Source organism: Labeo rohita, unplaced genomic scaffold, assembly GCF_022985175.1.
Source record: "Labeo rohita strain BAU-BD-2019 unplaced genomic scaffold, IGBB_LRoh.1.0 scaffold_251, whole genome shotgun sequence".
In the NCBI taxonomy this organism is placed as follows: domain Eukaryota; kingdom Metazoa; phylum Chordata; class Actinopteri; order Cypriniformes; family Cyprinidae; genus Labeo; species Labeo rohita.
Genome location: NW_026128781.1, coordinates 29,049 through 99,798, shown reverse-complemented (window position 1 = coordinate 99,798; position 70,750 = coordinate 29,049). Strand labels below are relative to the sequence as shown.

The following is a 70,750-nucleotide window of genomic DNA, read 5'->3' as shown; positions in this document are numbered from 1 at the left end:
ATTTTGGTCTGGTGCTGTGACGTCATAAATCTGCGCTGCGCTCCTCATTTGTTGTGATTCACCTAAAGAGCAGGTTTGTGGTTTTAAGTTTTTAAAACAATGCAAACTGTTACATCAGTTAAAGCACTTTTACAGGCTATGTAAAACAAATGTAAAATATCATTCTTAAATATAACGTTGTAATGCTTCATTTAGTGTTAGTTAAATAAACCGTTTAGCCTTTAGTAACAAAGAAGGTGCGTCTCAGTTCGCTAAGAAGTGATCAGAGAAACTGAGAATCCGAATCATCTGAATCAAATCATTTGTGAAATGATTCAGTGATTCGAAGCGCTCGAATCAGCGCGCGCTGACGACAAACGAGAACAAACACAAACGTGTGAAATGATAACCGCAAATGTTTTCATGAAAGTGTAATATGTAAGATATTGTGTACAAATAATTGAATACCAAATATAAATCAACAATATGTATGTTTTGAACGTGTAATTTGTATGTATTTTTAATCAAGTCTATGAACTCTCACTTGGACTGTTTTGCAGGTGCACTGACTACTGAACTATTTAACTATAGGGAGCTGATTAACACGCATCCAGAAATTTTTTTTTGGATTGATTTTGTCTTTTAGCAGGAAACTATTCTTATCTTAAACAGGACGAAGTGTCAAAACACACAGAAAAACTCTTGTTGAATCAACTGAGATCCATTTGACACACTATTATAAAGATGGTGTTTATTAAAGAGGAGAGTGAAGACATGAAGATTGAAGAAACTTTCAGAGTCAAACATGAAGATACTGAGGAACAAACAGGTTGGTTTTCATCCTCAAAGCTGAACTCACTCATTTGATCCATATATAAATACCCAGCTCTGCAGAAATGAATGATATTGATGAATAATGTCATATGGGTGTTGTAATTAAAGTGGTTTTATTTGACATGGAGTGGATCAGACAAACAATAATTTATAAAACAAGCTGTAACTTGAGGAGACATTAAAAATTTTAATCCAACCTGTGAACATGTATACATGTTGTTAAAGTAAACCTCAGTGTAAAATGATTAGTGTAAACATGTTTCAGGTGAACCTGTAAATAATTTATTAGTTATCAATGAACACATACACACACACACAGAAGAGTATTTTTTTCTGGCAATATTTTATTGTTGAGGGAGTATATCAGTAAACACAACTTTAAACTTGACACAAACAACAACATTTGTGAGCAGACTTACGAAAATAAGCAGTCAGTATTTATTTTTGGTATCATGATGAAGTCCACTGTAACTTGAGTATATAAAAGACAGCCTGTAATTTCAATTCAGTCAGCTTAACCATAAAATCAAAAACACTGTTGTGCTTAAATGCATGTGAACAGTCCTAACTGTGCGAGTTCTTCTCCTAAAACACAGATTTATTACTACTTAAGATTGTTTATTGCACCAAAAGTAATTTGCACAGACAACTTGAACCACACTGTGAAAATAAATAAATGTAGGGGGAAAATATATATAGTTTCTTGCATCCTTCCTCGCCCTAAGTCCGAAGACTTTTTTTCTTTCTCCTCAAAGCTTGTTTTTTTCTTCCAAACTTTTTTCTTCATTTTTTTTTTTCTTCAGAACTTCTTTCTCCCTTCAATTTTTATTGTCTCTGAGAGCAGCACAAGTGAGAAAAAAGATGAGTAGCTACCAGTAGCATGCAGTACCAACCTTGTCCACCTGCTGTCACTAACAGTATGCATGAAATCTAATGCTTAAACCATTTTAAACTTCGAATAACATAATTACAAGAAGAATTTACGTATCGTAGTCAAGACAAAATCAGGTTACATATGATTCATATGACTGGTTGACATGTATAACAGCTGGGTCTACTTTTAGTTAAATTTTAAACATGCGCTACATTTGTGTTGCCTCTCCGTCCCATTTGCCCAGCGCTACATGCTGGAAATATGGGAAAACATGGGCACATTATTACAGTGTATGTGGACTCCTGGATATACATCTGTGAACTACAGACTGAAACTAACCATTTTATAAATTCAGTGTCTGCTTTACATTAAGGTTCATTTTCACAGGTTATTAACATTTAAGATTGTGAATAAATGGTTCAGCCGACATTAAGATTCAAAGGTAACTAATATTGGATTACATTTCTGTGAATAGGCATCATTCTCAAATATAACATTACTGTAAACTGTAATGTATTTAAACAGATTAGATTTTCTTTCCACTTAACAAAAACAAGCAGACAGGGTAAATGCAAATGCGCAAACACTAGCAGCTGCTACTTTATGCAAACTACTTTATGTGGGATTGAACAGAAGCAAGATGAAAAAGAAAATGCCATAGAAATGTTTGAAGACGGGCATAGTGAGGGGGACATAAATGTCAATGTGTATTATTGTTATTATTAATATAATTGTTACATTTGTTTGTTTATTTGTGTTTAATTGACTTTTTTTTTCTTTTCTTGTTAATACACTGCTAGACACTAATCATTCATTTGTGTTCTATAATATCTTGGACTAACAATTTTATGATTAGTTTATATACTTCAAACACTTGAAAATATATCTTATAGTTTCTATACTGTCAATTAGCACAGCATCATTCATATACTTTTATTTATTTACTATCTGGATATGACTTAAAAAACACATATAAACCACACATAGCAGTCAAGGTTTGTTGTCTTCACATTTTATGAGTTAAAACGTTTCTGCTTGTTATTCAACTCCGCTACAGTCATTGTTGGATATCTTTTTCCATGATAGGGATTTCCTGGCACATCATTGGTTGTTACTGTAAGTCTGTTTTGCACTTTCAGTATAAGAGCATCCCCCAGCTTCAAGTATGAATGAAACATAAACTGCATGAGAGTGTTTAATACAAACATATCCAAAACGATGTGACTGACTTGTCTCTTTGAATTTAAATCTATATTTATTCACACTGGTCCTTGAAAACGTCTACATGAACACACTTGCCCGAAAAAGTGTGGGGGACAAATTTACATTTTTCTATGTGTATTCTATGCCCATGGTACAATCCTTTTACAAATATGTTTATTTTAAAACACCCCCACCACTCTTAATCCTCAGATTTGCACAAATCAGCTCTGTACTCTTATAAAAACTTCCATTACAGTAGGCGACCGGAAATGCATATTTTGTAATGTCCTCTTACTACATGTGTAAAGAAGCAATGATGTTGAAGTTGGTGTTGATCTTCTTCTGTGGACCTGGCTTTCATTGCCGTATAATGTCATACTGAGACAAAAAAAAAAAAAATCTTTTGACTGACAAAATAAGATTTTTTATATTACAATGACTTCTATGTTAAAAGATCAAGGGAAATTTGATCATTCAATTCATGATCTCTTTAATACAAACAAACAAACAAACAAACAAACTGCACTTAACCATGTTTACTGCGTTCTGGCATTTACGAGTTGATCAGTGGATGTTACCAGTGGTAATGTCTGTCGATTGGTGCATATGTACAAGTGAAAAAATAAATGAAGTGATAAAATGTTGAATAAAATTTTATATTTTATATCATTATGGTATGGTATTATTATGGCAATGTTTATGGGGATGCACCAATACCCTTTATTGAGAACTGATTACCAAAAATTTGGTCGGCTGATACTGATCCAATACTAGCACTTTAGAAATCAGTGTCGAATTTCTACACCTCTGTGTGTTTGAGCTGATCATCACTCTTTTGTGTTACAGTCTTCTAAATACAGACAACTTCATTATAAGAAAAATAAATGCTAAAAATATCATAATCTATGACAAAAATTAGGGATACACCGAATCTTCAGCCGCCAAAAATTATTGGCTATTTGATGTTTTTTTTTTTTGTTTTTTGTTTTTTTTGCTTTCTTGTTGGTTTTCATATCTGTTGCTATGTGCCTTCAACTGGTGTTAACTTGTCTTTTTCACTTTAGACCTGATGGCGCTGAAAGAAGAGACTCAAGAACTCAATGAAATGGAAGAAAAAGAGCAGTATGAGAAACACTGTGATGTAACCATTGGTGAAAAATCCACACAGACTGAAAAGACTTCATCATGTGAAAAACCTCAGAAAACCAAATCTAACAGATCTTTCACCTGCCATCAGTGTGGAAAGTGTTTTCTTCAAAAACACAAACATCTCCACATGAGAGTTCACACTGGAGAAAAACCTTTCACATGCCAACAATGTGCAAAGAGTTTCAGTCAAAAAGGACACCTTGAACAACACATGAGAATCCACACTGGAGAAAAGCCTTTTACATGCAAACAGTGTGGAAGGAGTTTTACACAGAAAAGCCACCTCAATGGCCACATGAAAATTCACACTGGAGAGAGATCTTTCACCTGCCAACAGTGTGGAAATAGTTACCCTCAAAAACAAAACCTTAAAATTCACATGAGGGTTCACACTGGAGAGAAGCCCTATATTTGCACACAGTGTGGGAAGAGTTTTATACACTATAGTGGCCTTAAGTACCACATAAGAACACACACTGGAGAAAAACTGTTTATTTGTGATCAGTGTGGAAAGAGTTTTAGATGTCAAGAAAACCTTAATAATCACATGAAGATTCACTCAAAAGAAAAGAGTTTTAAATGTCATCAGTGTGAAAGGAGATTCACAAACACAAATCACCTTAAGAATCATGTAATAACTCACATCGGGGAAAAGCCTTTCATGTGCCATCAGTGTGGAAAGAGTTTCACAAGAGAAGGAACCCTCAAGGTTCACATGAGAATTCACACTGGAGAGAAACCTTTCACCTGCAGACATTGTGGAAAGTGTTTCACAGTTAAAGTAAACCTTAAAACTCACATAAGAGTTCACACTGGAGAGAAACCTTACAAGTGTCTTCAGTGTGAGAAGAGTTTCACATGTCAAAGCAGCATGAAACATCATTTGCAAACACATTGTGGGAAGAAATCACCATTTACCTCAGAGTGACGTTTAGAAAAAGGAGTAATTTCTATAATCATCTGTGCATTCATTCTGGAAGACAATTTAAATTGTGGACAGAGTAATAAAACATTTTCTGCCATCACACTTACAGATACTGTCACGGAGTCAGACCAGAAATGAATGATCGAAATATGTCCCTGTGTAGCGCAGCGGAAAACTCAAACGCGGATACACACGAGTGAGTAGGTAAACCACGCAATTTGGTCTGAGAACGCTCCGAAATGGAGTTGGGATTTCCACCAAGAAATCCGCGTTCTCACACGCACACAAACAGGTAAATAAAGCGCTCTGAGGAGCAGAGAGTTTACTCACGTGAGTTGGCGAAGAGATGGGACCTGATGTTGAGCCTCGCATGAAACTCAATGTCTGGTGCTGGATAGTCACCTACTTCCTGCTTAAATACCTGCGTGAAGTTACTTCCGGGTCCTCGTGACCTCACGTGACTCGGTGCGTGTGACAGTACCCCCCCCTCCAGGACCGGCACCAGACGGTCCCGGGATGGAGAATACCCGACGACGGTAGTCCTGGATGAGAGCTGGATCCAAGATGAACCGCCCGGGAACCCAAGACCGCTCCTCCGGACCGTAACCCTCCCAGTCGACGAGATACTGGGTGCCACGGCCCCGAGGGCGCGAATCAAGGATTCGCCGGACGGTATACGCAGGACCACCGTCAATGATCCGGGGCGGAGGTGGAGCAGGAACCTGGGGAGACAGAGGAGAGAAGAAGACATGTTTGAGTTGGGACTGGTGGAAAAAAGGATGGATCCGGAGAGATGTGGGCAACTGGAGCCTGAAGGTGACAGGGTTTAACCGATGAGTGATCTTGAAGGGTCCGATCAAGCGAGCAGTGAGTTTTTTTGAGTCTGTCTTTAGGTTGATATTGCGAGTGGATAAATAAACCCTGTCACCAACATGGAACAATCGTCCCGGAGGGTGCCGCCGGCGATGTTGAGTGGTGTAGCGGGTGTTGGCTTTACGGATGGCGATGTGTGCATGGTTCCAGAGCCGCCGGCACCGACGGACCAACTGTTGGGCAGACGGGACCTCAACCTCCGGCTCTTGATGTTCGAACACCGGAGGTTGATACCCGTAGCATACCACGAATGGGCTCAGGTTAGTGGCAGAGGATGTGTGGATGTTATTGGAGAGTTCAGCCCAGACGAGGTAGCGTGCCCAGGAACGCTGATGCTCGCCGGCAAAGCATCGGAGGAAGCGCTCCAGCTGTTGGTTGGCCCGCTCCGTCTGACCATTAGTCTGTGGGTGAAATCCGGACGACAGACTAGAGGTGGTCCCGATCAGACGGCAGAAGGCCTGCCAGAACTTGGCCGTGAACTGGGGCCCTCTGTCCAAGATGATGTCCTTGGGGAACCCATGCAGGCGGACTACGTGTTCGAGTATGAGCTCCGCAGTGGTCTTGGCAGAGGGGAGTCCGGTGAGAGCCACCAGATGCACAGCCTTGGAGAAACGATCCACAATGGTCAGGATGGTGTTCTTCCCTTGAGATTCGGGGAGTCCAGTGACGAAGTCGATGGAGATATGCGACCAGGGTCGTTTGGGGATGGGGAGGGGCTGCAGCTCGCCGGTAGATGGGGTGTTAGTGGTTTTGGAGCGAGCGCAGGTGTTGCATGCCTGGACGTACAGCTGTACGTCTCTCCTCAACGTCCTCCACCAAAACGCCCTGGCGATGAAGGTGATGGTCCTCTGGACTCCCGGGTGTCCTGCCAGAGTGGAGTCGTGCCCCCACTGGAGTACTTCCTGGCGCAAGGTGTCGGGTACGAAGAGACGTCCAGTAGGGGTATCCGGAGGTGGAGGATTTTGGCTGTGGCTCTGGCGGACTCTCTCTTCTAACCCCCACCGGAGGGGAGCCAAGATGACGTGAGATGGCAGGACAGGCGCGGCCTCCGAGGTGGTGGAGTCTCGCTGGTGTTGACAGGAGATGGCGTCCGCCTTGCTGTTCTTCGAACCGGGCCGGTAGGATAGTTGGAAGTTGAAGTGTTCGAAGAACAGAGCCCACCGCGCCTGCCTGGGGTTAAGCTGTTTGGTCTGGCGGATGACGGTGAGGTTCTGGTGGTCGGTCCAGATGGTGAATGGGTCGCCGCCGCCCTGGAGCCAGTGACGCCATTCCTCCAATGCCCACTTGATGGCCAACAGTTCACGGTCCCCTACCCCGTAACGCTGCTGAGTGGAATTTTCTAGAGAAAAAACTACATGGGTGTAGTTTACCGTCTGGACCACATTGTGAGAGAACGGCTCCTACGCCCACATCGGAGGCGTCCACCTCAACAACGAAGGGTTTGTCCGGGTTGGGGTGGATGAGGACTGGAGCGGTGGTGAACAGGTTGCACAAGGTCTTGAAGGCTTGGATGGCTTCGGGGGTGAGGTGAAAGGCTCCATGAGATGGTTTGGTGAGAGCAGTGAGAGGTGCTGCAGTTGCGCTGAAGCCCTGGATAAATCGCCTGTAGAAGTTGGCGAACCCCAGAAAACGTTGCAGCTGTTTAAGCGACGTGGGTAGGGGCCACGAGCGCACAGCCTCCAGCTTCTGGGGATCCATGGCCACACCCTGAGGGGAGATGACGAAACCGAGGAATGTGGTGGAGTGCTGGTGAAAAGCACATTTCTCCAACTTGCAGTACAACTGATGGGCCAGTAACCTACGTAGCACTGCTCGGACATGCTGGGTGTGTTCCTCCAGGGTCTTGGAATAAATGAGGATATCGTCCAGATAGGCGTAGCACCAACGACCCAGCATGTCCCGGAGAACGTCATTTATGAACTGTTGAAACACAGACGGACTGTTGCACAGACCAAACGGCATAACGGGGGTCTCGTAGTGACCGGTGGGGGTTATGAAGGCCGTCTTCCACTCATCGCCCTCCCTGATGCGGACCAAGTTGTAGGCGCTCCGTAAGTCCAGCTTCGTGAAGAAGCGGGCACCAGAGAGGGCGTCCAGGGCGGTGTTGGTAAGGGGGAGTGGATGACGGTTCTTGATGGTGATCTGATTCAGCTCCCGATAATCCACACAGGGGCGAAGACCCCCGTCCTTCTTCTTAACGAAGAAAAACCCCGCGGCCGCCGGGGAGCTGGAAGGGTGAATAGTGCCGGCCCGGAGCCCTTCCGCTACGTACTCCTCCATCGCCTGATGTTCGGTGGCAGACAGGGAGTACAGGTGGCCGCGAGGAAGCACCGCGCCCGGCACGAGGTCAATGGCAAGGTCGTAGGGACGATGAGGTGGAAGCTGGGCAGCGCTGCGCTTGCTAAAGACCTCGGCCAGGTCGCGGTATGGGACAGGGACCTCCTCCAGGTTGATATCGGAGGCCTCGGACTCCCCTGAACATGTCCCAACCAGAGCCCGGAGACAGAGCTCCTGACAGGTCGCCCCCCAGTGGACAATCTTATTGTTAGTCCAAGAGATGAAGGGGTCGTGGGTGATGAGCCAGGGATGTCCCAGGATGACAGGTGGTGGGGTGATCTTGGTGATGTACAGTTGGATCTTTTCAGTATGGTTACCGATGATGAGGTGGATCTCTTTGGTGCGACGGATGACAGGGCTGAAGTTGAGGGGGCGACCGTCGATGGCTGTGATAGTTAACGGTTGGGATAACACCTCAGTCTCAATCCCCAACTGGGCTTGCAGAGTGGTGAGATCCGATTGGAGAGCCCCGCACTCCGCCCAAAGACCGGCGGTCTCGGTACGAAGCGCGGTAACCTCCGCTCGAAGTCCCACCATCTCCTGCTTCAGACTCATGATCTCCACGGTCTGCTGCTGGATCACACCCCACAGTTGTTCCAAATCCGCCGGGACCATTTCGGGACCACACATTCTGTCACAGAGTCAGACCAGAAATGAATGATCGAAATATGTCCCCGTGTAGCGCAGCGGAAAACTCAAACGCGGATACACACGAGTGAGTAGGTAAACCACGCAATTTGGTCTGAGAATGCTCCGAAATGGAGTTGGGATTTCCACCAAGAAATCCGCGTTCTCACACGCACACAAACAGGTAAATAAAGCGCTCAGAGGAGCAGAGAGTTTACTCACGTGAGTTGGCGAAGAGATGGGACCTGATGTTGAGCCTCGCATGAAACTCAATGTCTGGTGCTGGATAGTCACCTACTTCCTGCTTAAATGCCTGCGTGAAGTTACTTCCGGGTCCTCGTGACCTCACGTGACTCGGTGCGTGTGACAGATACATGTACAAAAGTCATGCAAATGTAAGACTCTGTTTTTGTTCTTTGTTAAAGAAAATGACAAGAAAAACTGCTGTGAAATCAAGGCTACATCTAATTGGTACCTTAATATATTCTGAATCTCTTTATGCTATTCTGTCAGTTTTATCACGAAATACAAGTTATAAATGTTTTTTTTTTCTTTATTACAAGTTATAGCTTGACATAAACATGAAGAAGACATGAACAAAATAAAAGTATAATTTAATGAAACAAATGTCTCATTGTAATTGAAAAGATGACTGATTCACATACCATTTGAGGCAAATACAGTGATCTGTCACATCACATTAAAAAGTGTGAAAAACATTATTGTAAGATTTATTGTTTGTTTTTCACTAAAACTGACAAATGTACAAGCTGAGACTTTGTTTTATATTAAAAGTACTGCTATTATTGGGTTGCTGGCACATTACAAAGGATGAACACATTCGAAGATGTGAAATATTATTTCCAAGCATATTGTACGGCGAGTATTTGACACATGGTGTGATTTCTGCTTATAATCCTACATATATTCAGATCAGCTGCCAGTTCACATAAATTTCTCCTGTTGCTCCTGGAAACTAATTTGCATGTGCAATATAGGCTATACTCTCAAAATATTATAACTTTATCATCAGAATATTGTTTTTTTTGTGTGTGTTTTTTTTAAGTGGCACTAAAATGGCCAGTGTATCATGGGGACAAATGTATTTAAAGGAAACACTCACCCATTTTTTTTTTTTTAATTGTTATTTACTCGTATGACAATCCAAACACGTAAGACTTTCGGTCATCTTTAAAACACAATTAATTATATAATAATGCTGCCCAAGTCATGCAGTCTGCTCTATAACACATCCTCAATCTCAAGTCTCGGCTCCAGAAAATATAGGACAGTTTTATAATCATGGACGTGAGGGATGGAGTATTAAAGTGTATGAGCAGATGTGCAGAAAACCCTGTTAATCTGAACACTGGGTTCAATAGTAATCCAGAGTCAGAGCAGCTAGTGCAGGGGTGCCGAATGTCAGTCCTCGAGAGCCACAGCCCAGCAGAGTACTGTTACAGCCTTTGAATTTGTGATGCTATTACAGTCCACTTGGGCCCTGTGTAAATACAGTTCCCTGTCACTGAGTCCAAAGTAGAGAAACTGGTAGCAGAGTTTTACCGAGCCAACAGCATTTCAGTGCTCTGGATGGGACCCAGCTATCCATAAGTTAAAAAAAAAAAATAAAAAAAATAAATAAATAAATAAATTCTATGAACTATATAAACAGAAAGGGGAAACTCTCTCTTAACATACAAACCACCTGTGATTACAAGTAGTATTTATTTATTGATGTCATTGTGAAATGCCCGAGTAGCATCGATAATGCCCATATTTTTGCAAATTCCATGCTGAACACACATTTGGAAAATGGCATGATCTCCTCAAAAAAAAAAAACTTTCTACAACTCGTGGAGACCATTCCAGTTTTCCTTCTTGGGTACCAACCACATTTTTTGCTTCCTGCTTCCTGATGAAGGAGTATGTAAATGGGGGAGTACTGTTCAGTAACAGCATTTTGGACTGTCCTTATATTGAGCTAGAATGGTCATTGAATGCACTTTTGGCAGACTGAAAGCATTTGGAGCACTGAGAAGACAATTCAGCATGACAAGAACAACCAGCCAGATACACAGACTTGTTTCAGAGCCGACTGCATCACAACAGATGGAGGAGGGTCAGGGGAGTCCTTACTGAATTACTTGATCCATAAAAGGGACATCTCTCTGTTCTTCTTCTCACTTCTCACAGTCTTCTCTGCACTGTATGTGTGTGTGTGTTACACGCCAGTCAAACCTGCTCACTGTGTGATCCTGAACATGTAAAAAAGTGCCAGTGCCTTAAGTTAACGTGTTCAGGTAATTTTATTAAAAAGCCCTGTTCAAGTGACCACATCAAAATTTAAATTGCGCATTCTCAAAAAAAATTATTGCATATGCAATCATTTTGGTTGCAGTCCAGAGCACTGATTTTTGAGTGAGCAATTCCAGTAAGTGATTACCTTAACTAGTTTTGCACCAGGGTCAAATTGGTATCACTTGAATGCTTCCATTCAAAATTCTGTTCTTGCAGACAGGTATTTGATTGCTGGTTGGGCAGCTAGTGAAGTTCACTTTGCTGACAAGTTTTGTCAAAATGGTCTGCAAATTAGTTCTGTAAAAGGAAAAAAGGTCAGCAACAACAATAAAACGTAGCTGTAATAAAAAAAAAAAATGAATATAATGAAATGAAAAATATACTCTGTAAAGTCAGTTTCCTCAACCCTTTCAGTAGTTATAGACAAAGCAGACCAGTTTGGAGGTGTAGGGGAAAGAGACCAAGGATTTTTTGATACATGAGGAGATCCAGGAGGCGAACTTCCAGGAGACCACTGTATATTCCAGGCGAGTATGAATAGGTGAGGCAGCAGACATTTGTGGAGGTGAGAAAGAATGTGAGGGTGTTGGTAAATGAGCAGACGTGAGTGGTGGTGAAGCAGAAGAGTAGGACATCTGCAGCTGAGATGGTAACTTGTGATGGATGATAGAAAGTGAAGGCATGTTTATAATACCCAATCAAATGACATCAAAACTATTTTTGGCTTTAAATTAAAATGTGTTTCCATGAAACTTTTTGGGGTTTTATAAAAAGTTTCAGCAGATACAACTTCCTTGGTGAAGCAGCAGAAATGAGGCTGTCAGTAAAAATCAATTCAGTCATGAGATCTTGTGCATGGTCAACATAATTATACGCAGAGAGTGTGTATGCAAGGATAAAATGTCCGGGTAGCCAGCACGTATTGAAAAACAAATAGTTAAAATATAAAAAAATTAACTACAGTGGAAAGACCATTTAATCCTTATACCGGTTTCACACTGGATGCACAAGCTAAACAGAGGTGGCACAGAAGCTGTACGTATGCAGAGTTAAATACTTTAAATTAGTATTTGATTACCATTTGTATAACCACAGTTTATATATAGCAACACTATACTATAAAATCTCTATTTATCTCTATGTATTTTTTAAACAATTAAGTAATTAAATTTGTTTTACAGTACTACTGTCATAATTGTTCTACAGTACTCTTTAAAGTATTATAAATATTGCACATGCACTTTGACATGAGAGCTGGAATGTTATGTATTTAATTTTAATGTTCTGGATTAATTTTTAATTTTGAAAAAAAAAATGGAACGTTGAATGTTCATATTTCATGAACATCAATTATTTTTATCAGTCCTTTTTGTTTAAAAACAATTTGTATATACATATATCGTATATACGTATTTTTATTTCTACACACATTTATTTGGTAGAAAACATTATTCCTCTTAATGTGATCAGTGGTCAGTTCATAATAAGCCTTATGTATGACACACTACACATCCACAATTTAGGGTTCGCTATAGTGCTTTAGGGTTCCCTTAAATGCAGTTTCTAAATGATCCCAGCCAAGGAAGAATGGTCTTATTTAGCAAAACAATCAGATTTTCTAACTTCAAATGCTCCTCTTGTCTAGCTCTGTGTGAACTGTGTATTTCGCTTCAGTTAGGGTATGTCGAAAAACTCCCATCTCATTTTCTCTTCCAACTTCAAAATCATCCTACATCACTGCAGTAGTACCAACCCAGTGATTTTGAAGTTGGAGAAGAAAATTATCAGAGATGTGGACTCGAGTCACATGACTCGAGACTCAACTCGGACTCGAGTCGCAAATTTGAGGACTTGTGACTTGACTTGTCATCATAAAGGAAGACTTGCGACTTGACTTAGACTTTGACAACAATGACTTGAGACTTGACTTGGACTTGAGCCCTGTGACTCGGAAGTCTTTATGGCTTACCTTATATTTAATAAAAAAGAGAAAAAAAAAACGGTTCTGATCAGTAGGCTGGTTACTGAAACGTATGATAACACATAATGTTTAAGATATTTAATCTTTCAGACATTTAAAATGCACATAATCACTATAAACCACTAATAATAAGAAGAAGATGAAGAATAAACACTGATGTACAGTATATTGAAACAGCAGTAACTTAATAATAGGCTAAACCTCTCACACATTATTCGATTTTTTTTCACGTCGAAAGCTTGTATGTAGCCTACATATAAAGTTCACTGTATTCTTCCTGTTTACCAGCCACTCACTTTCATATCTTTCAGAAGAAATAGATAAAAGCACGCTGTATATCCGACAGGTTACTATCGCACATATAGCTCCTAAACCAAGCCATCAACTGTGATCATTATGAACTTGTTTAAAACACAAAATACATTCACTTACATATATTTGTTTATCTGAATAGCTACCGTTTTACCGTAAAGAATTTTGCATGCCTCATTTCTTAAACCCTGAACAGTGTGGTACCAGACATGTTCGGTTTGGCTACTTGTGGCCGAGACATTTAACTTGTTAACTCGAGATATTAACTCATCCCCTAAACTAATTACAATAATAAAAATTTATTTCGAATGAAGAATAACAAAGACTAAAATAGATTATAACTAATATTGTGCTCGATCATCTCCGTGACAGCATGAAATTTGAATAATTTGTTATTGTGAATATTTGTTGAAGGAATAGCCCATATAAGAACATAAAATAATATAGAACTATAATAAAACATCCAATCCATCTTTTAAATCCATTCACTGATGGTTTCTTATTTTTTATTTAACATTTGTATATATTATAACCAGTGGTGCCTGAAGTGGGTTTATTCCCTGACTCTTCGTAATCTGCTAAAATCGGTCGGGTTTTCCCTGTATTAGAGCCGTGTAAACTTACTATTTGAACGCATTCGTTTACTGGATCTTTGGACTGAAAAGTTTACAGGGGTTCACCGGTTTCAGAAATGTCTGGTCGTAAAAACCTGCTTCTTTTTATTTGTAAGGTATTGTTTTCGTAATAATGTTAAATCATCAAACATATTTCAAAGCAAGCTGGCGCCACAGTCCTGGCCGCACCATTACTGTCTTTACTGGGTGTTTTTAGTGAATATTTGCATTTATTCACACATGACTGGACGTGGTGGACTGTCATGATTTTGGCTAATGCAGGACACTACTGAATGATGCGCATCAGAGGGGTTTTAAGTGGGTATAGGTCTACGTAAAGCCGACTGATAAAGAAGTGTATACGCCGTATACTGTACTTGCGTATACTGTACTTGCGTATACCTTCCACTACACCACTGTTTATAACTATTCTTATATATTTACTTTTACTTATCTCTTTGCTCAGTAATTAACGTTCTGTATCAACGTATAAGTTTAGGACTTATAAATATTTTGTAAATATTATAAATTATTCATTCACTTAGGCCTATATTTCTTCACAAACAATAATTAATTCCTTAATGAAACACCACTAATTATTATATTTTTATAATTATACTATACACTATTATTGATATTAAATTTACTGTAGTAATTAATACAGAGACACTAATTTGGGCAAACAGCACTAATGACTTGTTTACGACTTGACACTTAAAGCGGAGGACTTGCAACTCAACTTGGACTTGCCCGTCTTGACTCGAGACTTGAATGCAAAGACTCAAGACTTACTTGTGACTTGCAAAACAATTACTTGGTCCCACCTCTGAAAATTATAAATTCATTTACAGCTTGAAGCTGCATTTAAACTGCATTTTGGAAGTTCAAAGCATTATGGGTAGAATGTCTTGTCAGTTTATTCTGATTCATCAACACAGTTTCACTGATGATCCAGTAAAATAAACCCCAAACGCAGGATAGAGCGGCTGAGTGAATGTGGTCTGGACTGTGTGGACTGTGCGGCTCATTGTGTCAGAGACGCTGTAGAAGGACAGAGTTCCTGCACTCACATCCACATACACTCCTACTCTACGACAGCTGCTGATGGGCTTTACAGGGAGATCAGTGTCTATGTTATTATGTCTGAATGAGTAACTTGATGCAGAGCAGTACAAACTCCAGGACTGATCATTACGTCCAAAAGCACACTCATCACCCGCTCCTTTCCTGCTGATGCTCTTATATGTCAATGATACACGCACACCATATTTCCCACTCCACTCAATCTCCCAGTAACAGCGTCCACACACACTCTCTCTACACAACACCTGCTGATAATAATCAAATCTGTCTGGATGATCAGGGTACGACTGATTCTCTTTCACAAAAATGTCATCTTTTTGTTCTCCTCAGAGAGAAGGAGTTCAGTGTGTGCTGTGTTTGGATCCAGAGTGAGAAAACAGGCATCTGAACACAAAAAAGATACATTTATAACACAACATCAACCACTAAAGCTGTGTGAGTGTGTGTGTGTAGACTTACATTTTCGTGGTCCTGCTGTAATCCTGGATTCTCCTCCATGATCCACACTAGAAAACACACAAAGACGCATTCAGTTAGTGAAGAAAAGGCAGTTTGCTATGCGGTTGCCAAAGTACCTGGGATTATTTCTAGGGTGTTGCTATGTAGTTGCCAAAATGTGGTGGCTGGGGAGTTGCTAAGGTAGTTGGGTGGTTGCTAGGCTGTTGCTATATGGTTGCTAGGGTACTTGGGGTGGTGGCTATGCTGTTGACAACATGTTCTGGGTGGCTGTTAGGGTGCTGCTGTGCAGTTGCTAAGGTACTCAAAGTAGTTGCTAGGCTGTTGATATGTGGTTGCCAAGGTACACAGGGTGGTTAATGTGCAGTTGCTTGACTACATTGGTTGCTTTCTATGAAGCTGCTATCAGGTTGCTAATACATTTTAACTTATTTTTCTAGAATAATTTAGCATGTCCTAGGCTAGTTACTAGGCTTTGCTAGTGATGATCAATACATAGATAGAAATATTTAAATTTACATGTACAATTACATTTTTTCATTTTGTAGACCCGTTTATCCAAAATGACTTACAGTTGAGGAATTCAACAAGCAATTTACCATAAAATGGCAATAAACACAAGAAGTGCCTGTTATACAGGGTTTCGAACATCGTTCAAAATCGTATAAGATAGGACAGGAGGGGATAAAGGGCGAAAAGTGAGTAAAACATTATAAGGTACAGAATTTCTTTTTATTTACTTGTGTAAATAAAAGCAAAACATGCTCACAGAAGAGATGAGTTTCCAGTTGTGTCTTGATGACTGGGAGAGATGTTGCTGTCTGGATGGAGTTTGGTAGGACATTTCACCAACAGGTTATGGTGAAAGAAACCACTATGAACAAACTTCCATTTCCAGATAAAATTTCTACCAAGGGTTCCCCGGTAAAATTCTTAATAGTGAATATGTGTTCCCTAATCAAAATTTTGCATAGAAGGGAATCTTGAATGAGGATGCATCTCAATCTGCTCCCTAGTTTAGTAGTCAGGGCACTGATCAGGAAGTCGGCCATTTTAAGGGCTGTTTCAATCACAAAATCCTTCCTGTGCACTGAAACGTTGTATGTCGGCACACTAACCATGAGGCTATTGGCACCTTGATCGTCATTTTCATGAAAACTGTAAGTCCAATTAGTTCTGAAGAGGGTGCGTCTGAAATACTGAGAAGGGCCGATCACATGAATGCATTTAGTAATTCCAGCTAGAAAATACATATACCTATGGTACATTCCTGAAATTTTATTGCACTGTAGAAAAACATGTCGCTGCTACAACTACAAAAATTGCATCTAGTGAGCAACTTAAAGATGACAGAGCACTGAATAATCTTATTATAAAAGAACAGCCTAGACCTACATATTAGAAAACTCATCATAAATCTTAGATCACTAGATAAGTATATATACAAAATTTAACCTCCTGCCAATTGCATATTTTCATGACACGAGCAAAAAACCTAAAATGCTCGCTCATTTTTGATCGTACATATAAGAGTAATACATCATTTAAATCTGTAGAGGATCTACTTTTATTTGAGTACACTCACAATATCAACAAAACATTATGCTTTTGCAAAACAAGGAAAATAAACAGGGTGCGCATTCAGCAGTCTCCGTCTCCACACGTATCATTTTGAAATGCGTCAGTAAAATGAACTAAAACACAGCGAATAGGTGACGCACACACATGAGAGAGATATCCATAGAAAGCTTGATATTTTTACTTTTAGATGAAGCCCCTCTTGCCGAAAACAAATATTCTCTGATTAAGTAATTTGCATGCAACCAACTCCATGTTCAGTCTCTCCCATCTGCTTCATTATTTTTAATTAGATCACACCCACCAGATGCTTTCGCTTTTCATAGTGTAATCGTCACGTGAGGGCGCGCGCCAAATGTAACCGCCCACATCACCGTAAACAAAGCGCCGAGACTTTTTCTTTTCCAAGTTCATCTGGGCTACTTGTCCTTTCCGGAAAAAGATGCGATGTGAGGAATAAGAATTCAGAGGAAGAACACGATGTGACACACGGCGCGATCCATCAGAGGAGATATTTACATGAGTAAGTCTTTCTTTTATTAGCCTGCTTGTGTTAGTTGTTACTGTGACAGAACTTGTACACATTTTACTAGTTAGACTTTTTGTTCAAACTATAATTCATGACTACAGCAAGTGAAACATCATGAAGTACGTTTCATTTCATTGCATCAAAATGTGTCACGACGCCAAGATGTTTTTTAACGTTCTATACAATAGAAAACGCTGCGATATAAAGATAATAGTGTTTACACTTACGCTTAACAATAATAATATAGTTTCAAAAAATTTAAAACGTTTTTGTATTGTATAATATATACAAAGCATGCTTATGTTTATGACTTAAAGATCATATTATTTAGTTATTTATTTATCGTATAACAATAGGATGTAATATGAGTGTTTACATTGAGTGTATGTTTAGACCATGTTTATCAATACTCTGCTCTCGAATAAATGTTAATCGTGAAAAACAATAATTATTACTTATATATAGATATAAAATGTCCTTTTTACGTACAAATGTGCGAGTCTATGGCTACAAACTAATACACTATATATATATATATATATATATTATATTACAGATGCTCCTGATATTAACATACTCACAGATGTTTTTCTTATGTTGTTTGTTTTTAGTGAACTGATACCTACACAACAGATGAATCCTGCTGTCTGTCAAACTGAGAGCGCTGTACTAACATCAGATGTTCAACTACACATATTCTAGTGTAAAAAAAAAGTCCCTTGACTACTGATGATGAGTTTAGAGATATCAGGTATGATTTACTTTTTTCACTTGTTGAACAGAATTCATAAAACAGTTTCAGAAACTACACAAAGTCTGTTCACATCTCTGTGGTTAGATCAGGGTGTTCAATTGTGTGTATTTGACCTTCATTATGTATATTTTTATTATACTGTGTTTAAGATACTGAAAAAAGCACAAATGTCAGGGCATGTCAAAACTTCTCCAGGGCCCCAAAACACCCTCAGACCCCAGAGGGTTAAGCTGCAATCTTCTCTTTCTTAATTGCTATTTTAACTTATTATTCACTCTAGGAGAACAGTAAACTTGCCAAATGTGATTTATAAATAACATATTTTATCATGACATATTTTACCCCTTATGCCCCGCCATGGCGCTGACCCTGTCTAGGAGATACATTTTAAAGGGGTCATCGGATGCTAAGTTCACTTTTTCATGCTGTTTGAACATTAATGTGTGTTGGCAGTGCATGTACAAATCTAACCTACAATGATAAAAATCCATGCAGTGGTTTTTAATTAATCTGTAAAAATAATATCCCCTTTTTCAAATCGAGCCGTTCTCAAATGCCTGTTGTTGTGCCGTCACACCGACAGATGCCGCTCCCACAATAGTTGATTGACATGAGCTCTCACCTCAGATCAGCTGTCACAGTCCGGTAACTTTCCATGTTGTGATGCCAGAGCAGGGATGTAAGTTAGACAAGAATATCTCCGATTGAGCGATTGAGGTGTTGTGTTGCTGGATGTAATAATGAACATAGTGGTCGTCATTTACTCCCGACATCTGAGCCGCTGAAGATGCAGTGGATTACGTTTGTTTGTGAAGGGAATGCGCCTCCCGATCTACATATATCCGTCTATGTTCGCGCAAATCATTCGTGATCCAGCTTCACGTATAGCAGAAGTGAGTATACGCCTTTTTTATGAATCTTTGCGATCGCCTTTCCTTATAACGTGGTAGTTAGGAAGTTTAGCGGCTAAACGCGGCTAAATGCGGCTAATGTAAACAACACCGTCTTACCACAGAGAGAGGAGAGGGGCGGGGTGAGCAGAGCTCATTTGCATTTAAAAGAACAACCCCTTAGAATGAGATGATTTTTGCAGAGCTGATTTTGGCAAGGTAAAAAGGTTGTTGTTTTACAAAACCATTGAGAATTTTTAATCAAAGTATATTAAGAGACTTTTCATTAAGACTATTCCTATTAACTATTCCAGACGAAGAAGAATCTAGCAAAATAATCGTTATTTTCATAAAAATAATACAAATTAAATACTTCTTAATCTCAAACGCTCAGTGTTTATCTTGTCTTGCTCTGCCTGAACTGATTTTAAAATCATCCTACATCACTGCAGAAGTACCAACCCAGTCTATGCAAAGTGAACATGCAAAGAAGATCAAACATCCTTAACAAAAACAAAACAGCGATATGGAATGATTTTGAAGTTGAAGGAGAACATGAGATGGGAGTTTTTTTCACATACCCTAACTGCCATGAACCAGAAAAAAAACTGAGTTCAGGGAGAGTAAGACAAGATGAGCGTTTGAGATTAAAAAGTATATGAATTGTATTATTTTTATGAAAATAACCAATTGTTTTACTAGGTAAGATTGGGATTGTTTACAATTGTTTACAACCGCATTTGGGACCGTTTGAAGCCGCATTTAAACTGTATTTTGGAAGTTCAAATCAGGGCACTATAGCAGTCCATTATATGGAGAAAAATCCTGAAATGTTTTCCTAAAAAAAAGAATTTCTTTGCGACTGAAGAAAGACATGAACATCTTGGATGACAAGGGGGTGAGTACATTATCTGTAAATTTTTGTTCTGGAAGTGGACTTCTCCTTTAAGAGTGTTTATTTTCTCTTGACATCAGAGCCACTGTGGATGCAGTAGATTGGTTTTGTTTTTGATGGTAACATACCACCAAACACAAAAAAACTGAAGAGAGGAGTGGGGTGAGCAGTAGCTCATTATCATTTAAATAGTTTGTTGTGAATAGACCTGGTTTTGGCATGGAAAAAGGGTGTTGTTTTACATGACCAATGAAGAATTTTCCCCAAAGTATGTTACAGACATTTAATGAACACCCTAAAAAATTATACCAACTTGTGGAAAATGGGCATCCAATGTCCCCTTTGAAGTTAGGGATTTTGTGTTCCTTCAACAAGTTGTTAATGTTTGCAACATAATTTATTCATTTTGAACATGTTTGTTTCTACCTTTTATTTAAGCTGTATGGAGATTCCTGCCATTTTTGTTGTATTTTCAGTTTGCTCCTGTTTTGTGGACATTTAGGGAATTACAGTTTTGTTGTTATTTTGTTTTGTCTGAGCAGTTTAGTTAAGATATTACTCTTTAGACTAGTGCTCTTTAAATCCTTTTAAATCCTTGATGCATCTTCTAGAGTCTCCTCTAGGGTGTCAAACTCAGTTCTTGGAGGGCCACAGCCCTGCAAAGTTTAGTTCCAACCCCCAAACAAATGGTGCGGTTTTTAAATAAGACTGAAGTATGTGATTAGCTGGATCAGGTGCATTTAATTAGGGTTGAATCTAAACTCTGCATGGCTTTGACATGTGCTCTAGAAGCTCCTAGACTCAAACAGATATACACAGATACACTGAAAAGTTTAAACAAAAAGACCAAAAAACTCTTCCAGCTTGACATACTTGAGTTTGTTCAGGATGTAGTTGGGGTCCTCTAGTTTTTCTGCGAGTAGCTTGACTCCTGAATCTGGGTGATTGTAGCTCAGATCCAGCTCTCTCAGTTGTGAGGTGTTTGAACTCAGAGCTGAAGACACATAATGACAGCCTTTCTCTGTCACCATACAGCCAGACAACCTACAAAAACATACAGCAAGAGTCCACAATACATTAGTTTGTTTATTATTTCATGTTGTAGCATCTGGACCAATCAGACATACATTAATTGTTACATTTAACAAATAGTTTTTAAACCCAACAAACCAGCTATATGCTGGAGCTCTGGAGACAACCCCCCAAAGCAACTAACACCCCAAAAGGGCTCAGTTGCCAGGACGACCATCTGATAAGAGGTTTTATTGCCCGAAGGAATGTACATTTGCCCATGCTACATTTGCCCATAGGAAAGACACAATGCCTATAGAAATAGACTCTTTCCTATTCATTCACAGACAAACCTTTCTTTGACCTTCCTATCACACATAGCCCAGGTCATTGTGTACAGTATTACTGCATTATATTTGAATTTTGTCTGTTGTATTTGTATTTGTTTTTCTACTGTGTTATGCATGTGTTATGATAGATGACTAGCCGTATAACCCACCTATGCCATGTTTGGTCTCTTTGAATTTGTATTTTGATCATCTAAATGATGGTGTATATTATATGTTGTTACCTTTGCAACATATCAGTGTTTTAAAAATCCTTAGTAGTTTTTGCATCAACACCCAATCGAATTACATATGCAAAATACCATGCTCACAGACAAAGAGTTGTAAACTTTCCCTCCAAAGGTAAAATTACCATTGGTTTGTGGACCTCCTGGAGGCGCAGCCTCCAGAGAGCTTAAAGGCATCAAACGATTGATCGCCTCCCTCTCTCTTCACTTCGCTCTCTTCTGCAAAACCGTCCGATTGCAGCCTGTGTGGAGGAACCCACAGGGAGCCTGAGCCGGCACAGGGTGTGCCTGGTGGGCCCAACAGGCTCCAACATACAGAGCTGTGGCTCTCGACCACAAGGAGCACATTTTCACTCAACCCTGGAATTCATCTTCATGACTCGCCTCAGTCAGCCAGAGGTTCTTTTAGAACCCAAGAAGATGAGCTAGAACTCTTCAGGACTTCCCTAAGCATGCACCAGGCCTTGCAGCCTTGTCTTTCCATTCCCCAAAGATCTCCCAGTCACCATCAAGTCAGAACATCTTTGGAGTTCATCACTCTTCGGACCCAGAAGAACGTGATCACGATTCCAAAACCACCACTGCTCCAACCATCAAGACTTTCACCCGAGACATTCGGACACTTGTTCAACGACCAAGGCAATGCAAGTATTGTACATTTAACTAAACAAAACAGAGGTTTAATATAAGCCGTAGACAGCACTGATGGTTTCACTCAGGTGGTTAACTGACTCTTTTCATAGCTTCATTTCCTTGTCTCTCTCTAACTGCTTCTTACTGACCCTTCCCCCATGTATGAGTGATTTCCTGTTTGTTTGTTTAGTTATGTGTTAGTCCTTTGTTAATAAAACCTTTGTGCACAAATGACATGAGTTTTGATTCTGATTCTGCCTTGTAAATTAATGTCCCTTTATGAACCCGATTCGAGCTACATGCTCTAATGCAATGGTACTTCAAGAAATTTATTTTCTGTGGCCAAGAAAATATCATTTCTTAGAGTTGATATAAAAATTATACTGAATGTTCGCTGGGCGAACAGATTAGTTGATGGAAAATTAATTCTGCTACAGTTACTACTGGCAGCTGATATGAATAATTGTAATTAATTGTAATTATTTATATACATTTCCCTTTGAGCTAAATCGCGACAATGTCTAAAATGAAATAAGAAGCCACAATGATTTTTCAAATGATTTTTTCAAATGAAGTTTTTTCCGGTTTCAAAGAGCTTTTTTCGTTAATGATTAATTTATATTTTCTTAGTTTATTGAACAGTTACGTTAAAAATATCACTAAATCTACCCAACAGATACTGTAGGGATGCTGAACCAGAGCACAGAGCAGATTACTTGCATGTAACGGGACTCTTCAGAAGCGTGATAGATCCAAATGCGAGCTTTATTAAACAGATCATAGTCAAGACAGGCAGGGTCAGACACCAGCAAACAGTAATATCCAGGGCAAGGCAAAAGCGTAATCCAATGAACAGGCAGAACGTCAAAATACCAGAGAGCAGTCCAAAGTAGCAAAATAAACAAGGCAATGAAACAAGGCAAAACTATGGCAAGGAGACTAGACAAAACTATGGCAAAGAAACAAGGCAAAACTATGACTATGAAACAAAACCATGGCAATAACAAAACAAGGCAATGAAACGGGGAAAACGTTTGGTAAAATCCGCACAGGCAAAACAATACTTTGCCAAGCCTGTTTGGAATGGCCCTCCTAAATGGCCACCAAACAGGAAGTAACCATAGAAGCAGCAGAGGGAGCGCTAACAGTCAGTCAATGGGTGAGGGCTCCCTCTGCTGGCGTGGCGTTACAGAATCCCCCCCTCTAGGATCGATTCCTGGCGCTCAAAACAAACAGTCCAGGAGGGTGGGGGGACAGAGGCAAAACAGGAGGTGGGACGGAGGGCCAGGTCCGTGCAGAGGAGGTAGGCCTGGATCGTGGAGCAGTGACAGACAGTGAAGCACTGGAGGACCTGGGTCGTGGACAGTGTAACACTGGAGCAGAAGTCCACCATGGTAGATTCTGAGGAGCCTGGAGCCATGGTGGAGCAGGGAGAGCAGGGAGCCATGGCGGGGCAGGCAGAGCAGGAAGCCATGGCGGGGCAGACAGAGCAGGGAGCCATGGCAGGGCAGGCAAAGCAGGCAGAGCAGGGAGCCATGGCGGGGCAGAAAGAGCAGACAGGAGCAAAGATACCCACAGTGGAGCAAATGACATCCATAGCAGAGCAGAGAGTTTATGATTGACCTCCTTGGCCTTGACATGATGGGCAGAGAATTCATAGGTGGCCTCCATGGCCGTAACAGGACAGGCAGAGAGTTTATGATAGGCCTCCTTGGCCGTGACATGATGGGCAGAGAGTTCATAGGAGGACGCCGCCCCCTTAGGGGGTTCTGCAGCCGGAGCCGCTACCTCCGGGGGCACTGGCGCAGACTCATGGTCAAACGAGATCTCTGGAGTAGATTCATGAGCAGACAAGACAGTGAGTTCATGAAAGGACGCCACCTCCTTAGGAGGTTCTACAGCATACGCTGACACCTCAGGAGATATTGGCGCAAACTCGTGGACAGTCGAGGCCTCGGGAGCAGACTCGTGGTCAGACGAGGCCTCTGGAGCACAGTGTGTAGCCCACATGCTCAAAATGGCAACAGCCATTCCAGGCAGCACAGTAGATAGTGGGATGCCTGCCGATCTTGAGGGTGTGGACACTGTGGACATGTGGCTTGGGAGCGTGGGCTCTGCGTGGCATGGGAGCGGAGACGAGACCTGGCAAGGCTTTGGAAAGGCGGCTAAGACCTGACAAGGCTCCGGGATGTCAGCTGATACGTGACGAGGCTCTGGGGGGTCAGCTGAGATGTGACGAGGCTCTAAGAGGTCAGCTGAGACGTGACGAGGCTCTAGACAATCAGCTGAGACGTGACAAGGCTCTGGGAGGTCAGCTGAGACGTGACGAGGCTTTAGAGGATCAGATGGACCTGGCGAGGTTCTGGCATGACAGCCGTGGCTTGGCGAGGTTCTATGATAGCAGCCATGTCGTGAAGAAGCTCTGTTAGGAGCGCAGCTGTGTCTTGACTTGACCAGAGAGCAGTCCAAAGTAGCAAAATAAACAAGGCAATGAAACAAGGCAAAACTATGGCAAGGAAACTAGCCAGAACTATGGCACAGAAACAAGGCAAAACTATGACTATGAAACAAAACCGTGGCAATAACAAAACAAGGCAATGAAACAGGGAAAACGCTTGGTAGAGTTCGCACAGGCAAAACAATACTTCGCCAAGCCTGTTTGGAATGGCCCTCCTTAAATGGCCACCAAACAGGAAGTAACCATAGAAGCAGCAAAGGGAGCGCTAACAGTCAGTCAGTGGGTGAGGGTTCCCTCTGCTGGCGTGGCGTTACATTGCAGAAAAGGAAACAGAACTGAGATATTTAGACAAAAAAGACAAAGTAAATGAAAGACAGAAGAGAACACAATGAAAGTCACAGAGAGACCATCAGCCAATATGCAGGTGAAGACTGGGAGCAGTAACAATAATATATTATATTTATATATTATATATACTAAATTAAAAACGGTTACTTGCATTGGCTTGACTACATTGACTTTCCCAGCTATTGATGAGTTTTTACAGCAGTCCGCGTTCAAGCTGTATTAAAATTAAACGCATTCCCCAAATGAGTTACGGGCCTTACAGGTCTTCCAGGTGCGAATACAAGATGATATATACAGTGCCCTCCACTAATATTGGCACCCTTCGTAAATATGAGCAAAGAAGGCTATGAAAATAAATCTACTTTGTTTATCTTTTTGATCTTACATTCAAAAAATTCACAAAATGCTAACTTTTCATTGAAGCAAAACAATTAAAATCGGGGGGAAACTTACGTTATGAAATAAATATTTTTATCTAACGCATGGTGGGCAAAATTATTGGCACCCTTAGAAATTATAATGAGTAAAATATCTCTGAAGTATATTCCCATTCATATTTGCATTTATTTAGCACACTAGAATGGCTAGGAGTATGATACTGTCCAGTGTTATGATCTCTTTTCCAAACCGCAACAAAATAAGGGAGTCACCACACACCACAACCAGTTATTACGTGAGTTTATTCCGGTATCAAGTATATCAATATAAAAAAAAGTGAGTACAAACAGTAATCAGCCTATCGGCCGGTAAACGTGTAATAATTATGACAACAGTCCAATCAGACACAGTCTGTAAAACCACCAGAAGCGACAGCCCTCGCGAAGAAGACGGGCCCAAAGGCGGCGGTGATCTCCCAAAGTCCTCACATCTCGTTCGTTCTCCGGTAGGCTCGAGTAATCCAGAGGAAACGACGACCCAAACCCAGCCAACGATCGCACCTCGCCATTTCTGTTCCAGTCTTTACAAAGCACTATGATTGGATTCAGGTGTGTGCCTGCTCCCATCAGCCAATCCCCTGCAACTCCGAAATCACCAGTTATTCACTGGAACCGTCACACACCCCTCTTTAAAAGAGATCCGTTCCAAACCGGATCAAAAAAAAAAAAAAAAAACACCACCACCACACAAACTTAGAAATCATACATCTATACACGTCAGTACACAACCTCTGACCCCAGTACCACATGATTTTCACAATTCTCTCCATTCTGCCCACCTCGCCACCAGCAATCTGGATCCTGAAAGCAAATTAAGGTGACAAAAAAGAACAGAAAACGGAAAACAACTGTACAACCATTGTACTTAATTGGTCAGATCAGGAACACGAGACAACGCATCTGCCACTACGTTGTCTGATCCTTTAATATGTTTAACAATCAAATTATAAGGCTGTAAAAAGAGAATCCAACGCATTAAGCGCTGACTTGGTGACTGTAAAGAATGCAAAAAAGTTAGAGGATTGTGATCAGAATACACCTCTACAGGCATTCCTCCCCCCACATACACATCAAAAAACTGAAGTGCCCAAATCAAAGATAGAGCCTCTTTCTCAATTACCGAATAATTTTTCTGATAAGTATTGAACTTACGAGAAAAGAAACTTACTGGGTAGTCCAATCCACCCTCCCCTGTCTGCAACAGAACAGCTCCAGCACCGACCTGGCTGGCATCCACTTGTAATTTAAATGGCATATCCAATCTCGGTGCAGCTAGAACAGGAGCAGTCATCAACAACAGTTTAACATTTTCAAAGGCTCTCTGACAATTTTCACTCCAGTCAAATTTCACTGAGCTCTTAAGCAAATCAGTCAACGGGGAAACTACAGTCGAGAAATTAGAGCAGAAACCCCGATAATAACCAACCATCCCCAGAAAGCACATAAGTTCTTTCTTGGTGGATGGAGAAGGAAACTGCTGAATGGCTAGTACTTTGGCCTGAACTGGACGCACTTTACCTTGGCAAACCACTTTTCCCAAATAGCTTACGGTAGCCTTAGCAAACTCGCATTTATTCAAGTTAACGGTAAGACATGCCTCTGCCAAGCGAGTTAATAGAGCACGCAGACGAACTAAATGTTGCTCCCAGGCCACCACCACCACACAAACTTAGAAATCATACATCTATACACGTCAGTACACAACCTCTGACCCCAGTACCACATGATTTTCACAATTCTCTCCATTCTGCCCACCTCGCCACCAGCAATCTGGATCCTGAAAGCAAATTGCTCATTAATTAATTGCATTAATTGTTCATGTTCATTAAATTTGGGAAGCAGTCTTAAATTACTGGCCAAGTCAAACCCTCCAGATGGACTTAAACCTCTCTCCCCAACATCTGAAACAATTCTCCCTTCCCTTACCAATCTTAACCGCTCCACCTGCAGCTCATGATCTCTTGCCAATTGCTCAGCCTCTAGTTTTTTCTGTTCAAACTCAATCTCGCGTTGTCTGAGGATATTTTCGTTTCTATTTTTTTCAATCTCCAGTTCATAACATTTAGTTTCTTTAATCATATCTTTATCATGAAGCTGCTGCATCTGTAAAAGCTCTTTTCTTTGTTCGAAAGATAAACCAGAGAAAATATCTAATGAACCTTTTACACCAATGTCGCGTTTTCCCTCTGGAGTGGCCACCATAAGGCCATTTTCACATAGCCAATTTTTCACAACAGAACGCAGTTCCTTTTTACCTAATTTCTTATCCACATCACCAATTTTAAAATGATCTACAAGTTCCCATAATTGTTGTTTAACAAAAGAATTTAATACATCCTCTGACGGATCTTTAATAAATTCTTCTATAGATGCCATTCCGTTTTCATAAAATGTTACTCTTTTAAATACAAAGTAAGTGCATTTATGTCCTTTTCGGAGCACAAAACAGGTGAAACAATTATTCACTTTCCCCCCTTCTAAACTGCCTACCAATCCACTAAGCTAGCTTATGCCTAGTCTTCATGCAGCTTTCAAGAGCAAAGCGACATGAAACACCAAAATACCGATGGTTTAGAATTGAACAAACAGCTCAATCCGCAACCACGGCGGTGTACTTCGCCCAAAAGCTTGCACAAAAATAAAAAAGGCAAAATAACAAATCAATGCTAAGCATTGCTAATTCCTATCCGGGAGAAAATAAACAATGTGTCACCCGCAAAAAGAAGAAATGCACTTACCTTTAATGAGGACTACCTTTGAACTCATGAGAAAGTTTAAACACGTAATATCTATGTGCGTCTCTCAAAACAGCGTGCATACCAAACGCTCATTCTTTGCATACGTTTACTTCAATCAAATCGACATCATACCGAATTTTAATCAAACAAATTTCATCCTGTTATAATGCAATTTGGCTTTAGGACGAGCCCCCATTTGTTACGATCTCTTTTCCAAACCGCAACAAAATAAGGGAGTCACCACACACCACAGCCAGTTATTACGTGAGTTTATTCCAGTATCAAGTATATCAATATAAAAAAAAGTGAGTATAAACAGTAATCGGCCTATCGGCCGGTAAACGTGTAATAATTATGACAACAGTCCAATCAGACACAGTCTGTAAAACCACCAGAAGCGACAGCCCTCGCGAAGAAGACGGGCCCAAAGGCGGCGGTGATCTCCCAAAGTCCTCACATCTCGTTCGTTCTCCGGTAGCCTCGAGTAATCCAGAGGAAACGACGACCCAAACCCAGCCAACAATCGCACCTCGCCATTTCTGTTCCAGTCTTTACAAAGCACTATGATTGGATTCAGGTGTGTGCCTGCTCCCGTCAGCCAATCCCCTGCAACTCCGAAATCACCAGTTATTCACTGGAACCGTCACACCAGCCATGACTTCCTGTTTCACAGGAATATAAATATGAGGAGCACGAAGGCCAAATTCCCTTAATCATCCATCACAAGGAATAAAACCAAATAATGTGCAGAACAAGATTGTTGAGCTTCACAAAATACAAAGTGGCTGTAAGAAATAAGCCAAAGCATTGAAAAGTCCCATTTCCACCATCAGGGCAATAATTAAGAATTTCAGTCAACTAAAGATGTTACAAATCTAACTGGAAAAAGATGTGTGTCTATATTGTCCTAATGCATGGTGAGGAGGAGAGTTTAAGTGTCCAAAGACTCTCCAAGTATCACAGCAGGAGAATTGCAGAGATTAATTAAGTCTTGGGGTCAAAAGACTAAAAAAAAATTCGTCACACGCACCGGATCACGTGAGGTCACGAGGTCCCGGAAGTAATCTCCGTGGCTATATAAACAGGAAGTAAAGGTTGGTTTGGCACCAGACATTGAGTTCATGTGGGACTCTTTTGAAGGTCGTCTTCTCACCCATCTTCTCTACTCACGTGAGTACCGCTCTCCGGAGCTTTTGTGTGTTTGTCTGTGTGCGTGTGAGAACGCGGATTTCCTGGTGGGAATCTCAACTCCTTTGTCGGAGCGTTCTCAGATAAACTGCGTGGTTAACCTGCTTGTTCGTGTACATCCGCGTTTGAGCTCTCCGCCACGCTACACAGGGACCTTTCCTCGATCTTTCATTTCCTGTCTTGCCTCCGTGACAGAATGTCTGGTCCCGAGATGGTCCCGGCGGATTTGGAACAGCTGGTGGGAGTGATCCGGCAGCAGGCTGTGGAAATTGTGAGTCTGCGGCAGGAGCTGGTGCATTTCCGAGCGGAGATTACCGCGCTGCGCGCCGAGACCGCCGCCCTGCGGGCGGAATGCGCAGGTCTCCGTTTGGATCTCACTGCCCTGCAGGCGGACCATGATGACCTGGCCGCTGCACAGGCTCCTCCTACCGAACCAATCCGCCAACCTCCCCCTGTCAGTCATCCTAAGATATCACTCCCGGACAAATGGGATGGGTCCGGGACCAAATGTGATGTTTTTCTCACCAATCTCAATCTGGTTTTTGAGTTTCAGCCTTCACGTTACCCCACTGACCGCAGCAGGATCGCTCTCCTCACGTCCCTTCTCACGGGGCAGGCAGCTGAGTGGGCTACGGCGGTTCTGAAGGCCGATGGGGACAATGCTCATTCATATCCAGCTTTTACCACCGAACTCAGAACCGTCTTTCAACATCCTGAGAGCGAGGTGGAGGTCGAGTCACGCCTCTACCACCTCAAGCAAGGGAGTCGCAGCGTCAGCAGATACACCACGGAATTTCGCACCCTTGCTGTTCAAACAACCTGGTCAAACGCCGCTCTCCGCACAGCCTACTATGAAGGACTCTCCATCCGTCTCAAAGACGAACTGGCTGTGCGGGAGCTCCCTGACACCCTGGAGGGCATGATCCAGCTGGCCCTCCGGGTGGATCAGCGGATGAGTCACAACACTAAATCTGTTTTCCGTTCCTTTACAGGACCCCCCGGTTACCAGAGGACTCCAGAGCCATCTACCTCTCACGCTGTCGCTGCGTCTCCACCACCTCCACCAGTCGCCTCAGAGGCCCACTCGACCGGAGCCGGGGAACCCATGCAAATAGGGCACACCTCCCTGTCAGCGGCAGAGAGGGCCAGACGCTACCGCGAGGGCCTGTGTGCCTATTGCGCCTCCCCGGACCATCACCGAGCGATCTGCCCTCTTCGTCCGGGAAACGGACAGACCAGGTGAAGAGGGGGAGGTCTTCATCTGGTCCCACCACTGCGAAAACCTACCCTAAGTCCTTCATTTCCCGGTTGCTGCTACAGGTATCAATCCTCATGGGCCACCAACGGGTCGAGACCACCGCATTCGTTGATTCGGGTGCGGCTGGGAACTTCATCGATCAGGCTTATGCTGCCCAGTTGGGGATTGTAAATGAGGCGTTATCCCAACCTTTGAATGTCACCGCCCTCGACGGTCGCCCCCTCAGCTTTAGCCCCATCACTCATCGCACTCAGGAATTAACACTGGTCATCGGCTCACACTCCGAGAACATTCACTTCTACGTCACCAAGCTTCCCGCACCACCGATCATCCTTGGACACCCCTGGCTCATCACTCACGACCCTCTCATTTCCTGGACTTCCAACCGGATCATTCACTGGGGTGCGACCTGTCAGGAGCTCTGTCTCCGGGCCAAGGTTGGGACGTGTTCGGGGGAGTCCGAGGCCCCCGATGTCGACCTCGAAGCTATCCCCGTCCAGTACCGCGACCTGGCCGAGGTCTTCAGCAAGCGTAGTGCGGCTCGGCTGCCTCCTCATCGCCCCTACGATCTCGCTATCGATCTCGTGCCGGGCGCGGTACCGCCCCGCGGCCATCTGTACTCCTTGTCGGCCCAAGAACAACTGGCGATGGAGGAGTACATGGCGGAGGGTCTTCGCTCAGGTACCATCCGACCCTCCAGCTCACCTGCGGCCGCGGGGTTCTTCTTCGTCAAAAAGAAGGACGGGGGTCTCCGACCGTGCGTTGACTATCGGGGGCTCAACCAGATCACCGTGAAGAACCGTCATCCACTCCCTCTTACCAACACCGCCCTGGACGCCCTCTCTGGTGCCCACTTCTTTACGAAGTTGGATTTACGGAGCGCCTACAACCTGGTACGCATCAGGGAGGGCGACGAGTGGAAGACGGCATTCATAACCCCCACCGGTCACTACGAGACCCTTGTCATGCCCTTTGGCCTCTGCAATAGTCCAGCTGCTTTTCAACACTTCATTAACGACGTTCTCCGGGACATGCTGGGTAGATGGTGTTATGCCTATTTGGATGATATCCTGATCTACTCCAAGACCCAAGAGGAGCACACCCAGCATGTCCGAGCAGTGCTACAGAGGTTGCTGGCCCACCAGTTGTTCTGTAAGTTGGAGAAATGTGCTTTCCACCAGCACACCACCACATTCCTTGGTTTTGTCATCTCAGCCCAGGGTGTGGCCATGGATCCCCAGAAGCTGGAGGCTGTGCGTGCGTGGCCCCTACCCACGTCGCTTAAACAGCTACAGCGGTTTCTGGGGTTCGCCAATTTCTACAGGCGATTCATCCGGGGCTTCAGTTCCACTGCAGCGCCTCTCACTGCTCTTACTAAACCATCTTGCGGAGACTTTCACCTCACCCCGGAAGCCACCCAGGCATTCAAGTCACTCTGTCATCAGTTTACCACTGCACCTGTCCTCATTCATCCAGAACCGACCAAACACTTCGTTGTTGAGGTGGACGCTTCCGATGTGGGCGTAGGAGCTGTTCTCTCACAACGAGGTCCAGACGAGAAGGTACATCCCTGTAGCTTCTTCTCCAGAAAATTTAATTCCACTCAGCAGCGTTACGGGGTAGGGGATCGTGAGCTGTTGGCCATCAAGTGGGCTCTGGAGGAATGGCGTCACTGGCTCCAGGGCGGCAGTGACCCATTCACCGTCTGGATGGATCATCAGAACCTCACCGTCATTCGCCAGACAAAGCAGCTGAACCCGAGACAGGCGCGGTGGGCACTTTTCTTTGAACACTTCAACTTCCACCTCTCATACCGTCCCGGATCCAAGAACACTAAAGCCGACGCACTCTCTCATCAACACCAACGTGACACCATCACCTCCGAACCCGCGCCTGTCTTACCCCCCCAGATCATCATGGCTCCCCTCCGGTGGGGGTTAGAGGAGAGAGTTCGCCAGGCGCACGGCCAACACCCACCACCACCGGACACGCCCGCTGGACGCCTCTTCGTCCCCAACATCCTTCGACAGGAGGTGCTCCAGTGGGGACACGACTCCACGTTGGCTGGACACCAGGGAGTCCAGAGAACCATCAATTTCATCGGCCGGGCCTTCTGGTGGAGGACGCTGAGGAAGGACGTACAGGAGTACGTCCAGGCCTGCAACATCTGTGCCCGTTCTAAGAACTCCAACGTGCCCTCCACCGGGGAGTTGCAGCCCCTCCCTGTACCCAAACGCCCTTGGACCCACATCTCCCTCGATTTCGTCTCTGGACTCCCCGAATCCCAAGGAAAGAACACCATCCTCACCATCGTGGATCGTTTCTCCAAAGCCGTGCACTTGGTGGCTCTCGCCGGACTCCCATCTGCTAAAACCACCGCAGAATTAATCCTTGAACACGTAGTCCGCCTGCATGGGTTCCCCAAGGACATCGTCTCGGACAGAGGGCCCCAGTTCACGGCCAAGTTCTGGCAGGCCTTCTGCCGTCTGGTAGGCACCACCTCCAGTCTCTCGTCCGGTTTCCACCCTCAGACTAACGGCCAGACGGAGCGGGCCAACCAACAACTGGAGCGCTTCCTCCGATGTTTCGCCAGTGAACACCAGCGCTCCTGGGCCAGCTACCTCGTCTGTGCCGAACTGTCTAACAACCTTCACACCTCCACCTCCACCGGCCTAAGCCCATTCGAGGTATGCTACGGGTTTCAACCTCCCATATTCGAACATCAGGAACCGGAGGTTGAAGTCCCGTCGGCCCAACAGTTGGTCCGCCGGTGTCGGCGGCTTTGGAACCACGCTCGGGCTGCCATCCTTAAGACCAACCGGGACGATTGTTCCATGTAGGTGACAGGGTCTACCTCTCCACCCGGAACATCAACCTTCGCACTGACTCCAAAAAACTCACCTCTCGCTACATTGGCCCCTTCAAGATCACCCACCGTCTGAACCCTGTCACCTTCCGGCTCCAGCTGCCTGCTTCCCTCCGGATCCATCCCGTATGTCACCAATCCCAACTAAAACCTGTTTTCTTTTCTCCACTATCTCCCCAGGTCCCTGCTCCCCCCCCACCCCGGATCATTGACGGTGGTCCTGCTTACACCGTCCGGAGAATCCTTGACTCGCGACCCCGGGGGCCGTGGCACCCAGTACCTGGTGGACTGGGAGGGCTACGGTCCGGAGGAGCGGTCTTGGGTCCCCGGGCGGTTCATCTTGGATCCAGCCCTCATCCAGGACTACCGTCGTCGGGTATCCTCCTCCCCGGGTCCGTCTGGTGCCGGCCCTGGAGGGGGGGGTACTGTCACACGCACCGGATCATGTGAGGTCACGAGGTCCCGGAAGTAATCTCCGTGGCTATATAAACAGGAAGTAAAGGTTGGTTTGGCACCAGACATTGAGTTCATGTGGGACTCTTTTGAAGGTCGTCTTCTCGCCCATCTTCTCTACTCACGTGAGTACCACTCTCCGGAGCTTTTGTGTGTTTGTCTGTGTGCGTGTGAGAACGCGGATTTCCTGGTGGGAATCTCAACTCCTTTGTCGGAGCGTTCTCAGATTAACTGCGTGGTTAACCTGCTTGTTCGTGTACATCCGCGTTCAAGCTCTCCGCCACGCTACACAGGGACCTTTCCTCGATCTTTCATTTCCTGTCTTGCCTCCGTGACACATCCAAAAACAAACTCCAGCGTATTTAGTTGTCAGACACGACTTAAATTTCAAATGGGACTGGCTTCTGTGGTCAGATGAAACTAAAAAAAGAGCTTTCTGGCAGCAAACCCACCAGATGGTTTTGGTACAGAAAGTACCCCATGCCCACAGTTAAATATACTGCTGGATCTTTAATGTTGTGGTCTTATTTTCCTGCCAGAGGTCCTGGACATCTTGTTCAGATACATGGCATCATGGATTCTAGCAAATACCAACAGATACAAAATCTAAATCTGACTGCATCTGTTAGAAGTTCTATAATGAGCTGTGGTTGGATTCTCCATCAGGACAATGATCCAAATCAAACATCAAAATCAACACAAAAATGTGTCACTGAGCATAAAATGAAGCTTCTGCCATTGCCATCCCAGGGAGGGGCGCTGAAACATCCAGGTCTGGCGGCGTGTGATGAGGCACACCTGATGTGAATGAAGCCTCATCACCGCCGCTGTTAAAATGCCGAGCACGCCTCTCCTCAGGAGACCGGTTTCTTCCCCGTGCATGCACGCTGGTGTCCTCGTGGGTCCAGGAAGGGGTGAAGAGGGAACCAGCGCCGCCGTAGGATGAGCTGCCGGACCCCGCGGGTCCGGATGAGGACCGCACCCGTGACGGCTGACGGGCCAGGTTACCGGGCCATTTTATCCCCCAGAAGTGCCGCGTAGGTGGAGGAGGACGATGCCGCTAGAGAAGCCGCCGCCCCTTGCGCCCCGGACTCCGCCCCTTACCTGGACCCTTCCCTTCGGAACACTACCCCTCCTTCACGGAACCCCGTCACGTCGAGGACACCAGATCCCCCTGTTTATTTTGGACACTTTTATTTCCCCTTTTTGGACACTTTGTTTATTGTTTAATAAAAGCCTCTCCGAGGCCTGACGTCACGCCCACTGTGTCTGTCGCTTTGCTCCGCACCCATGACAATATATATAGTGAGAAAAAGAGGAGAATATGTATTTACGTTTGCGTTTGTGTGTGCGTCTGTTTGTTGAATGCAATTTCAATTATTCATACAATTATTTACAGGTAAAAGAATATGACATCTGAATGTATTTTGCTTGAAAATGCACTGCTTTGACAAAAATGCATTTTTCTCAGTTTTCTGTCCAAAATTTTGTATTTCTGACGAAACCTATCTGCATTCAAGTGATGATAAAACATGAACACATGAAAAAACATAATAGTTTTTTTGTTGTTGTTTAAAAGCAGAGGCTCAGGTTGTTATTTTGATATATAATATGTTTATATATTAATAGCAGAAAATATTCTGAGGGCCGGCAAATTTAGGTGAACATCGCCAAAAATGCTGGCGGTGGCTGGCAACTTTAAAAAAAAAACGCTGGCGGGGAAAGAATTAAGGGAGAGCTTTGGAGAGTGTCTGTTTCAAGAAGAAAGCTTGAGCAATAAGTGGTTTGGGTTAGGGACTTTTAACCCCTCTTTCAGTCACAGGTGGAATGGAAAGTACGAGGCGTGCTTTGTACTATTTTATTTGCATCATAATTGGAGTTTCGTGTAGCTCAGTTTGTAGAGAATTGTGTTATAGGACAATATGTAATCATGCGATCGAACCCAGGGAATCCACATGCTCATAAAATGTCCACATGCAGGGAATCCACATGCACTATAAATCACGATTTTGTATAATTTCTGTGAGGGTAGGTTTAGGGGCGGGGTTAGGTGTGGTCATTCGTACAAATTCGTATGAATTTCCCACTTAGTAAAATATACGAATTGCCGTGAGATCGGGTTTGACCGAGTAAAAAGTCCACACACTGCATTTAAATTAACATGCATTTTGACTGGTAATGACAGTCCTAGGGTTGCAAAATTTCCGGTAAATTCCCCGGAATTTTCCATGGGAACTTCATCTGGGGAATTTGGAAATATTCCAGTTTGGAAATTTAACAGAAATTTACGGGAATTAATTGGAAATTTGTGAAAATTTTGAGAAACTGTATCATAAACAAGTATAAATTTAAACATTTTCTTTGATCAAAAGCTGACATGTATGCTAACTAATGCAAATTTGAAAATTTTAATTTGAATTTAATCTGTGATGCTTTTTCAGGATTCATTGATAAAAAAACTAAAGGGCTGGTTTCACAGACAGGGCTTAGACTAGGCCAGGATTAGGCCATAGTTCAATTAGGACATTAAAGTAATTTTTATAAACATGCCTTAGAAAAACATGTGCATCTCAAGACAAAACAATGACACAAGATCAATAAGTGCAAGTTTCTTTACTTACATTTTAATATAAGCCTTGTCTGTGGAACTGAGGGATAATGAACAGCATTTATTCAAAATTGAAATCTTCTCTAATATAAGTATTTACTATTAATTTTTTTTATTTAATATATCCTTGTTGAATAAAAGTAGTAATTTCTTTCAAAGAAAGAAAACAAAAAACATACTGGCCCCAAACTTTTAAGCAGTAGTGTATTGTTAAAAAAATCCTTTTTGGTAACACTTTATAATAACGTTTAGTTGTAAGTAATTTATTAGTGATTGGTTAATAATGAAATAACCATTTACAAAACATTCATAAATGATTAATAAGTGATATGCTAACAATTTGTGTATATTTTGTTAATTCATTTACAAGTCACTTACAAGTAATTAGTTATTGATGAACTAATCATTTACAAAACATGACTATGCAATTATAAATAATTAATAAGTGATAAGTTCATTTTTTTGGTAGATTAAATTCTAAATAATTTACAAGTGATTAGATATTCATTAAGTAATCTTAACAAAACGTGATTATTAAGTAATATGCTAAAAATTTACAAATCTGTCCTAAATTATCTTTAAAAAAATAGCATATCATGAAATAATCAAACAGATCCTTAGTAAATGGTTAATAAGTTACTAGTTAATATATTATTAATCACTTATAAATCATTGAAATGTCAACATTGTACTTTTATCTCAATACACATTTGTTAATCATGAACAAATGATGATCAAACCATTAGTAAATTAGTATGTTTCATTAAAGTTGTAGGCTGGTCTGTTAAAAAGCCCAAAAAAGCAATTATGCTAAAACTATTAAAAGTAAATTAAATTATTAAATTATTCATAAATTATATGTCAAGTGAATAAGCGAGTAAACCCTTACTCTCATCAGCACAGACTTGTGTTCTGTGTGAAGTGTGTGGGATCTAGTGATAACATGAACCGGTTTTACCCTCCACTGAAGATCACATCAGGTGCACAGTGCTAAAATACTCCATGTTTGTTAGAGAAAACATCTGTCTATACACTCACCAGTCAGCCCTTACATTGCAGTAGACACTACAAAGTATTCAAAACCTGTTGAGTAAACGTATGAATAAATCATTTACAAATCTTTCTGCATCCCTTAATCTAAAGTGTAAACAATTCATCACTTGTAAATGTGTTACACATCATTTGTAGATCTTTCTTACCTGTTAGAAATGATCTGTAGGTGTATACAAGCCATTTACAGCACTTTCTGCACTCCCTAATCTACAGTGTAAACTACTCATCAATTGTAAATGTTTTACAAATCTTTTTTTTCCCACTTATTATCAGTAATTTTAGAAATGATTATAATAGTTATGTTTTTTTGGCAGGAGAATAGAATCGCAAATTAAACATTTATCAATAAGTATTTTTTACTTGTAATAGTTGAGTACATTAAAAATCAAGTACTTTTGTACTTTTTGTCACGAATCTGGTCCTGTACGCCAGTCTGCTCACCACTAGAGGTCGCCTTGCCATTCATATTACACAGACTGTTACACCACACCCCGGACTACGTTTCCCACTAGCCATTGCACTGATCACCTTCATCCAATCACACACTGTATGTAAGCCTTGGACTTCCCCTTGTGTTTTCTAGTTTAGCCTTGTTCCTGTTTCTAGTCATTCAAGTCTTGTATTTACGCATTGTTATATCGTTTAGTCTGTCTCGCTGCCTGCCCTTTGGAATTCTCCTCTGTCTATTCAGATTACCCTTTTTGCCTATCCCTTTGAATTGCGTTCGCCATGGATCGACCCTCGCCTGCGTTACGGACTACTCTTTTGTCTTTCCCTCACATACCTGTTTGCCATTGTCTGACCCAGCCTGTTATATGACCATGTCTTTGTCGATGTCCCTCAATAAAAGCTTGCATTTAGATCCGCCCACTTCATGCATCTCTCACTCCGTAACACTTTTCATAAAATTGAAAAGGAGTGCTTTATACTTTTACTGGAGTAATATTTCATTAGGGTATCTGTACTTTTACTTGATTTGATTTGTATACTTTATCCACCTCTACCATGAAGACCTTGCAAAGCACACACTGAAGACTGTCACTAGAGGAGAACAAAATGTTGAAGAACAAGAGATTAAGGTAAATTTATGTTGTCTTGTTGACACTGCAAATGCATTTTGAATGCGACAGAGAAGTCATCCATGCTAGTCACACATTACATACTCAACACTCCACCACCCTAACACACACACACACACACACACACACACACACACGTTTGTTTTTGTGAATAGTGGGGACTTTCCATAGACTATAGTTTTTATACTGACAAAACAATATTGTCTATCCCCTAACCCAACCCTAACCCTAAACCTACTCCTTACAGAAAACATGTTTACATCGTTACATATTTTTAGATAAGCATCAATTACTATTTTTAATACTTTTTTAACATTGTGGGGACTGCAGACCAAAAATTTCAGGTTTTACTATCCTTGTGGGGACATTTGGTCCCCACAATGTAGCAAAAACAAGTTCACACACACACACAAAAGCATACAACAGCACAAACATTAAAAAACATTTTGATGCTCAGTAATATTTGTTACAGAATGTTTACTGCACTTCAGTAATAGGGCATCCTGTTACCATTTAAAATGCCCTGTCAATCATCTTGTCACCTTTAACATTTCATTTCATTTTCTACTGTATTTGAGAGAAACAAAGAAGCGCACTGATGTGTCAGTCAAGTCAAGTCATGTTTGTATAATAATGGAATTAAAAATTAAAGGCCAAATGTATCTTTATAATAATTCACAGTGTTGTTGCAGATGAAATATAATGTGGATAACATTAAATAATTGTTTTTCCCTCAGGTAAGCTATGAACTGTTAATCACTCAAACCCCTTTCTCTACTTGTCCATCTATCTCACACATCTGCTATGTTTGTAGTTTTCCTTGAGTCCTCATTATTTCAAAGGTTGTGGGCAATATTAGCTGTTATTGTGTGCACTTCAATTTTAACCGGAAACAGTAAGCCATCCATAGTAAACCAGTGGGATACTTGACATACTACTTCAGACATTACCACTCCTGGAAGCTCCAGGAGTCTCCCGCATATTCATAGTGGCTACCTGATGCCTGCAAATTAGATACAATATCCCGAAAATCGTGGAGGCAAAGGAGAGAACGAGCAAGATGAAAGAGTGCCACTTCAGCAAGAGAGAGACACATGTGATATAGTAAGCATGTATAATGCAGTTTAGACAGTTTGCAAGAATGTTTAGCGTCCGTGATATGAAAATTATCACTGAAAGTTAAAGTAGATAAAGTGGGAAGTTGCAGTTTATGGTCAGTGATATCCTTGTCTTATTTGCAAAATATTTGAAATAATTTCAGTTTATTTTTTATTTATTTTTAGATTTTTTACTCGCTTCTTACTTTGCTTTTCATAGCAATATGAGGCTACACCGCATCGCCGGCACTTAAACTGACAGTAACCAAAAGAACCCACGGACATGTTATTGCTGACAGGATACCATATATGTGCTCAGAAATTTATAATAAATAAAAGTCGTCACTGAAATGAGCTTTTGCAGGGAGGGATGTCTGCTACTTTGGTATTTTCACAATGTTTATAAAATGTACCGCAACAGGTATGTTTTCTTTAAACACTCAAAAAAAAAAAAAACATATATCAAGTGTTCACTACAAAAACAAAACCAAACTATAACTTTTGTGAGATGTTTTTTTAAGTGTTATGTTTTTTAAATGTGCTATTAATATTTGAATTCGAGAGCTCTCCAGTTAAGTTCTTACTGTTAACAATTCCAGTTACAGAGCTTCATGAGTGTATTCTTACTAGTAAAAACTCATTCATTAGATGCCAAAAAGATTTGTGATTACACCCATTTTTCCTTTCCTGCCTGTGGTGCTGCACTTCAAAATAAAAGCCCTATTAGCATGAAATATATTGCATTCACATTGTGTCAGAACAACCGCAATACTGAGATGACAACTCAAATGTTTTGTTTTTGAAAAATAATATACAATCACTAAATTAAAGGTGTACTCACACAAGACGTTTTGAACTGTGCCTAAGCGTGTTTGTTTGACAAGAGTAAGCGTTCCGTGCCATGCTCGGGCGCGGTTTGTTTAGCCGTCCCGGGCCCAGTTGAAAGAGCAGGGCCAGAGCTCCGTTGTAGACGGAGCACAGAACAGTGCGTTTGTGTGTGGTACCGTCATCATTGCGAATGCAAACATATTTTATTACTACTACTACACTACACTTTTCAGTTAATTTAATTCAATCAAATATATAATACAAATATGTTTAGTTTTATAATGGGTCTGGTTCTCACCTTATTGCAGAACAGGAATTGTATTTTGCGAGTAAAGCTGCAAATTCTTTCATTAACGCCAGCTGTCTCTGTAATAATTCTCTGATATATACAAGTGAAAATCAATGCACATCATAAATTATAAATGAATTATTATTGATTATTAGGAAGAATATTAGCAAAAAGTAGTTCCCTTTCAAACGGTCTCTCTCATTGTGTCGAAGATGCGTATGGGGAAAAGTCCTGTTTTACTCCAAATGGAAGCCTGATTTGTTTATGTTTGTGTAGCTGCACAAACCAATAGCGCTTCAGCCAGAAAGGGAAAGGCGGTTTGCAGCACCATTCATCAGATCATTCTCCTTGACAAGGAATTTTTGGAATGTGTTCTTTTGTTGTTATTCTGTCTCTCACTGTTCAAATAAACCTAATATTAAAATTATAGACTGATCATTTCTTTGTCAGTGGCAAAACGTACAAAATCAGCAGGGGAGCAAATAATTTTTTCCCCCACTGTAATGCTGTTTTTGGAGTTGTTTAATCATTATCTGTAGAGATAATAATCCTGTAAAATAATCCTGTTTTCTTTTTGAAATAAGATTAAATTAAACACACTTAATTTTGAATTGAACTTGAAAAAAAAAAAAGAAAAAAGTTTTTACTTTAGACATTTTGGCTGGAAACAAAAAATCTAAGTAAGAAAAGCATTTTTTTGCAGATAATTTCACCAGACCAAACAGGAATTATTAAAAAATAGACACTCTTTTTATAATAGGTGCCTTCTGAATATTCTGTGCTCTTCATCTTTGAATGTATCTCCAGAATTAGTCATCGCCATGGATGCTGAGAAGGCATTTGATAGAGTCGAGTGGAGCTATTTGTTTTACACACTAAAGAAATGGTTTTCCTGATTAATTTATAGCTTGGATTAGGCTTTTATGCACATTGTGCTTTTATATGCCACTGTGTGCAAACAAATAATATTATTTCCCTCTTGGTTGTGGGACTAAACAGGGCTGCCCACTCTGCTATTTGCAATAGCCATTGAGCTTCTGGCAATTGCTTTAACACTAGAACCGCCAGAGGTCGCTGTATACCTAAAACCGCCATGCGGGTAAAGAAGTGTCTAGTGTCATAAAAAAAAGATTGTCTAGTCATCAACTTATATTTTTGCCCTGTTGTTTTATGTTTATAGATTTTTATGCAGGCTACAGTCCGTTTTCATAACAGTCAATTTAACATAAACAAGGCTGCGCTGACAAAAGGAATTAAAAGGAAGTAACTACATAATTGTGTGGTGTAATATTAGAATTCGTTGTCATTATTCAATAAATTAAGACAATTCATGTTATTTAAATTACGAAAATACCCCATAGACAACAATGTGTAATAATAACTCGCGCACACTGCATATGATGATGCGATGTCAAACTCAAGTGCAGAGCTTCACCTAATCAATGATCAATTTGTTTACTTATATCATTTATAATCTGAAAAATAGAACAACACAAAGAAACTTAGGGTAATCCAAAAAAAAAAAAAAAAAAAAAAAAAAAAAGGTTGTATTCATTACATAGATCGTTTTTTTTTCAGGAAACGGACAGACTAGAATAAATAGCAACACAGTAGAGGGTAATAAACAATAGAAATTACAAAACAAAAATTAAATAAATAATCCAAAGTTTTAACAATATGTGTAACGTTAGGGTAAAATATCTAAATATGAGATCGCTGTCAGATGAGCCGTCAAATGCTGATGCGACCCAGGACGCATAACAGACTCTCCAATAATCATGGTATTTAGTGCTTCTAATACCTCTTCAGCATCAATAAACTGCCTTCTTTTACTCATACTGACTTTATTTATGAAACTGATAACCACTAATTTAGTGAGTAAAAGGCGCTACCTAGCAATGTACAATGTAAAACATAACCGGCAAGATTATGACGAAAATACATGCATTATATATTGGATAAATTTGACCCACGATGGCGCTTTTAGGTATAAATGCTCAGTTTTTCGATCTGGTATTATCTAAACACTTTTTAACACCAGGGGATTTTAAATTACACAATTTTAGTAAAAGTCAATGACTGGGAGAGTTGAGTGTTTTACTGAAAATCTGTTATGTACATTTAAATAACAGGTACGGGTAAAATTGACCCCGTGGCGGTTCTAGTGTTAAGATCCAGTGCGATGGCTGGCATTCAAAGGGGAGCAGTTCTATATGCAGATGATCCTTTGATATATGTGCCTGCCCCTGGTGCCTCCATTCCCTTGGTGCTGAATCTATTAGCAGATTTTGGTCTAATTTCAGGCTATAAGCTAAATTTGAATAAAAGTAAAATGATGCCTTGCATTATTCATCAGCATTTCTGCCTCTCAAATATTCTTTACAGAGTTTTAGATATTTGGGCAAAAATGTGACAAAACACTTTACAGACTTATTTAACCACAACTTCGTCCCAGATTTTAATCACTAATTGGTAGGTTTAACTGTATTAAGGTGAACGTAATTCCTAGATTTTTATACTTATTTCAGTGTATTCCTATTTTTATTCCAAAGTCTTTTTTGTCACCCTTGATAGCTCTATTTCTAATTTTCTCTGGGGTGCGCTCTCTGCCATTTTGATTTTATCATGTTCATTTTGGCTACTTTTTGTTTTTGGAAGACGCGCTGAGAGTAATAACCCAGGATTTACCTCAGAAGAAGAACTCTCTTGCATATGGCCATTTTATAGCAAAAACTGTAGTCTACCACATCCATTTCTATCCATTTCTCAAATGTATTGTGAATAATTGTTCTGTATGTGTTTTATGGTCTTATTTCAGCGACTTTTTAGTTTTTCACTAACCACACATAAACATTGTCTTCTCAAAATACACAACATCCCATATACAATGACACCAAAGAAATATTCTAATCATTCAGATGACAGAGCAATGCACTGAACAAGTAGAAGTATAGGAACATATGCTGTTTACACAAGCCTCATTTATTATAATGCATTTATGAGGACATCCTCAGACCTCAGCATTAGTTCTCAGACTGGTCATGAGATTTATTCTAAATGTATGTAAACTGAAAACACTTTTAACTTCACTTTTATTCTCAACTGTAAGCACCACAGACACTGACCAGCACACACAAATTACGGACAAATTTTCCCCCCATTATTTGACATTCTTCATTCTGCTCTGCTGAATGTCTCTGTTATAATTGTAACCCTTCTTCCCTGAAGGAAGGAACGGAGATGTTACATCATGGCTGACGTCTATGGGGTCTCCCTTGGAAGCCCAATCACCACCAATCTTAGAAGAAAAAGCCAATGAAATTTGGCGAGTGGCAACCACTCATTCAGGTTTTTGCTGAGGAGCCGAGAACCACCCGGCATCTCCAGCATAGTTCAGGATTGTGGCATGAGGAACGTAACATCTCCGTTCCCTCCTTCAGGGAACGAGGGTTACAGCTGTAACCAAAACGTTCCCCTTCAGTCGTACTGTACAATGTTACGTCATGACTAACGTCTATTGGGTCCCTCTGGAAAACGCCACAAGCCTGAACTACGTTACATAATTGAGGACAAATACTGACAGGCAAGCATGCCAGAACAAATTGACTCAATACGTAACCTGCCCAACGTCCTGAGAGCCAGCTAAAAGGGGGCCCACCAGTGATGCCAGAGACTGAAGCAGACCGTTGGGGGTGGAGCACAATGACAAAATGTGCATCATGTGGACAATTCTTTTTCTTTATCCTTTTTTTTTTTGGTAAGGGAACACAATAGAAAAAACGTGGAAAGAGCTGCTCGGAGCGTCTGAAGCTCCGGGTGCGGTCCACGTAGATGCGAAGTGCAGGGACGGGACACACCAACGCTAAGGCTGGGTCTGCCTCCTCCGGCTGTCGTGAGGAGCATGAGTTCCATGAACCAGATCCGGGTGGGCCAATAAGGCGCAGCCAACAAGACCTGCTCCCCACTCTCCCTGATCTTGCACAAGGTCTGTGCAAGGAGGCTCACTGGGGGAAAGGCATACTTGATTAGTCCCCGGAGCCAGCTGTGTGCCAGTGTGTCCATGCCGAGGGGAGCCTCTGTCAGGGAGTAAAACAGCTGACAGTGGGAGGATTCTGGAGAAGCGAACAGGTCTACCTGAGCTTCTCCGAATCGACTCCAAATGAGCTGGATCACCTGAGGATGGAGTCTCCATTCTCCAGGCAGAGTGAGCTGTCGTGAGAGTGCGTCGGCTGCACGGTTCAGCTCCCCTGAAATATGAACGGCACATAGCGATTTGAGCCACATCTGACTCCAAAGGAGAAGATGCCGGGCGAGTTGCGACGTGCAACGGGAGCGCAAACCACCTTGGTGATTAATGTAAGCAACCGTCGCCATGTTGTCCATCCAGATTAGCACGTTTCCGCTGCAAGACCGGATGAAACCGGTGATATAGGCTCTTCGAGGCTCTGTCCAGGAGCCCGAAGCTGCTTGCCCGTTGCATACAGCACCCCAGCCTGTCCTGGAGGCATCTGTGTTGACAATCACGTGCCTCGAGACCTGGCCTAAGGGCACTCCTGCCCAAAGGAACGCAAGGTCTGTCCACGGGCTGAAAAGGCGGTGACATTTCGGGGGTAACACCGACCCGGAACGTGCCATTCTGTGAAAGGACTGATTCAAAACTCGAAGATCCAGGATAGGTTGTAACCCACCACTCTTCTTCGGTACGATGAAACAGGGACTGTAGAATCCCGATTCCATCTCGGCTGGAGGGACAGGCTCTATTGCGTCCTTCGCCAGGAGAACCACAATCTCAGCACGCAGGACAGAGGCATCTGTGTCCAAGGGGACAGATGTGAACAAGACGCCCCTGAACCTGGGCGGGCATCTCGCAAACTAGATTGCGTAGCCGAGTAGAACCATCCGGGTGACATACTGGCAGTGGGGCAGCCGGGGAAAGGAGGGTGATTCAACATGGAAGGCGCAGTGTCCCAGAGAAGAGTCGAGCTGCGAGGAGCAGCACTTACCTTCCGATCTCAATCCCGTGGAGGTGGCGAATGTATACTCCGAGTCCGAGTCTGAGGAAGCCCAGCATCACTCAGGACTCGAACCCAGGTAGAGAGACCCAGAGATAGAGAAAATTGCTCTTTTTGTGAATGGGTGGGCAGGGAAAGTACAAACCCCTGCAGATGTGCTGGTCCCCTGCAGAGCAATCTCTCCCATCTCCGGGATCTCAGGGTCGCTTTGCAGTCTTGCGGGTGTTCTTGGGTGCTGACGCCTGAGGAGCAGGCTGCGCCGCTTTCCCACGGCAAGCTCGATGCCCTCGCTGAGGACCTGAAGACTCCTTAGGTGGTGGCGGGGGCGGAGCAGGTGTAGAGGCAACAGGGAGGCGCCCTCTGTGACGAGCAGATGAAGGCCTGGACGCCGCTGGCTTGTTGGACGCTGGGGCAGGATGTGCTTAATAGCTTCCGTCTGCTTCTGGACCGCCGAGAACTGCAGTTCAAAGTCCTCGACAGTGACGCTGAAGAGGCTGACCTGGGAGATGGGCGTGTCAAGAAAGCTAACTTCGTTGACGTCGGTCATCTGCGCCAGGTTCAGCCAGAGATGGCGCTCCTGGACTACCATGGTAGACATCACCTGACTAAGGGACCGCGCCATGACCTTGGTCACCCGGAGGACGAAGTCGGTCACAGCAGCTCCTGCATTAACCCTCTGTCAGGCCTACCCTCGTGCAGCTGTTTCAATGCCTGGGCCTGAAGCGAGAGCCAACGAAAGCTTACAGCAGGGGTGCTCAACCCTGGTCCTGGAGATCGACCTTCCAGCAGAGTTCAGCTCCAACCCTGACCAAAGACACCTGAACCAGCTAATTAGGATCTGAAGGAGCACTTGATAACTATAGACAGGTGTGTTTGATTAGGGTTGGAAGTAAACTCTGCAGGAAGATCGATCTCCAGGAGCAGGGTTGGGCACCCCTGGCTTACAGGCTTTGGACAGGAGGCGCAGACGATTCCTCCAGGTGGCAGCATTTTGCGGGCATAAATGAACTGCAACTGCACGCTCCACTTGGGGGATGTCAACGTACCTCCTGGCTGCCCCGTCATCGAGGGTAGTGAGAAGGGAAGAGCCCGGACGTGTACGGGCGCTGAAAGGTACTTTCTACGCCCTAGTGAGCTCTTCATGGACATGTGCTCACAATAAGGGGATGTACCATCCACAATCACTGTCTCAGCGTGCTGATGGCCCAGGCATGTGAGGCAGCGATTGTGTCCGTCACTAGGAGTCAGAAAGCTACCGCATCCAGAAGTACACGGTCGGAAAGACATATCGAATGATAGGCTCTCGACGACCATGTAAGCTGAGAAAATTTGCTCTTTTAGCTGGTTGCCCAGGGAAGGACCGTGGCACTCGAAGGCAGTACTCCGCTGGAGGTGCAAGGGAAGCACAAGGATGATTTCAACCGCAGCCGAAGAGCTTCTACAGCAAAGGATTCTTCTTTTTTTCTTTCTTTTAGTTTGTGCATTCGGGATCATTGTGATCGACTCCGAAAAAAAATCTGAATGAGTGGTTGCACAAATTCCACTCTGCAAATTTCATTGGCTTTTTCTTCTAAGATCAGAGGTGATTGGGCTCCCAAGGAAGACCCCACAAACATCAGTCATGATGTAACATCGTAGAGTACGACTGAAGGGAAACTTCATTACACCCAGACCAGTTTGTTGTTTGAATGACAACATGTTTAAAAAATGTTATTTTTGGAGCTTCAGGCAGGGTATTACAGTTTTCAGAAACAGCAAACAGTAAATTAATATTAGCAACATCCAGTAACATAAACTACACAACTTTTTATAGTTATTTGCAGCATATTAGGTAAACAATTAAGAGTGAATATGTACATATTTTAAAAATAAAAATATTATTTGCAAATAGTTAAAATGTATTACATTATAGTTGCAATAGAGCTTTTATTAACCCTTTGACGTGTACAGTCACACCGGTGTGATCATTCTTGGCTGGTCCCTGAAGTGTACGATCACACCCGTGATCTTCCAAATACATTTACTTTCGCATATTTCAGAATTGGAATATCATAAATTTCAGAATCTATTGAGCATGTTTGTGAATATTAATAATAAAAAAGAAAAACAAATTAAAATCGATCCTTGCGTCTTACAGCTCTATTGTGGCTGCGTTGTGTCACGTGACAATCATGATGCATCGCCATGGAAACAATAAGGCGATATGTTCTAAAATAATGGTCGCCTAAAAAAACTCAACCGGGGGCTCAGCTAGAATACTTTAAACTCACGTGTGATAGGGTTAATTTTATAAAGTATATAAAATTTTTTTATGATTTATAATATTTTAGAAATCCAAGAAAAACCTTAAAGCTGCTTGATGTTTCAACAGATTTATAAACATTTCCCATTACAAATTTGGGAAGATTTTTGGTGTATTTTTATTTTTAAAATCCACGTTATAAGTGACCCAAACTCACATCGCTAGCAGAGATGAGTTCCTGTGAGCAGCATTTACAGCAAACTGTGTCAATCTGACACATGAGTTTCTTGTGTGTATACAGTATCACACTTCACTCTTACATTGTATATGTATACAATTATGCATTTCTATAATTACATCACAACCTTCACAGTTTGATAATCGCACTAAGCCATATGACATTGTGGCTTAGTGGCTCACAATCATGCATTGTTAGAATTTATAAAAAACTACTGGCCATCTGGCAAATAACACCCTTTTCATATACTCTCCAAAGGTGTCCTGCACACAGCCGCTAGATAAGACTACTAGCTTGTTTAGAAGCTATTTTTTGAAAATGCAACAGTTTTGTAGTTTGCTTAGAAATTATTTTGACATTTTAATCTCAATACAATGCAAATCTACAGACATTTGTATAAGGAAATAACTGAAAATGTTTTTTGTCTCTTGTTCTGGTATTTCATTGAGAGCAGATTTGTTGACAATATTTATTATGGTAGCATTTTGTTAATTATTTTAGGGAAAACCATTTACCTCAGCATCTCCAGTTGACAGTTTGGACTCTTCAGTCCTTCAGAAAGAAGCATCACTCCAGAATCCTGCAAGTCATTGTTACTCAGGTCCAGTTCTCTCAGCACAGAGTTTGAGAATTGTAAAACTGCAGATAAACTCCCACAAGACTGAGCAGTAAGATTGCATATGGAAAATCTGAACAAGAAAAGCACATTAATTGCATTCAGAATAAATCCTAGCTGTTTTTTTAGTAATTAACTTGGAGCAAAAAATAAATAAATAAAAAATAAATAAATTAAGTGTTTGAAACTCAAACCTCAATATCCCCAGCTGACAGTTTGGATTCTTCAGTCCATCCGCAAGAAGCTTCACTCCTGAATCCTGCAGGTCATTGTTACTCAGGTCTAGCTCTCTCAGGACAGAATCTGAGGACTGTAGAGCTGAAGACAAACTTTCACAGGATTGAGTAGTGAGATTACACCCACACAGCCTGTGAAGAGAACAAAACAATTAGCCATATTAATGTGAATTTATCAGATAGTTATATATATTATATATCAGGGTTGGGGCCATTCATGAATTGAATTGAGAATGAATGGTAAATTCCAATTCACTTCCTGGAATGGAATTGGAATTGGAATTGCATGCAGCTAACAGGAAATGGAATTGGAATTGAATTGGAATGTCAGGAATTGAAATCAAATAAATTCCACTAAATTCCACTTGCGATATTTAGGCCTGAGAGATGCAATCTTAGCGATGCCAAATTTCAGGAATGATGATAATTCGATGCAATAAAAAGTGAATGAAATACATGAATGAACATGACTCATTTTTTTGTGAGTTGAGACATATATTATGTGGTAATCATATATTGAATGTATAGTACATCCAGAAACTTCACCACTGTCATTCAATTATTAATTCATAATGTACAGTTCTCATTTTTATTTACTTGCATTTGATTAACTCTATTTCATACATTACTTGGTATTTGTAAAGCATCATAAATAAAGTTCAAATGTATGTCTCTAAATACAATCACAAATAAATGCTCAGAAACAGCAATAAATGGAATTCAGTGGAATTTCCCTGAATTGAATTCCACTTCCTGTAATTCCAATTCAATTCCAACTCTGTTACCTGTAATTGTTGTTGAATTCCAATTCCATTTCCTTCTTTGAATTGGAATTGTTGAGTTCATTCCTGAATTGACCCCAACTCTGTTTTATATATACATATATATATATATATATATATATATATATATATATATATATATCTGCTGTGCATTTTTTCTTCTAAATACAGTGTAATTAGACTTGTATAATAAGTATAACATTTTATAATAAGTATACAATACAATAACAAAGCACTTTAAATCATTTAAAATCTATTATAGTTCATTAAGAGTGTCAGGACCTGTCACAATATCTCCAAGGCCTCAACAACTGAGGGTTACTTTTATAACAAATTGTTCATGAATCAAACTGATCCAGTTTAACTCACTGAATCTTTCCTACTGAAATGAGATAAGAACAAAGAGCAATATGATCTTTGTAGCAAAATTGTAAGTGAAAATAAAGCTATTGTAATAATTTCAAAAGTATTAACATGAAGCAGTTCTGTGAAACATACTGTTAAGGAAATTTAGGTATTATATCATTCTCATAACTGGAAAACTGAATTACAAAATTCCAGGTTTTCCAGGATGCTTGGGAACCCTGAATGTTTTCTCATCAGGTTCTCATTAGTAGGCATTGCCTGTCTGCATTGTGATCTTAGAGAAGATGCCACTGATAAAATCATACTGCAATACAGACAGGGGAAATATCACTTGAAACACTTATTTATCCACATATCTGAACATAGTGATTCAGTGAATGTACATATCAAACCTCAGTATGTTCAGTTGACAGTGCGGATTTTTCAGTCCATCCGAAAGCAGCTTCACTCCTGAATCCTGCAGGTCATTGTTACTCAGGTCCAGCTCAGTCAGGTGGGAGTTTGACGATTGTAGAGCAGAAGACACAGTTTCACAGCATGTTTCATCAAAACCACAGCTGTCAAATCTGCCAAAACAGAATGTTTAGAATGTTTAGATTTTCTGATGTTCAATTTTTTCCTTCAACAGTGTATTGTACTCTTCATAAGCACAAGAAAATATTTCACATTTATTTTGACATTTAATTGTTTAGTGATATAGAACAAAATATCAGCCAGTGAAATTACTAACAGAGCTTTTTTGCAGCATCTCACAGCTGGGAGGAGTCTCTTGTAGATTGAAGGTGATGTGAACCTCTTTGGGTTGAACTCATCCAGCACCTTATCTGAAATCAGCAGTACGTAGGTCAGCACTGTGCACATTGAACTTGAGAGTTTTCTTCCTGGATGTTCACCTGAACTCAGGTAACTCTGGATTTCCTCATATAATGAATGATCCTTGAGCTCAAGTAAGCAGTAAAATAGGTTGACTAAAGTTTCATCTGTGATATTCCTGTTTTGTACTCGTTTAATGTATTCAACTGTTAGTGTGATGCTCTCTGTGGTGTCTTCAGTTTGTGTGAGCAGGCCTTTAAGCATATATTGACTAGATTTCAGTGAAATGCCCATCAGAAACCGCAGGAACAGGTCTAGATTTCCTCTCTGACTCTTCTTCCTCTCTGGCTTTATTAACAGCTGTCTGTAGTAACTCCTGCAATGTGATATTTTCTTCTGGTTTATCAAGGAAATAGCAAAGCTCCTGCATGTTCTTGTTCAGGTAGCAGAGGAACACATGCACTGCAGCAAGAAACTCTTGAACACTCAGATGCACAAAGCAGAAGACCTTTGTCTCATGAAGTCCATCTTCCATCTTAAAGATCTCAGCGATCATTCCTGTGAACTCAGTGTCTTTACTTACATCAATATCACATTCTTCCAGATGTTCCTCATAGAACACAATGTTTTCCTGCATCAGCTGTTTAAATGCTAGCTTGGCTAGCTTCAAAATCATTGTTTTATTTAAATGTAAAAGCTTTGTGCGTTGTCTTTCAGCTTTCTCATCATACTTCTGGCTCTTCATGTTCATCTGTATCAGCAGAAAGTGAATGTACATTTCGGTGAGTGTTGTGCTGATGTTCTCTGGATTGTTCTTAATGAGGATATTTTTAAGTACTGTGGCCGTGATCCAGCAGAACACAGGAATGTGGCACATGATGTAGAGACTACGAGATGTTTTAATGTGTGAGATGATTCTGGAGGCCTGAGTCTCATCTGTGATTCTCTTTCTGAAGTACTGCTCCTTCTGTTGGTCAGTAAATCCTCGCACCTCTGTGAATAACCCTACATACTGAGGATGGATCTGATTGGCTGCTGCTGGTCGTGAGGTCACCCAGACAAGAGCTGATGAAAGCAGAGTCCCTTTAATCAGACTTGTAAACAGCACATCTACAGACGACCTTTCCTCAACACTGTTCAATATTCCGCTTTCAAAATTCAAAGGCAGTCGACTCTCGTCAAGTCCATCAAATATAAATGCAAGTTTAGATTCTGTATATAACTTTGATTTCTCCAGGCCTATTAATTCATTATAAAATACCTGTAGGAACTCATGAAGATTGACCTTTCTGTCTTTAATGCTGTTAATATCTCGGAATGGAAGCAGGAACACACAGTGTATATCTTGATTGGCGTTTCCTTCTGCCCAGTCCAGGATGAACTTATGAACAGAGACAGTTTTTCCAATTCCAGCGATGCCCTTAGTTAGCACAATCTTTTTCTTATTTTTTCTCCTTAATAATGTAAATATATCATTGCAGTTTATGGGTCTGTCCTGTAATTTCTGAGTCTTCAGAGCATCATCAATCTGTTGAATTTCATGTTCCTTATTGACATCTTTCATATCTCCCTCTGTGATGAACAGTTCTGTGTAAACATCCTTGAGATGTACTTCATTTTCTTTTTTGCACTCAAAAATATGTTCCGCTTTCTCCTTCATTTTTGATTTGTGAGTTTCCAAGAATTTTTGTAGCTTCAAAATTTCTGTAATCATAAAAAAAAAAATTGACAGTGATGAAAAAGTTACTGGTGCAGGCAAACCGATTATAATTATTGGGATTCAAAGGCAAACCAACATGCCAAAGTAGCTTACTGTAATGAAGAATGCTGCCTTCACGTGTATTGGACTGTTAGAAAAAAAGCTATTTTACACAGGTAAACCTCTTCTCACCTTCTCTTTGCTTTTATATTTTCTGACTTTCCTTTAGCACTTTTAAGAACTGAGATGCAACAGAAGCAACAAGTCTTTATTACTTAAGTTCTTCTGCACTGAAAGACTTTTTTTCACATTTTAAAATCAGCTAAATATTTGGTGTAATTTAACACTGCTCCAAACTCAGAGTGTGAAAAAAAGTTTTTTTATTTTTTTTGCAGTTTATAAAAACAAGTCAACATTTTATATAACATTATATAAGATTCTCAAGTAAATTAATACTATTAATGCTTATTTGATATATTTTTAATAAACCTACTAAGATAAAAATATAATATTTGATTAATCTTATATTCTTGCACAGTCAGGCTTCCCACTCTTTTTCGATGATCATTTCCAGGACTTTTCTAGAATATTTCCAGGACATTTTTATTTCACTTATGGCGGGAATAAAAATCAAGGAGAACACCCTAAAGTAATACTACTCTCTCAAGAAGTGTTTGAAAATATACAGTTTATGGCCATGCCTTAACTATAAATATTAAATATTATAATAATTTAAATATTAAATATTCATTGTAAATAAGACACATAAAAGTGCATTTACCAGTAATAAATTAACTTGTGTATCAGACTCCCATTTCTGCCTTTAAAGCAATGTCAGGCAAAAGTTAAACAAAAACAAACAAAAAACATTTTGTTGTTCATTTTAAGGAATTTGCATGCATTGGTATTGTTAAAAGTTTGCTTGATCATAGATCAGCATATAGTAAATGAGGCAAGGGGGGTAGAGTTACATTTGAGCTGTTTTAAGGCAAAAGCAAATTCTGTAGAAAAAACATTTAAACGTAATTTTGATGATCAAAGATCAGTTTTAAGGGATACAAATTTTGAGTACAGGGGACTTGAAATGTAAAGCGCACTAATTTTTATTAAATATATGCAGGGTATAGGTCAGCACGAACGTCTTTCATTCGCACACATGCAGAGGGATTCGCCAAATGAGGTGCTGGATCCAGCTTGTTCTGCCACAAATTAAGCCCTGACTATTGTTGCAATTTTTGCCTCTGCTCTGTTCTATATGTTGTTCATTTACCTTGTTTTTCTCTGTCTTTCTCTGCTGTCTCAGAGGATTTCTGGTGATCTGTGAGAAGAAAGAAAATATGCATGAGATAGCATTAAAATGATGCTAAATCATGTGAGTCCTATTTATAATTACTGAGATTATAATATTACCAGTTTTTACTCAGATGTTAGTATTAGTAGCATGTCTTGCCATAGTAATGTAAATGTACCATTTCCTGCAGAATTTGAGCCATAAATGTGTACTGATCCTGTTATGGTGTTTCCAGTCAATATAGGAGCATTTACACTTGCACCTCTTTCAGCATTTATATCAACACTGACTCCAGTCTGAGCATTTCTTATCTGGATTGGAGCATAGTGTACTGTAAGAGATAGATTATTAGACAGATTAATAGATGCATTACAACATATATAATAGTTATATTAATTATTTTACTAAGGGGTCAGGGGTGAGTATCCATACACACTTTAAAGCACTTGAAATAATAATACAAAGCATAGACACATTTCTATTCTTCTGATTCTCTTGGTGACATGTTCGATTAATCCTTTAACTAGAATCCACAAAACAAGGTGCCACCTTTGATTTAAACAATATGGCTTTATCTTGAAACAAAACTTCAGTGCTACTTGTGGAAAAATAAATAGATAAATAAAATGATTGTCCAATATTGTTACACAACAGATTCCCATGGGTGCTTCCACACAGAACGCGAACATCCACGCACTGAAAAAGCGAATGTTTTTTTTTCCACCAGTCTGACAAATCTTTTCAGTTTCACAAAGCGAAAACACGGCCATCCAATAAGATTTGAGCATTACATCACATGGCCACAGCAACTGCTGTTGCACAAAAGGATAGAGTGGTGGCGCTGTTTTGAAAACCAGTGTAAACAAACACTGTAGAACAGGTGTTCTCAATCCTGGTCCTGGGGGTTCACTGCTCTGCATATTTTGCATGTCTCCGTTATTTAACACATCTGATTGAGATCATCAACTAATTAGGAGAGTATCTGAGAACAGATGGCAGGGTTCCCACACTTCTTGAAAGTACTTGAATATCAGACACATGGATTCAAGGCCTGGAAAGTACTTGAAAACAAATATAGGTCCTTGAAAATGCTTTAAATAAATTTGAAAAATTTTGTTTAGTAGAATGGTGTCATTTCAAAAATGTTCCTATATGCGCAGTGAAAGACTAAATGAAACAGCGTTAATGATTGGGGTGGAGATGGGGTAGCCCGAGAAAAAAATCTTAACATGCGAGCTGATGCGCACATTGCGTAGCCCTGCATGAACCTATAACCTATAACCAGCTGTCTGTGGATGAGCTGCATTGATTATAATGGAAGATTGCGATGAAGAAAGGAGATAGACAGATTTATTGATTAAGGGAGTTTGCAAATGATATTGATTTAATACAACAGTTCACTAAACAAGAAGTTAATATTAAGTGACTTGCATTGTCTGAACACTATTGCCTGATATTGCTCTATTTCGTCAACAAAAATTGTTTCAAATAAAGTAACAGCTGAGTTGCTGCGCATCTCCATTCAAACACAGTGTTGTTTTGTTTATGCATGAATGGTTTTTTTTTAAACAAATCTGATTCAATTACCTATTCATTAAAACAGTCACTTGCTTCATTCCTGAATGAATCAGTCGTTCAAACTAAATTCAGTGGTAAAATCAGTGACTTGCCGCCACCTACTGGCAGTTTTACTTTCATTTTAAAGCATCTTTTTTTAAATTTGAATACTATTTAATTTGATTGGTAACTTATTCTTATTGTACTTGTTTTTATTCTGTTGTTTTAATTAGAAATTTAAAAAAACGTATAAATATATATTTTTTGAATTTGACAAAAGATGACATTTAATAAAGTTAGAAAAATGCCATTACAAAGGTAAAAACAAAATTTCCTGTAAATCACTTTAAGGAGTCAAATATTGTCTCGTAATGGGAAGACTAATATTTGATCAAAATTTGATTATTGATTAGAATGCTCCTGAAATTTTTGACTGTGCTCCTAATTTATTTTAGAATTAGGAGCACAAGTGCTATATTATATTATATTATATTATATTATATTATATTATATTATATTATATTATATTTATTATATATATTATGTTTTAAGCAAAATACATGGGTTTTGAGCAAATACATGAATAATTATATAAAGTTTTAAATGTGGCATGATGTAATTGTACTTCTGTTAATATTTTAAGATGTTTTCTTGTAAGCATTATAGATAGTTTGTGTTTAATCAGAAATACAACATTTTGGACAAAAAAAACAGAAAAATGCAGTTTTTATCAAAGCAGTGCATTTTCAAGGAAAATGCATTCAGATGTCACATTCTTTCACCTGTAAATAGTAAGGAAAGGAAAGGAAAGGAAAGAATGTGACGTGTGGCCACGTATGGTGACCCATACTTGGAATTTGTCCTCTGCATTTAACCCATCCAAGTGTACACAGACACACCCGGAGCAGTGGACAGCCATTTTGCTATCGCTGCAGCGCCCGGGGAGCAGTTGGGGGTTTGGTGTCTTGCTCAAGGGACTCACCTCAGTTGTGGTATTGAGGGTGGAGAGAGGGCTGGTTATTCGCTCCCTCCACCCTCAATCCCTGCCAGACCTGGGACTCCAAACCACAACCTTTTAGTTACAAGACGGACTCCCTAACCATTAGGCCATGGATGCAGTTTAATGAATAATTGAAATTACATTCAACAAACAGACACACACACACAAATACATGAATACACACATATTATCTCTCTCTCTCCACACACACACACATACATACATACGTTTGTATATACACACACAAACACAAAGATATACATTTATGTATGTATCGACGGGTTATCGGTCTATCTACGACACAACTAAAAATTTCAGTTTCTATAAAGGCATCTCCCTCACTGACTACTTCGTCCTGATCGGATTTAAAATGGTTAAAACATGACTGATCGGAGTTCATCAGCACCTCCAGATGTATACCTCTTCATTATTATGTGTGATATGATCTACATTTTCTCTGATCCTTCCATTGCCATAAAATCTCGTCAATCGCGGGGGAGCGTTGTCTCTTAATTGATGAGATATCTCGTCAATGGCAGGGAAAATAAAAGTTAAATAAAAGAAATAAATTCCATCATTCTGTAAAAATCTTTGTCAGTAAAGTATCTACACGCGTCTTTCCATTTCTGTATCCAAACTGATTTATTCAGGTTTCCAAAATATACAACAGAAGCAATCAAGAGACTTGTCTTGGTTACGTATGGTAACCTTTGTTACCTGATGGAGGGAATGGAGACATTGTGTTGAATATAAAGACACTAGGGGTTGCTCTTGGGAGCCCAAACATCTCTAACATTATTGAAAAAAAGGGCCAATAACAATTGGTGTGCAGCTTTTGCATAGCTGGTCATGCCCCGAACATCTGGGTATAAATAGCCCAGTGTAGCATCTGCTTGCTTGCTCTGTTGGTTACTACACGTAATTCTTTTAATAGTTCCCTTTGACATAGTTTCGAATGTAATGGCATTAGGGGTCCTTATACTAAACACTACAGCTGCCGAATTGCGTCACAAGTCCACAGGGGTGCAGATGCTAATAAGCCAACTTGTCACAAACAAATACATCTCTCCTCCTTGTAACCTTCCAACACCCAAGACCTTACTCTTCAACATACGGAGGAGCTGCCGAACTTCGCTAGGTGAAGTGCTAAAGTGATGGAAGGGTAGTCCATAGTTCATGAGAATGAGTCGAACTGGACTGAATGAGTGCATATACCACCTGTAACGGGGGGAGGCACTGTGAGCAAGCTCTACACCCTGCCAGTCTTCTGAGTCAAAGAACTGGCATTCCATCCGCAGGTTATAAAATCTGGCAAATGTCCTGGGGGTAGCCCAACCCACAGCTATACAGATATCTGCTAGATATCTGAAGCAGCCATGCCCCTGGTTGAGTGAGCCCTCACTCCCAGTGGTTAGGAGTTGGGAAACGCTGCTCTGTACTATCACTTGAGCACACCTTAACAACCTTAGTAGTTGGTTTACTTGTCTTAAAAACTGAACGATAAGTATGGAGCAGATAAATGATGATTTCAGGATGTACAGACACCTCGTAAAGGGGGCTCTGGCTTGCGTAATTGTATTTACCACTGCGGGTGAAAGCATTCAGCCCTCAAGCATTTTAGCGCTGACTAAGCACGATCCTCCAAGAGGCGTGTCTAGGTCCACACCGAGCAAAGAGATACTCTGCACAGGGTAGAGTTTGCGCTATTCCCAGTTGACCTAAAGTCCCAATCAGGCTACGTTGTCGAGGACCATTTCCCTGAGAGTGAGCTAGGATAAGCCAGTTTTCAAGGTAATTGAGAATGCAAATGCCCACTTCCTTGAGAGGGGGAAGGGCAGCTTGTGAAAGGCCTGACTCACACATAATCCATTACAGTGTACAAAACAAAATGGTAGCAGTTGCATTTGAATGAAACAATAGAGCTAGTCCACAATACCAAGATGACAGAATTAAGAAATTGTACACATAATATTGAATTGAGCTTTAATATTTTATTAGCTAACCAAATGGAAAAACTATCAAGTGTATAGGGCCGACTTAAGTTGCCCGGATGAGTCTGTGTTGTTAGCTTTTACCAGTTGTTATTGGGAAATAACATACCATGGAATGTCATGTCTGACCAATCAGAAAAAAACGGAGCCGTGTAATAATTTAATTTAAAGCACAGACACCACAAAGGTTTTGAAATTAAATGTTTGCATAGTTATGACAGGAAACACTGGCATCTAACAATGCCTTGGAAAAAATCAATTTAACCTTAAAAAAAATGTAAAATGAATAAACTCAAATAGGAAATAAAAACGTTACTGAATAACCATGTGTCCTATTCTGCGTCTATTCTGTAAACTCCTGAAACATTGGTGTCTCATTTATAGTTATCTAGAGTTAAAAAGAATAAACCTTTCCTCGACTGAATCTGCACATGCCTTTTGGACACTTCACTCTTTCCCCACCACTGAGGAGTTATCTCGTCTTTTATGAGAAACTGCTTCCCCGCCAAAGATGAGATTTTACAGCTTTCTGTGTTTTTATTGTTATACACTCAGGGGTGCTATTAAGCATCTTATGAATGAGACCAGAATAGCCTGATCAAAAACACAGGCGAGGAAACCGCAGAAATGAGTTGTCTTACATGTAAGAAAATTTCATCTAACATTTCATCTAAAAATAAACATAACATTTCTCAATAGCAATTTTTGAAGGGGACACAAATAATACAGCCAAAATTGTACTTATAAGGATAGCTATGTATGTGTACAGCATGCTGTTTAAATATGAGTTTGGTTCATAGGTTCATTACGCGCTCATATTATAATTATAATATGAGAACGTTTCTTATTTAGATATTCAACCACAGCAACCCCACTCATCTGCCACTTTAACGTCATATTGAGCAACACCCAACACATCGATAGGTCTACCATATTAGCCTAATATCAGTTCAAACACAGGCTTATTGGTGTGTTAGTGGGTGACAAGCTACGGTAAACTACGCTTAGTAACCTTATAATCGCTCATAGAAAAATACATCAGATATCATTATTTTTTGTCATGACCAATTTATTAATGATCCAGCATCATCTGTATTAAAGAGAAAGAATCACTTCATCCGATGTTTAAAGTGAATAAAATAGCCTTGACAGCCTAAGTTACACATAACTACTGAAGAACTTTGCGCTCTCCGACCGGACTCCAGGGTTGCCAGATTTTCACAACAAAACCCGCTGAATTGCTACTCAAAACCAGCCCAAAACTAGCCCAACCGCGTTTCGAAGGCAGTTTTATCCGGGGGGATAAAATACAAGCTTTTTTTGTCAGGGTTCCCCTGGTAAATTCATATTCCAGAGGCTAAATATGATGTATCGGTAAAGGAGGGGAAAGCAGGCAGTGGACCAAAACACTGCTAGGCAAGGAGGGGGGAATATTGGTTTACTACTTGCACTGTTATTTTAAGTATATGTCCATTATATTATTTACAATACACAGAGTTGCTTGTAATGATATTTTAAGGGGGGGACAACCCTCAGATAAGGGGGGACAATGCTGTGTCGACTATACTGGATTCGACAGTAATGTTGCAGCAAAAGTGTGAGTAACTTTTTATTACGTGGCCACTATTGCTTTGTCTTTTTTTTACATATCGTTTGACATGTATTGCGTTTCGACCTAAATCACAGCAGCATCCATCTATGAGGAATGTACACTATCAAACATACACAACTATTAGCCAATCATAATGTTTACTTCTGAGTCTACAATCTGCCACGCCCATTCAAACAGAGAATTCTAACAAAGGGAGTTAAATACAGAACAGAAAATAGCTTATTACTTCTAAATTATGATTTTTTTTATAACATAAGTGGATCTCAGGGAACAGTACAAAAAAACAAACAAAAGAAAAAAGGCAGTTCATGATCCCTTTAATGATAACTCTTCATGAGTTCATGATTAGTTAATGACTTTAATAATCATTAGTTCACAAGCTTTCAAGCAGCACTGTATGTGCAGTTCTTCAAATTAGCTAACACTACTGTTCAGATGTGGTAATATGAAAGATAATATCAACTGTAATAACTTAATACTGATCTTCATAAGGTAATTTACATGCATGGAAAAACATGAATTTAGAGTAGCCTAATGTTTGTGCTGCACTATTTTTTTTTTTTTTTTTTTTTTTATTAGAATATGCAAGATGTACATAAATTGGGATCTCAAACAGGGATAAATAAACCAACAAAACAAACAAACAAACAGAGAGAAAAAAAAAAAAAAAAAAAAAACAGACAGGCAATACAAAATCAATGGTTCAGGAACTGTCAGATGTGTGCATTTGTGTGTGTGTGTGTGTGTGTGTGTGTGTGTGTGTGTGTGTATGCATATAAAGATAACTGTGTGGATATGTCACAGTACATGAAGCACACAGAAACAATAGATGACAATATAGTAATGATAATAAGATAACCGGAGGATAAATCAGAACAGTAGTAATAGTAATGATAACAAAATTATTAGTAATAATATTAATGATAGTAATGAGGAGGTGAGGGGGGGTTTTTGGGAATCAGGAAGAGGACTAACAATAATAATAATAATAATAATAATAATAATAACAATAATAATAATCATTATTATTAGAAGAGAGGGAAAGAGCAGGAAGAAGAAGAAAGAAAAAGAAAAAAAAAAAAAAGAGAGAGAGAGAAAGAGAAAAAAGAAAGAGGAACAGACAGTAGAAAAAGATGTCTAAGAAGATGAAGGGAAGAGAAAAGAAATAGAGACAAGACGCAGAGGAAAGTAATAATAATAATAATAATAATAATAATAATAACAATAACAATAATAATAATAATAATAATAAAGTACAAACAAAAACAAAATAACAATATTAATATTAATAATAATCATCATCAAAATAACAATAATAATAATAATTATCATCACTATTACCATTATCACCATAGTGATAATAAGACTGAAAGAGGTAAAACAACACCAATAATTATGTGAGTATATGAGGAGGAGGTGGAAGTTATATAATCAGCCTTGAAATGCAGTGTGTGTCAGTTGCTTTGTGATGCATTAAAAAGGTATGACGTTCGGCACGGATCAGTCCAGTGTAATGCCCAGGCTGCCATGCCCACGTCTCCCTTACCCTGTGAATGAAGCCTTTTTTTTTTTCTCCTTTTCCTTTTTTTCCCTTTCCTTTTTCTTTTTTTTTTTCCTCTTTCAATCTGTTTATTTATTTATTTATTTATTTTATTTATTTTTTTCTTTTTCTCCTCCCCCTCTTTTCTCCTTCTCTTTCCTCCTCTTCCCTTCATCCAATCCGTTTTTTTCCTTCTTTTTTCTTTTTTTTTTTTTTCCCTTTTCTATTTAAAAAAGGACATAAATTGAGAGAAACAGCAAAAAATAGAATGGATAGAGTAAATAGAACAAGAGAAATAAAGCGGTACGTAAAGATTTTTTTCTTTCTTTTCTCCCCCTCCCCCTCCTCCCCCTTTTTGGATGTTTAATTTGATGAAGACTAGACACAGTTTCCAACTCTTCCTATCCCCCTCGCCCCCACCTCTTGTTCACATACTAATGAAGATGTTGTTGGGGAATGACTCCAGACAAAGAGGATCTTCCATAGAGATGTATTCTGTTAATAAGTTTTTCCAGGATGAAATGCAAATGGTATTTCTTGATTTCCAGTTCATGAGGATAGTTTTCTTGGCGATAGTTAGAAACACCAGTAGTAATTGACCATTTGAATTATTTATATCTATTGTGGATATGTCACCTAATATGCAGAGGGAGGGAGACAGTGGGATGTGACATCCCATAAAGTTTGAGAGTGAGTTGGTGACCTTTTCCCAGAATGTTTTAATCGAAGTGCAGTGCCATAGGGCATGAAGATAAGTGTCAGGTGTGTTTTGTGTGCAATGTGAACATGTCTCTGAGGTGAAACCCATTTTAAATAATTTCTGCCCAGTTAGATGAGTTCTGTGGAGTACTTTATACTGTATGAGTTGTAAGTTAGCATTTCTAGTCATGGAATATATGTTTTTGCAAATTTGAGTCCAAAAGTCAGCATTGGGAGTAATGGATAAGTCTGATTCCCATTTGATGGTTGGTAGAACTAATGTGTTGTCTGATTTTGATATCATTTTGTATATTTTGGAGAGTAATTTTTTGGAGGAAGATATATTAATAAACTCGGAAATTTTAGGGGTAGGTCTAGATTAATTGGTTGGTTAAGTAATTTTGATTTAATTGACGATTTGATTTGTAAATATTCCAAGAAGCAATTACTCCCAATGCTGTATGTCTGGGCTATATGGGAAAATGTTGCCAGGTTGTTATTATTAATAATATGCTGTAATTGTGTGATTCCCTTATCTGCCCATGTGCGAAAGTTGAGTGGCTTCTTGTTAGCTAAAAAATCAGGGTTATTCCAAATTGGGGTGTATTTACATGGTATGAGTGGGGAGTTTGTGATCTGATGGAACTTCCACCAGGCTGTCAGAGTTGTTTCTATTGTTGGCATTTTAAAACAGTGATGTTTTTGGATTGTTTGACTGTGAAAAGGTAATTCTGAGATGTTAATGTCTTTGCAGATTGATTGTTCAATATCTTGCCATGTGTAATCTGATGAGTTAGGTTGAATCCATTTGTATATGTTTTGGAGTTGATTTGCCAGAAAATAATTGTAAAAATGTGGTGCTTCTAATCCACCTTGTGATTTAGGTTTCTGTAAGGTAGTTAATTTGATTCTTGGGGTCTTGTTTTCCCAGTAGAATTTTGTGATAATTGAATCTAGAGATTTAAACCAGATACGAGTGGGCTGTGTTGGAATCATTGAAAATAGGTAGTTTATTTTTGGGAGTATAGACATTTTTGTTGCTGATATTCTGCCCATGATTGATAATGGTAATTTCATCCAACGTTGAAGATCGTCATCTATTTTTTTAAGTAATGGGGTATAGTTGAGTGCAAACAACTCTGACAGCTTGGCGGAAATATTGATACCCAAATATGTAATATAATTGGTGCACAAAGGGATTTGTGATGTTTGGGGTGTCACATCCACACTCGTGGAATTTAATGGAAGAATAGCCGATTTATTCCAGTTAATTGAATATTCAGAAATATTAGAAAAGGTATTCATGAGTTGTATTGTTTCTTGTAATGATTTTTGGGGGTTTTGTAAGTATAATAATATATCATCAGCGTAGAGACTTATTTTATGGTGTATGTTTAATGTTTGAATTCCTTTGATGTAGTTGTTTTGACGGATAGCTGCTGCAAGTGGTTCGATGAATATGGTGAATAGAGATGGAGAGAGTGGGCATCCTTGTCTAGTTCCCCGGTGTAGAGTGAAGCTGCGTGATGTTAGTCCGTTAGTAATGACAGTGGCTGAGGGTGATGTGTAGAGAATTTTAATCCAGTTAATGAATGACTCCCCAAAACCAAACCTCTCTAATGTGGAAAACAGGAATTTCCAGTTTACTTTGTCAAATGCTTTTTCCGCATCAAGGGTGACTATGATAGATTTGTTTTTGTTTATTGATGAGTGGTGAATTAGGTTTATGAGTCTGCGTGTGTTGTTTGATGCTTGTCTACCTTTAATGAAACCGGTTTGATCGGGATGGATTATAGTTGGCATGATTTTTTCTATTCTATGGGAGAGAGCTTTAGCAATTATTTTAGTGTCTACGTTAATTAGTGAGATTGGGCGATAGCTTGACGGTAATGTTGGATCTTTATTGGGTTTGAGGAGGAGTGCAATTGTGGCTGTGTTCATGGTGTCTGGGAGTTTTGATTTTTGTTTTGATTCGCATATCAGCCGGATGAAAAGTGGTGATAAAATAGACCAAAAGTGTTTGTAGAACTCAGCAGGGAAACCATCAGGACCTGGTGATTTATTGTTGGGCATGAGTTTAAGAGCATTAGAAAGTTCTTGTTCTGATAAAGGTAATTCTAGAGTATCTATTTGCTGTTTGTTAAGTTGAGGTAAGTTGATATTGCCAAGAAAAAGATTTATGTCATCCTGGGATGGGTTCTTTTCAGGGGAATATAGTTTACTGTAAAATTTTTGAAAAATTTGATTTATTTCTTCTGGTGAATTGGTGGGTGTCCCTGCTGAGTCCTTAATGACCGATATAGTTGTTTTTTCTTTATTGTGTTTGATTTGATTAGCCAGGTATTTACCAGATTTATTACTATGATGGAAGTGCTCTTGTCGTAGTCTGTGAATAAGGAATTGAGTATGCTTATTAATTAGTTTGTTTAATTGTGATTTATATTTTCTTAGCATATCCTGTGTTTCTTCTGTTGGGTTATTTATGTTGATGTATTCTAGTTCTTTAATTTTCTGTTCTAATTCATCTTGTTGTTCTTTCTCTTTCTTTTTTTTGTAAGTGGAATATGAAATTATTTTGCCTCTTAATACAGCCTTTCCTGCTTCCCACAGAAGAGATGGGGATGCCTCCGGGGAGTCATTCATCTCTAGAAAGCAAGCCCACTCTCTTTTAAAATAGCTGTTAAAATCGTGATCTTGAAGAAGAGAAGTATTAAATCGCCATCTAGAAATGGGTTTATGCGTAATGGTTATATTAAATTTTAATGTTAATGGAGCATGATCACTAATGATTATTGGATGGATCTTTGATTCGGAAATATTGGATATAATAGAATTACTGGTGAGAAAAAAGTCAATGCGAGAATACGAATGATGAACTGTTGAAAAAAATGAGAATGCTTTAATGTCCGGATGCTGGAGTCGCCAACTATCGCCAAGACCAAGATCACACATGAACTGTTTTATGGTTTCTGCGGATTTCCAAATGCGTTTATTGTCAATGTTGTTACGTCTATCTGTAGTTGGATCTAAAACTGTGTTGAAATCACCTGCTATTATGATTGGACAATTAGAAATATTTGAAATGGAAGAAAAAAAATTCTGAAAAAATGATGGGTCATCTGTATTTGGGCCGTATAAGTTTCCTATTGTGAATGAGTTATTGTTAATTGAAATGTTAATTATGATAAAACGTCCCTCTGGGTCTGTAATTGTGGTGTTATGAACAAATGATATTTTTTTATTTATTAGAATACATACTCCTCTCTGTTTCGTGTTGTAGTGGGCAGAATATAAATGATACTGTGATGATTTGATTTTGTTTTGATCAGATTCTGATAAATGTGTTTCTTGGAGAAGACATATGTCTGCTTGTAATTTGTTTAAATGATTATAAACTTTGATCCTCTTTGTCTGGGAGCCAAGGCCACGGACATTCCAGGATAAAAAAGTGATTGGTGACATTTCTCAGAAAAATACAAAATGAAGAAGTAAGTGATATGTATGCATATTAATATATGGACTTGTTAGTACTGCATATGTATATATGAGTGTATGTATTTGAGAAGGTGTGGTAGTGTACCTGTGTGTGTGTGTATGACAATGCAATGTTATTGTTATACTGATAAACGTACAATTTAGACATGGAGTTAACAGAACGTACATAAAAGAACAATGACCAAACAAAAAAAAACGTAAAGACCAACATAATGTTTAAAGAGGGGGGAGGATGAGACCTAAGTGCAATTGCAAAAACATAAATCAGTTATATGAGGGAGAGAAGTAGAAAGATAATGTGGAGTAATATGTTCAGAAAAGCCAGGGGGTAATGTCCTTGTCACGATATAATTGTCCATCTATGTATAATTTGTCCACTGTTATGATTGCACGTTTTCCTTCATTCATTTTCTGTTTTCGGATTGTGAAGAGTTGTTTTCGACGTTCGAGGATGACCTTTGGATATTGCTCGTTGAGACCGTAAACTGTACCTTTAAGTTTTCTGCCTTGTTTTTGAACCAGTTCTTTGTGTTTGTAATGTTCAAATTTTGCGATGATAGGTCACGGTCGGTTATTGTTTTGTTGAGAACGGATGCGATGGACACGGTGAAAGGTGATGCTTTGTACAGTTTCAGCTGGTAGTTTGAGTTGTTTTGTCATAAAGTCCTTGATTAATTTTTCGGGGTCGTCTGGAGTTTGATCCGGGATGCCTGTGAAGACTAGATTGTCTCTCATACTGCGTGCTTGTAAGTCCAGAATGTTCTCTTTCATTAATTTGTTTTCTTTGACAACGGAAGTGAGCTGAGCGGAAAGTGTGTGAACTGAGTCCTTTAAATAGTTATTTTCTTTAGTGAGAGTGTCTATCTGTTCTTGGCTGAATTCTAAACTATGACGTATTTCTTGGAATTCCTTGTGAATGACTTCTATTAATGCGATTCTTGTGTCGAGTCCGGAAAGTTTGTTTTCAATTGAGCGTAATATATCGCTTACCTCGGTACAGCAAGATAGTGAGGATGGTGTTGAATTTAAACTTGAAGGTGAATCAGAACGGGGTCTCTTGGAGATTGAAGTGGGATTACCTTTGTGATTTGGCGTGTTCATGTTGCAACAGAGTGTGTTGTAGTGAGCGTCGATGTATTCTTCGAGTTGATCCAGGGTGAAGAGGAAATAGTCCAGTTGTATTGTTGTATTTGTTTTAGTCCAATTTTCGATGCGTGGAAGAAGAGAAAACGGTAGAAAAAAGAAAAACACTGTTTTTTTTTTTTTTCTGTTTCTAGCAGACGGACGCCGCCATTTTACGTCTTGCACTGGGTCTCGCGGGTTCTCGCGTTACTGAGCCATCTCGCGGGTGCAATTCTCTCAGAATGAAAGAATGAAATGTCCAAAACAAGAGCAAAAACATTAGACCATTTAAGAAAGCATACAAACACACTGACAATATACCACTATCAAAAACAAGAAAGAGACATACAAATGCAACCATGAAGGGTAATCATTTACATGGTTTATATATATTTATAATATAATTAAAATACTGACTTTATTTTACAGCAATTGTACCATTTTAATTTAATTTAATTAAATAGTAATTTATTATTGTTGTTAAATACTGTTTTTGAAGTGCAATATGATTACTGCAATAGTAAGTTTTTTTTAAATTGATTTGTTTATGGGTATATTTAAAATAATATAAAAATAATATTTTGTTAATTATAACAAAATATAATTTAACTTTATTTTTAAATGATATTTAAACAATAAAAAGTTACTGCAAGAATTATATTGTACTGTAAAGAAAACATCAGTAAATAATAATAATAATAATAATACTGACTATTTTACAGTGCAACAAGATTACTGTAATAGTAAATGTCAAATTTAGTAAAATTTAAATTATTAAAATATATAATTAATATTTTGGTTATCATTAAATACTTCCTTTTTATTTTACAGTGTGATAGGATTACTGCAATCAAAACATTTATTTGTTTTTATAATAAAACAATTAAATTATATTATTATTATTATTATTATTATTATTATTATTATTTTAACGCCAAGCCAGCAGAGGGAGCCCTCACCCTAGTACTGCCTTCATGCTCCCTCTGCTGCTTCTACTGTCACTTCCTGTTTGTCCCTACTTAAGCTCAAGCCATGCCTTCACTCCCTGTGAAGTATTGCCAGTTTTACCTGCCTTACTGAGCGTTTATATATTACTCTGTTGGATTACCTGTTGCCATCTTTAGGGATGTGCCAAAGGAGGCTTTTGAATCAGTGAGGCTTTTACAACAAAGTGCGTTGATGCTTCGAAGCTTTTGATACAGTTCTCTACTCCGCCATCTGCTGGTCAATAAAAATTCTTACACAAAATGTGTCATTTAGATGTTTTGCTCATTGGGGTCTTATTGTAAGGTTTATTTGTGAATTTTATAAGCATATATGTCATTAGCAAGGTGGCGTGTGTGTGCAGCGATAGAGTTTCCAAAATGTATTGTATTTTGCACAATACAATGACAAAGGCTTTATGTTCTTTATTTTTACTTGCATCAAACTTCTGTCTTTTCACCTCCAAAATAGTGTTTAATACGCCAATAGATCAAACTAAAGTAATTTTTCTTTGCACCATTTTTGTGTCTTTACAACAGAACACAAACATGCACATTGTTAAAAAATGCACAAATACAAATGCAATTATTTAATTATATATGCATATACCTACATACAATTATATATAAAACCTACATACAAATGCATGATGACCGATAAAGTTATAACTGCACTAAATGACTAACGGTTATGGGACAGCGCAATCGATACGCTTTGTATTTGAGCCTGGCGTGATGTGTCAGTGAGGTAACAAAGCTTCGTTTTCAAAGATCACGTGACTGCCTCATTTCGAGCAATGCTTCGGAACACTGTTTCGGAACACTAGTGTGTCGAAAACTCGAAACGTGTGTCGACACTAGGTGTCGAGCTACCCATCCCTAGCCGTCTTGCTTTGTTCCTGGATATCGTGTTTACGGATTACCCCTGTTTGGATTATTTGCCTGTGTGGACTGTTTTCAAGGTTTGACCATTATCTGCCTTTTGACTATGGCTCTCTGGATTACCCCTATTGTTACGGTTGCTCTATTGGACTGTTTGCTCGGTATTTGACCCACTGCCTGTTTATACTCTCTGCTGCTTGGATTACGTTCATGTTGTGTTTGCTATTGGACTGCCTTCCGGTATTGACCCTCTGCCTGCTTTTGTATACTCTGCTTCCTTTAATAAACATCCGCTTTTGGATTCTACCTCTGCCTCAGCATCCTCGTTACATTATTATTATTATTGAGTATAATACTGACATTTTATCTACAGTTATTTTGGCTATTATTACAATTTAAATTATAACAAATATAAGATATGTTATAATTTAAATAATCATAATAACAAAAATGTCAGTTAAAATATATATTTATTAGATTTTCGTATTTAAATTACAAAAATTTAACAAATCAATAAAAAATCTTGTTGCAATATTGAATATTTTTAACAAGTCAGTATTTATTAATAATAAACAAAATATTAATTTTATTTCATTAATAAAATATAACAAATGATGTTGTAATTGTACATCAGTATCAATTATTATTACCATTATTATTATTATTAATTAATTAATTAATTTTCTTACCATATTAAGGAAAAATACAATTGCTATAATAAAAAAATATTAAATATGATGGATGTTTTACATTTATTATTATTTATTATTATTGTTGTTGTTGTTAATTTTATTTTATTATCAAAAGATAACAAATGATGTTGGAATTGCAATATGTACATTAATATCAACTATTATTATTATAATTATTATTCATTGTAATTGTTATAAAATTAAGCAAAAATACAAATAAATATATTTAGCATTATTATTATTATTATATTTTATTATTAAAAGATAAATTATTTTGTAATTGCAATATGTACATCAGCATCACTTATCATTATCATTATTATTATTATTAGTGCAATTTATAGTAATACTATATAAAATATTATTTCTACTTTATTGTAAATATACCAATTACACAAATAAATAAAAACTCTTAAATTACTGTTACATGTTGCACTGTAAAATAAAATTTCAGTATTTAATAATAATAATAATAACAAAAAATAATAGCTAAACTTTTTTTTTATTTTAATCAATTTAACAAATGAGAAAAAATACAATTGCAATAATCCAACTGTTCTGTAAAATGAAAAAGGGAGTATTTAATAATGTAATAATAATATCTAAAATAGTATTGTAAAATTGTTTTTTCTTTAATATAACAATTAGAACAAATCAACAACAACAACAACAATAATAATAATAATAAAAGCTTTGCTAAATACTATCTAAATGATAACAAATCCATAAAATTTGTAGTTGTAAGTAAATAAATTAAAATAAATAAAATCTGT

At 39.7% G+C, this 70,750-nt stretch overlaps 1 protein-coding gene and 1 pseudogene across 2 annotated transcripts; one reads left to right on the top strand and one right to left on the bottom strand.

Moving 5' to 3' along the window:
* The first annotated feature begins 43 nt into the window (after positions 1-43).
* On the top strand, positions 44-5,048 carry LOC127159793 (gastrula zinc finger protein XlCGF8.2DB). 2 transcript variants are annotated; one of them, XM_051102548.1, is made up of 3 exons: positions 44-73; positions 652-808; positions 3,955-5,048. In XM_051102548.1, exons 2-3 carry the CDS (start codon positions 724-726, stop codon positions 4,965-4,967), a joined length of 1,098 nt encoding a protein of 365 aa, XP_050958505.1. In that variant the 5' UTR covers positions 44-73; positions 652-723; the 3' UTR covers positions 4,968-5,048. The 2 variants fall into 2 exon arrangements, with proteins under 2 accessions (XP_050958505.1, XP_050958504.1); XM_051102547.1 differs by having other exon boundaries at positions 50-417; positions 540-808.
* A 9,887-nt stretch (positions 5,049-14,935) lies between these two features.
* On the bottom strand, positions 14,936-58,253 carry LOC127159792 (NACHT, LRR and PYD domains-containing protein 12-like; annotated as a pseudogene).
* Positions 58,254-70,750: the final 12,497 nt, after the last annotated feature.

Bases quoted from the DNA above. Each gene is read 5' to 3' on its own strand.
- LOC127159793 (XM_051102548.1), top strand. From the start codon at position 724: ATGGTGTTTATTAAAGAGGAGAGTGAAGACATGAAGATTGAAGAAACT. The intron at 809-3,954 runs GTTGGTTTTCAT...TTTTCACTTTAG, and splicing joins AGATACTGAGGAACAAACAG to ACCTGATGGCGCTGAAAGAA.